The sequence below is a fragment of the Lemur catta genome, chromosome 1, assembly GCF_020740605.2.
Source record: "Lemur catta isolate mLemCat1 chromosome 1, mLemCat1.pri, whole genome shotgun sequence".
In the NCBI taxonomy this organism is placed as follows: Eukaryota; Metazoa; Chordata; class Mammalia; order Primates; family Lemuridae; genus Lemur; species Lemur catta.
The window spans coordinates 279,591,051-279,663,139 of record NC_059128.1 but is presented as its reverse complement, the minus strand read 5'-3'; the positions used below and the strand labels follow the sequence as shown (position 1 = coordinate 279,663,139).

General features: G+C 44.1%; 1 protein-coding gene across 14 annotated transcripts; it reads right to left on the bottom strand.

Moving 5' to 3' along the window:
• Positions 1-25,585: 25,585 nt before the first annotated feature.
• KCNJ15 (potassium inwardly rectifying channel subfamily J member 15) lies at positions 25,586-70,309 on the bottom strand. Of its 14 annotated transcripts, none has more exons than XM_045540665.1 (4): positions 70,255-70,309; positions 64,681-70,102; positions 30,415-30,516; positions 25,586-28,103 (listed from the first exon to the last, which is right to left on the bottom strand). In XM_045540665.1, the coding sequence occupies exon 4, from the start codon at positions 28,082-28,084 to the stop codon at positions 26,954-26,956; it is 1,131 nt and encodes a 376-aa protein (XP_045396621.1). In that variant the 5' UTR covers positions 28,085-28,103; positions 30,415-30,516; positions 64,681-70,102; positions 70,255-70,309; the 3' UTR covers positions 25,586-26,953. The 14 variants fall into 14 exon arrangements, 13 of the variants coding, with proteins under 13 accessions (XP_045396621.1, XP_045396620.1, XP_045396622.1 ...); XM_045540664.1 differs by lacking the exon at positions 70,255-70,309 and adding an exon at positions 29,072-29,201 and having other exon boundaries at positions 64,681-70,237; XM_045540666.1 differs by lacking the exon at positions 70,255-70,309 and adding an exon at positions 57,152-57,205 and having other exon boundaries at positions 64,688-70,237.
• Between the last annotated feature and the right edge of the window lie 1,780 nt (positions 70,310-72,089).

The following is a 72,089-nucleotide window of genomic DNA, read 5'->3' as shown; positions in this document are numbered from 1 at the left end:
TCCCCAGATTCTTAGGTTGAAGTCCGAACTCACAGTACCTCAGATGCACAATGCGATGGCCTTTGGACACAGGGTCTTTAAAGAGGTGATGAAGCTAACATGAGGTCCTCAGACTGGGCCCTAAAACAATACGATTGATCTTGTTATGAGGAGATCAGGACACAGACATGCACAGAGGGACGACCCTGTGAAAATAGAAAGACGACGGCCACCTGTGAGCCAAAGAGAGAGGCCTCAGAAAAAATCAACCCTGGTGACAACTTGATCTTTGACTTCCAGCTTCTAAAACTGAACAGGAATGTGGCATTTGTTATGGCAGCCCTAGCAATCGAACGCAGTCTTCTCCTCCTCCAGCACCATCAAGCTTTCAGGGGCTATGTAGGTTGTGGAACTGCTGGGTGAAGTGGGGGTGGGGTTTGACCCTGTAGCTGCCCTCTGCCGTCATCAGCATAGGCCTCGCAGCCCGTAGCCGGCCAGCAGGGCATTCGGGCCTGAGGGTCGCAGCTGCTGCTGGGCCCCGGGTGCGGGGCAGGGGCCTTTCCCGAGGTACTGGGAGGACCAGGCTGCTGCTGCCTCTCTGGGCTCCTGCTGACTCATCCCCACCTTCTCCTGCAGACCAAGGGAATGTCTCCCCGACCTGGAGAAAAGCCCCGACCTGGGGAAGTCACCTGGCCTGGGGAAAATGTTCTTGCTGATTTTTGGTTCAAGACTTTTTGTTCCTACCTCTACCCTTTTCTTTTAGGAGCTCATTAAATTCTCTAAACTCCCCCAGGGCTTGGGCTTTGGGAAGGCCAAAGCCAGGAAGTTTCTGTCTTCACTTCCACTGTATCTCACCCGGGGACAGTGAACACAGGGCCCACGCCCTTCTTAAATAAGGAAGAGGACAAGGAAGATAAAAATCTCTCTCTCATCCACACCTGACTTTTCAAAACCCCCGGGTGAGTGGAGAATGCCTCTGTCCCTCTCTGAGAGCTCTAGGGAGGGGACACCCCAGCACAGGGACCTCAGGGAGGAAGTGCCCGATGGGTGTCGGATGGCTCATCCCGTGTGGGTTGGGAGAGCAGGAGAGGGGAGCACACTGCCTCGTATTTGGGGCCTGGAAGGTGACGTCATCGTGCAGAAGTGCAGGCTCAGCACCTTCCACAGACCTCACAGCCTCAGGCTGTGAACAGCTTTCAACGGTTTTTATGTTTTAAATTTCTGACTCAGCCCTAACTCCCTGCTCCAGGAGCCTTTAATGCACCTCTGTCCCTCCCAGGGCCTTCTCGGTGCCACCAGGTTGGGCTCTTGTGCTCATTAGCAAGGGTGTCCATGTCAAGTTGTCACACAGTTCTGCACTGTCCTCCCCCTCTGCTCTGGTTCACAGAGGACGCTTCTTGCCATGAACACTGGCAAAGCCACCACCACCACTGGCCCTTGTTATGGGACCTCTGCTGCCTGTGGTGTCTGCCGGTGGCTGAGAGGCAGCTGGGGTGTGGATTCAATGATGACCACCCAAAAGATATGTTCACGTCCTCATTCTCAGTGTCCGTGCATGTACCCTCATTTGGAAGACAGTCTTTGCAGATGTAATTAAGTGAAGGATCTTCAGATGAGGTCATCTGGATTGACCAGGCGGGCCCCAAGTCCGGTGACAAGAGCTCTTACAAGAGACAGAAGAGGAGAAGCCACAGAGACAGAAAGATGAGATTGGAGCGATGCCACTGCAAGCCAGTGAATGCCTGGAGACAGCAAGTTGGAAGAAGAAAAGAAGGAATCATCCTTTTGAGTCTCCAGAGGGTGTTGTGGCCCCGTAGACACCTTGATTTCAGATCTCTGGCCTCCGGAGCTGTGAGAGAACACACTGCTGTTGTTTCAAGCCACCCAACTTGTGTTCATTTGTTGCTGCATCTGCCACCATCGCAGTGGCGGGTGGAGGGGGCTGTCCCTGCCAGGTGGCTACAGAGACTCTGGCCCTCCACTTGCCTGCGTGGCTCCATTCCGGGTGGAGTGGGCATTGAGCTCCACTGTGACCGGTCCTCCCAACTCCTGACACACTTATAGACTCTTCCTACACTTTATCCCAGCTTGTCTCCAGCCACAGAGCTGGAGAAGGTCTGGGGGGAAGGTGACTGGGGCAGATAACGACCCTCACCCACTGTCGGGGTCTGATATTGCTGGTGACGGTCTGGCAACAGAGCAAGAGTCACAGCTGCAGGTGCCACAGGGGCCAGACAGGTTCTGTGAAGGAAGAAGGTGGGTGGTGTGGCTGGGGGGACAGGGCAGGCTCAGCTGCAGGGGCAGCGGCTGCTCCTCACCTCCCTGGAGCCATGAGAAACGGCAGGCCGAGCTGTCAAGTCTTCCCATACCCAGCCGTTGATGTGAACTTTCCACATTTTTAAATGTGAGCTCAAAATATTTTAAGAAAATGCAGGCCTCTCACAATGGGCCTTAGGAAAAAGGGTCTCAGTGCCAATCCCTGTACTCCTAGGGACCCATGGATGGCTTAAGTTTCTGGAAATTTCCAAAGGACACACAGACCTGAGAAACTGTGCATTTTTTTTCTGAGAAAGATCCGTAGGCTACATCAGTGTTCAGGGAGTCCAAATATGTTAGGAGTCACTGTGTCAAGGTGAGGTATTTTGTTTGCTTGTTTGTTTTCTACAAGGCTTCTTGGGCCTATGTCTAAATATCTCCTGGAAGTTCTGCTCTCTGGTTGGATTTTATCTCATGTGCATGTTGCTTAGTTTCAAAGCCCCTGGTTTTCGGCAGTCTTCCTAAGTGTGAGCCAGAGAAGGTTCTGGAATAGTCAGAGAGGATAATACCTTACATCGGAGCTCTCAGTCTAGGACATTTGTACCCCTGGGTGGCCATGGTGCAGCTTCCTGGGGTATCCATTTTTTTGAGGTTTCAGGCAATTATTAAATTTATATTTAATATAAAATAGACATGAATATATTATGGAATGAAATGTAAAATTCTTATGAATTATGAAGATAAATACAAGACTTCAAAAACAATCCGTGCTAGTTATGGGGCTGCTTCAGGCTAGACCTTGGGTACTTGTTCATCCTCCTCTGCAGCTATTAGAAGTACTTAGTAGAAAATTCTAAGAAGCTCTGCCCTACATAGCACCAAGGACTTTGCCAAACTTCGCCTACTCTCAGTAGTCCATGCTTTACTCATGTCCCTTTACAAAGGGAGCTGGACTTAGGAGGAGACAGGCATTTAGGGCCCTATGGAAATTTAATTCAACGTGAAGTACAGAGATTCACAGACTCTGGGACCCCAGGAGTCACCTTGGTGTCTCTTGGCAGGAGCCTGGTCTCCAGAACCATCTATGTTATGTGGGAGACTAGACCAAGTGTACCCTGGCATGGACTTCCCCTGAGGCTGTGCTGGGGCCTGGGTCTGGCCTTGCTATCTGTCCTACCATCTGCCCAGCGGCCTTCAGCACAGTATGGGCACATGAGTTGGACCCTCACACTTGACACTTGCCAATGTCCCTGACTTGTTATCCTGGCTGCGTCCTGAGCTAAAGCATGTTCTGTGCTAATCATATCATGTAACATACATTCCCAACTTCAAACAGAAAATGCAGCCCTAGGCCGGGCGCGGTGGCTCATGCCTGTAATCCTAGCACTCTGGGAGGCTGAGGCGGGTGGATCGCTGGAGCTCAGGAGTTCGAGACCAGCCTGAGCAAGAGCGAGACCCCGTCTCTACTAAAAACAGAAGAAATTATCTGGCCAACTAAAAATATATATAGAAAAAATTAGCCGGGCATGGTGGTACATGCCTGTAGTCCCAGCTACTGGGGAGGCTGAGGCAGTAGGATCGCTTAAGCCCAGGAGTTTGAGGTTGCTGTGAGCTAGGCTGACGCCACGGCACTCATTCTAGCCAGGGAAACAGAGCGAGACTCTGTCTAAAAAAAAAAGAAAGAAAGAAATTGCAGCCCTAGAAGAACAGACTACATAAGATTTGCATTCATAGATGTCTCTCAGCATTGCAAATCATATAACTGGATGTCACCTGCCAAGTGTATTTAAAATCCCAGGACTACAGGGGCTACCAGTGAATCGTGGATCTTGCAGTCCAAATCGTGGTCCAGTGGGAGAAACTGAGCTCAGAGATTATCTGCTCTCTTTTAACCAGGACTCCCCGGTTTCATACCAGCTTATCCTACAGTGGAAAGGAGAAGCTGGCCAAGGATCAGGTGTGGGCTGATGATGGCTGGAGCCGCTTTCCTAGGAGTAAAATGGGGCCGGGCTCCTGGCTCTGCTGCTTCCTGGCTGCACAGTCCCAGGGAACATTCCTATTACTCGCTCTCAGCCTCCATTCCTGCATCTGTAAAGTGGAGCCTCTATAAACACAAGTAGTGGCAATAGTTAATTAGATGGGTGTAGATAAATGTCTTACCAGGGTGCCCAGCGCATTGGAAGCAATTAATAAGTTTGGGATTTCATTTTTTATTTGATCACATGGCACCTTCTGGCTACTTTGATCAGAAGGTTGATGAAGGCAAAGAAACAAGGAAGGGAGAACACACCACACACTGCACAGGTGAGTTCCTGCACACTCAGCCTCCAGGGGTGCACAGGTGCCTGGGAGGCTTGTTAGATCTGGGATGGGCTGGGGAGAGGGTCCAGCCAGGAGAAGGATGCAGGATGAAAGGTTGTTCCTGCCTTCACTGAGCTCAGTTGTGGGGAGTGAGGGAGAAACATGTTTTAAATAAAAAGTAACAGTGGCATTTGGTGTTTTCTAAACTAGAGATTTGTGGAAGGCTCTAAAAGACGATTGGAGAGTGCTATAGTTTGAATGCCTCCTTCAAAGCTCATGTTGAAATTTAATTACCATTGTGACAATATTAAGATGTATTATGAGGTGAGACTGTTAAGGTGTGATTAGGCCACCGTCATGAATAGAATAATGTTGTTCCAGCGGGGGGTTAGTTATCACAATAGAATAACGTTGTTATTGCAGGGGTGGGTTAGTTATCACAATGGAATAACGTTGTTATTGCAGGGGTGGGTTGGTCGCCATAAGCATGGGCTTGTTATAACAGCAACTGTGGAACCCCCTTGCTCTCTGGCACTCCCTTACCCTTCTGCCTTCTTTCCTGGGATGACATAGCACAAAGGCCCTCACCAGACGCCCAGATCTTGATATTGGACTTCCCAGCCTTCAGAACTATGAGAATAAATTTCATAAATTTCTTTCCTTTATAAATTGCCTGGCCCGTGGTATTGTGTTATTGCAACACAAAATGAACCAAGACAGAAAATTGGTACCGAGAAACGGGGCTGCTTGCTATCATAAAAATGTAGAAGTGGCTTTGGAACTGGGTAATGGGTAGAAGCTGGAAAAATTTGGGAGAGCAGGCTAGAAAAAGTCTAGAATGCCATAAACAGAGCACTAAGGGTGATTCTGGAGAGGGCTCAGAAGGGAAGAGCTGTAGAGAAAGTCTGAACCGTCTTAGAGTTACTTGCGTGAATGATCAGAATGTTGGTAGCAGTATGGCAGTAATGGCTATTCTGATGCGGTCTCAGGTGGGAAAAAGGATATCTTATCAGAATCTGGAGTAAAGGCCTTCCTTGTTATGAAATGGCAAAGAACTTGGCTAAATTGTGTCCACAGCCCAGGGCTTTATGGAAGGCAGAATTTAACAGTGATTGACTAGGTGATATCTGGTGGAAGAAATTTCTTAGCAAAATATTGAAGGAACTGTGCAGCTACTTTTAACTTTAACATATGCAAGAGGAAAGACATGAGTGAAAGGTGGAATTTATAATTAGAAGAGAAGCAGAACAGAAAGATTTTGAAAATTTTCAGCCTGGCTGTGTAAAGAAAGAAAAAGGATGAAAAAGGAAAGAGACGGGAAGGAGCTTAGGGGAAGGGACCAGCCTTGTGACCTTGAGGGATGCCCCCTCACTTTCTCCAACTGTGAAATGAGGGGATTGGATTGAACGAGGTCTAAAGCCTCTATCAATGCAGAGGAATTTATTCCAGAACATCAGGTCCCCTTGGCGTGTTCGACATGCACATGCAAAAGGAGACTGACTGAGGCAGACCCGGCCTTGGGATTTGAAGCCCTGGATCCGGTTGATCTGCTTGGACAGGTTCTCTCCCTCCGGGCTGTATAACCAGCAGTGTGTCCGGAGCAGCTGGGCGTGTTGGCATTTCAGGGGCTGCTGACTAAAGCGTGAGGCTGGACGTCGGAGGCAGACTTGCTGCCGGTAGTGGTCGGAGGGGCTGCATTATTAACCCGGCTGCCTTGGAGAAGGTCATGAGGGACTCAGAAGGTCAAAGTGTGGAAGGAACAAAAGACTGTATTTGTTTAAGCTGAGCTTTCTGGCTGCTGGGGGTGGGAGGTGCTTCCTGCCCTCCTTGTCCTTCTTTGTGCCTGCTCCATTTCTAAGGTGGGTTGTTAAATCGGCCTGTAAGTGGTGGCTTATTGGGTCTGACCGTGAGATTAACAAACCCGGCTTTGAATCCAGCTCAGATCAAATTCCCCTTAAAATACACAAAGGCTCCTACAGATGAGGGGAAATGTGCTTTGCAAAACCTTGGTTTTGGATTTTCTGAACCAAAAGCACTTGAAAAAAATAGTTTGAGATGTTCAGCAGTTCCACACTGTGGCTAGGCTCACCCATCCCTAATTTCAAGGGAAATTAAATCCATCCGTTTCTCATTCATTGACACTCAGATCACCAAAATGCTATTTGGCAAGAGCAAGGGGACGTCCAGGACGCTGTTCAGGCTGTTGTTAAGCCGTGTTGTTCTCAGTTGGGAAGTGGGCTTGGCCAACGTCCTCTTGGATCAGCTTCTCCATCTTCCAGTGGAACCCACAAAGTCCCAATGGGTTCTAAACTCTCTGAGGTCAACTCGTGAGTATTTGAGGGCTCTGACAGGTCAACCTTTCCAGTCCTCTGCCTCAGGGCAGATGTATATGTAGAGTCCTTGTTACGCCAGTTTAGTCGTGTCTTCATCGCTAATCTGTTCTTGTGATCAACAAGTGTCCCCTCCAGGAAATTCGTCCATGGAGCTCCCCTGAAAGACTGGTGCACTAAAGTGGTCACTGTTAATGCATCATGCACTTCTCCAGGGCCTCTTTTACAGGGTCTCTGTCTTCATTTCCCAATGTCTGCAAGCTTCGCCTCCAGAGGCCAGCAGCTGGGTTTGCTAGAGGCTCTCCTTCGAGCCCTGGTATTATCTTATCCTCAGGTTGGGCTGATGACCCCCAGAGGAATCAGGAGTCCTCTTGGGGGGTGGATGGTAGCTCTCTCTCCCACTTGGTCAAGGGACCATTCCAAGGGAATGGAAATGTTTGATAATCTTCTAGGAGGAAACTCCAGGGTCATCTCTACTTTGTATCTCACTTATAGCGATCACACTTTCATTTAAATGAATTTCCTCAAGTTGCAGCAATATTTGAATGATGCTCCCTTCCCCTGATAGTTGGAGATCAAACAGGCAGCACGAACCCCTAGAAGTTCAGCCTGGTTCTCTCATAGCATGGCTCTCTGCTACCAGGAGACATGAGGGAAAAGCATGAGGCTGCTTCTGCTCAAACATGACACTACCAGTGGGAGGATGGAGGAGGGTGGCAAGGGAATGAGGGGCAGCATTCTTGGCAAACAACTCAAAGGGCAGACACGGCTGATGTTGGCGCAGTGGGCAAAGGCTGACAAGCTTTCAGGGGAGCGTGCACAGAGCCGGCCACCGTCTCCTGGATAAAGCCTGACATACAAGTGCTCAGTCAATGTTTAATGTTGAACCAACAAAGCCCTCCATGAAGTGTGGCAAATCAGGGGGATTGCCCCACTCAGGGGATAATAATCCCTCTAAGGAGAAGTCACAGAGCACGGTGGTTAAGACTGTGGAATGCTTAGGTTTGAATCTACCTCTTTTGCCCATCGGCTGGGTAATGTGAAGCAAATCCCTTAAACTCTCTGTGCTTTGGTTTCAACATTTGCATTGAGGATTAAATGAGTAAGTTTATGTACAGCTGTGAGGACATTACCCAACACTTGGTGCATGCTTAGTAAATGCCGGATGTTGTTGTTATTAGCAATCTCACAGATTGTTAACACCACATAAGGAGAAGTTCCAGGACAGATGACACTATTCTAGAAGAATGAGGAGGTGATGTGAATCACACATGTGAGGAGGATTCCGAAAGTGCTCTTTGCCTGTATCTTCTGTGGATTGAGTAATCTTAGTCTAAGGTTCTCAAAACGTGGAACTCAGACCAGCATGGACATCACTTATGAGCTTTTTACAAATGCAGGATCTTAGGACCCACCCCAAGTTTAATGGATCAGAAGTTCCATTTTAACTAGCTCCCTAGTCATGAGCATGCACATTAATTTTTCAGTCCAATGTATTGTGGTAAAAGTGGAATAAAAGTCTGTTTGAATGGTCCTGGCTGATGCATTTTGAGTGACTTATAGACCCATGAACCAATACTGCAATCGAGGCTCAGAACATTTCCATCACCCCGCAAGTTTCATGGCCTTTTGCCGTCCACTTCTCCCTCCACCCCTGGCCCCAGGGAACTGCTGATTAGCTTTCTCTTACCATAGATTATTTTCAATATTTTAGAATTTTATATAGACATAATTATACAATATGTACTCTTTGTGTCTGGCTTCTTTTGCTCAACATAATGACTTTGAGGTTCATCCATTTTGTTACCCTCATCAGTAGATCATTAATTTTTTATTGTATTGCATTGTATGGATAGACCACATTTGTTTATCCATTTACCCGTACATTTATCCATTTACACATAGGCTGTTTACAGATATTTTGGCTTCTCTGAATAAGGCCTTTAAAAACAATGTTGGCCCTCTGTATCCATGGGTTCAACCAACCATGGATCAAAAATATAATGGAAAAAACAATGTAACAATTAAAAATACAAATTTAAAAACTAATACAGTATAACAACTATTCATTTAGTGTTATTATTGTATTAGGTATTATAAATAATCTAGAGATGATTTATAGTATACAGGAGGATATATATACTTTATATGCAAATACTGTGCCATTTTATATAAGGGATTTGAGCATCCTCAAATTTTGACATCCTCAGAGGATCCTGGAACCAATTCCCTGGGATACCAAGGGTGACTTTACAAGTGTTTGAGTGAACAGATGTTTTCATTTCACTTGAGTAATGCTTAAGAATGGAATGGCTGGCTCTTATAGTGGGTGTATGTTTAACTTTTTAAGAAGCTGTCAAACAGTTTTCTACAGTTGTTGTTCTATTTTATATTTCCATTAGCAGTATATGAGAGTCCCATTTTCTCCACATACTCACTAACAATTGGTATAATGAGGCTTTTTAATTTTCTCCATCCTAATGGATATGTAATGGCATCTTATTGTGGTTTTTAATTTTCATTTCTACAATGAATAATGAAGTTGAACATCTATTTATGTCTCTATTGGCCATTCCTATATCTCTTGTGCCATGTGACCTTATTGCACTAATTTGTCAGTTCTTGTAGTTTGCTCTAAGGATTTAGTGCTCAATCTTAACTTTTCAGTCAAGTCAGAGTTAATCTTGCAAGTACGTGGGTTCATGTATTACCTCATCAGTTTTTATGCTATAAAATATTATGTGTGTGTGTAGCATCCACATACATTATAACTCCCACAAAACACTTTAGAATTATGACTACAGTCATATATATTTTAAAGAAATTAAGAGGAAACAGTGTTTCCCTAGATATTTACCATTTCTGATGCTATTTGTTCCTTCTGAAGATTTGAGCTACCATCTGATGTGATTTCCCTTTAGCCTAAAAATCATCCTTTAATATTTTTTGTACTATGGGCCTAGTAGAGGCAATTTTTCTTAGTTTTCCATTATTTGAAAATATCTTTATTTTGCCTTCATTCTTGAAGGATACTTTTTGCTGGAAATAGAATCTAAATTGATAGGTTTTTTTTTCTTTCACACTTTAAAATACTATTCTACTGTTCTCTGGACTCAGTGCTTTCTCATCAGAAGTCTGTGATCATTAGAATCTTTGTTCCCTGCATATAATGTATAATTTTTTCTGGCTCCCTTTAAAATTTTCTCTTTATTTTTGGTTTATAGCAGTTTGATTTGGATATTTCTAAGCATGGGTCTATATGTGTGCCTATGTATTTATCTCCTGCTTGGGGTCCTCCAAGCTTCTGGAATTTACACGTTTGTCTTTCACCAAATGAGGGTCATTTTCTGTCATTAATTTTTTCTGCCCCATTCTCTTTTTCTCTTTCTGGGACTCTGTTCACCTGTGCATTAGACATTTGACATTATCCCCACAGGTCCCCGAACTTTGGTAAACTGTTTTTAGTCTTTTTAATCTTTAATCTTCAGTTTGGATAATTCTACTGATTTCTGTTAAAGTTCACCTATCTTGTCCTCTTTCACCTCCATTCTGCTATTCAATCCACCCAGTAAAAGGTTTTTTTTTTTCAGATATTTTATTCTTCATTTCTAAAATTTCAATTCAGTTCTTTTTAATATATTCTATGTCTCTAGTGAGATTTCTTATGTTTTCGTTCATTACCATTGTATTTTTCTTTACCTCATTGAGCATACTTTAATAGCTGTTTAAAAATATTTATGCAGTAATTCCAACTCTGCGTCATCCCCGGGGGGTTGGTCTCTGTTGACTGTTTTTTCCACTGGGAGTAGGTTACACTTTCCTGCTTTTCCATATGTCATGTAATTTTGAATTGTACCCTGAGCATTGTCAAAGATATGTTGCAGAGATTCTGAATTCTATTCTCTTTTTATGAAGCATGTGGATGTTCTTTTAGCAGGCTTGATTAAAGTTGAACTTGGTTAACCTTCAGACTTGGTCTTCCCATTGGTCATGCAGTACCTACGTTCTCAGTCTGACCAGTGCTGTCTGCCTTCTGTGTGAGTGGCTCAGTGGTCAGCCACGGACTGGTCCGGAGTCTGTCTATGCACAGACGTGGGGATGGATTCCCATTCCATGCTCTCTTCTTTGTTGGATTTCTTGACCTGCTAGTAAGCCTGGTTGCCCTTTTTTCATGAGCCAGCCAGAAAAATGGTGAGCTTTTCATTGGAGTTTAAGTTGACCTATGACATACCACAACTGCAACTTCTTTAGGGCAAGGCTGAGAAAATGGGAACCTCCGCCATGCTGGTGGCTTCCCGCGAGCTTCAACTGTCATCCAAAGGGAGCTTGCTTTGGTTCACGCTCTAGAGTCCTCAGGCAGTTGGGTCTATGCATTTTCCAAGCATTTATAGTTGTCATCTGTGGGAGGGTAATTTTCTTACCAGAAATAGAACTCTTGCTTGTATATTTCCTATTTCCTTGTTGTCTGTCTTGTTTAACATTTATTGCTTCTAAGTGGGGTTGATTTATTCTTCTTTTTCTGATATCATATGGTTAGAGCCTAGACGGTTGATTTCAAATCTTTTTTCTTCTCAAACACCTGAAACTATAAACCTTCCTTTAAGCACTCTCACTGATCCTATCTTTAGTTAAAATTTCGATATTGTGTCTATCGTGGATTTTTTGTGTTACTTCTTACTTTAAAAGCTATTGCATTAAAATATAATATTGATTACTAAGATTTTTAGCACCCCTCAAACTTTGCACCTTAGGCGAGCGTCTCACGATCTCTCTCACTGCACCACAGTCTTATGAGAAGACCCCACGTGCAGCCGCTTACCCCAGTTGGGGGAGGGCCTGGGAGCAGCCCCCCAGCAGCCCTGGCTGCAGAGATGGCATGCCACCCAGCGGCACGGTGCACTCAGCCACGGTGCCAGGACAGCCTTCGGAGAGGCTGGTGCTGTGCATTATCAGATGTCCTGTGCATGGCCGGGATCCCGCCACTGGGAAGAGCACAGGCCTTGCCAGGGAAGCCGGGCAAGGCTTCACACAGGCCGGGCAGCCAGCAGATCAAGCAGGGCCTGGCCAGGCTCGGGCCGGGGCCTCCCAGACAGGGGGAGAAGCATGACCAAGGCCTGGAGGCGGAAAGAGGAGGAAGCGTCTGGGGCACTGCAGGTAGTTCCCGATAGAGAGCAAGGGAAAGGGAGGAGCAGGGAGGAGGTTACCGGGAACAAGATGGGGGTGAGGCAGGAATCCCATGTTAGCACATTTGGCTTTCACTCTGCAGGGCCAGGCTGTCAATGAGGACTGATCTGATCAGATTCCACATGAGAATGACCACTGTGGGGTGTGGAGAAGACGCTGGAAAGAGGAAGCCCAGAGGCAGGGTAGCCAGTGAAAAATGTACCCTTTTAAAAACTTAAGAAACAGATGAGCGATGACGGTGGCCTGAACTAAGGAAAGGGAGGTTAGAATGAAAGAAGAAACTGACTGGAGAGCAGTTCCAGGAGGCGCGTGGGTGGGGATTGGTGATGGATTAGATACAGGTGGCCCGGGAGTGGAGAAAGAGGAGACCAGGCGGCTCTCAGGTCTCTAGCACTGGATGGGAAGAGGTTTGGGAAGGGACGCAGTGTTTGGGAGCATCGTCCTCAGAGCAGTGTGGTGCTCTTGATTCAGAAAAATGAAGCAGGTGTGAAGACCTGAGTCTGTGAACTGGTGGTGGAGGCAGAGCCAGCTTGGTGAGGCAAACCCGATCCCCTGCTTGCCAAAAAATGGTTCTCTTTACCCGTTATCCTAGTCAGCACAAAATGACAAAAAATGGCAGACGCAGAATTATGAAATGCATCTAGATGTCAAGTGTTTGCAAGTGTCTCAATGCTGTTGAGAAATAAGCAAGCTCTTTGTGACTGCAGTGGCGGGGGGTGGGGGAGGCCAGTATACTACTAACTTGCAGAGGGTGCAACTAGCCTTTGACGGTTTGAAAAGTCCTCCTGTTGCAAAATAGCAGAGGAAATTTCCAAAGAAGAAAGCTCTTTGTTCTTTACATTGAGAACCAGAAACCTTCTCAGAAGGGGTGTCCATTGGCATAACTTCCCTGCAGCTATGATCCAACCAAGACGAATGTCGGCTAGAGGTCAGCCTTTTCTGCCCATTCTGCAGAAATGGGAAATGCAGGACACTCACAGTAACTCAGGGGAGCTTTCGTCTCTTCTGAGGACAAGGGTCCTATGCTGGTTTATTTCCCTGGCTCTGCCTGGGAGGGTTGAGGGTATACAGACTGGTGATGAGACAGATGGGGAAGAATAATGTTACAGGTTGAATTATGTCCCTTCAGAAAGATGTGTTGAAGTCCTAATCTCCTGGTACCTCAGAGTATGACTTTATTTGGAAATAGGGTCTTTTGAAAAGTAGTCAGATTAAAATAAGGTCATCAGGGTGGCCCCTAATCCAATGTGACTGGTGTCCTTATAGAAAGGGGACATTGGACACTGAGACAGACGTGCACAGAGGAGAGACGATTTGAAGACACAGGGAAAGCACCAAGTGCAGATGGAGGCAGAGATTAGATTATGACCCTGCAAACCAAGTCCTCCAAGGCCACCAAAAGGCAGAAGAGGCCAGGAGGGATCCTTCCCCTGCAGGTCTCCAAGGGAGCGTGTCCTACCGACATCCTGATTTCAGACTTCTGGCCTCCAGAAATGTGATGCAATACATTTCCATTGTTTTAAGCCACAGAGTTTGTGCAAATCTGTTACAGCAGCCCCAGGAAAAGAAAACAGACAGTCTCGCTCTTCCAGGGATCTGCTTTCTTTCCCTTAGTACAATGTTTGTGGCCAAATCAATATTAACGTAGAGGATACAGCACTCTGTGGACCTGCCTTGGAAATCAGGTGATTGTTAAAATGTCTAGTTTGCCTGGCTAAGTATTAAGTGAAGCAAGGAACCACTTTATGTGATGATGAAATCCACACCTATGGCCATGGTGGTGCGCCCGCCTCCCGGCCTCCAGCCCTTGCCCTGGGAAGCAACGAAACATGAATTTCCAGCTCTGATTCCTACTGAGGGGAGAGGAAGATGCTACAGGCCCCTCATTCCTCAGCAAGGCTCCCTCGTCCAGGCCCAGCTTGCCACAAATCCTTCTTCCCCGTGAGGAGGCCCCAGTATCCCATCCGCTTCCACTCCTGTCTCTGCCAGCCTCTTGGTGCTTCAGTTCCAACCTGCACATTTTGGCCCAGTAGTAAGACTTTTGTCCTGCTTCCCTCCTTCCCTGACTCCTGCTAGGCACAGAGTCCCGCCACTGATTTGGAGGTGCTGGGTCTAAGTCCCTGCTCCTGAAACCTCACTCCCTTCATCTCCACCCTTCGTCATGGATTCGCACCCCACTCTTCTCCTGTCTGCCCCTCTCTACTTACCTGCTCGGGAAATGGAGAGATTTGTAGGCGGGTCTTCCCTACTGCCAAGAGCCACCCGTCAGAACATCTCTCTCAAGTCAGCTTCTAAGGACCCCCTTATTCCCTTGTCCTGTGTTTCTAGATTTTCTTGGTGTCTGGGGCCTGGTCCTTCCTGCCCCAGCCCTGGTCACTGTGACAGCAGTGATCGCATATGCTGGGGCCACACACCCGCCCCTATTAGGTCCCAAGAGTTCAATGTCAGATTCTAGTTTGCTCCACCAGTTCTACAATGTTTCCTTATCTCTACAAAGCTCTCTTTGTCTCTCCACTCCATCAGCCAAGATCTTAAAATGATTATCTTAGAGTCTCTCTGAGGCGCCTAGCATAAATCCTTACAAATCAGGTTTTTAGAGCTCACCAGAACAGTCTGTTGAAAGCTGCCGTTTTTATCCACGAGTGGTGGCACTCAAGCAAAGTCCCTCATTGTTAGTATCTGCATGACTGCTCTTCAGCACGAACTCCACTCCTGAGGGTGAGGTCGGTGTGACATGACACCTCAACCGTGGTTTTGTTTTCGCATGGTAGAAACACGTGAGCACCAAGCAAATGCTGCTTTGCTCTAGAAGCATCAGGATCCCCCCACCTGGGTGCACCCTGTACCAGCCCATCCCGGCGGCAGGGCAGTGTGGGGAATAAGATAGGCTTCCGTGTGGGCCAGTCTTGGCTTGTACTCCTTGCCAGATGTGTGACTGTGGGCAAGTTCCTTAATTTCTCTGGGCCTCAGTTTCATCATCTGTAAAATGGGACCCTAACAATGCCTGTCTGTTTTAAGGAGATACAATGCAATCATAATGAACGCAAGGACCTTTGAACTGAACTAGATGTGTAGGCTCAATCACCCCGACCTTCCTCTGGGAGTTCTTAGTCTTGCTCATCCTGTGTCCAGTCTTTGGCCAACTGTCCGTCCCTACTGAGATGAACAGCAGGTGTGTGGATTCTGTTTCAGTCTTGGTGAGTGGCATTCATAATCCTCTGTACTTTCCTGTCAGACTGATCACTTCATATCATCTGTACCTTCTGGTTGCTTATCCCATGTTCTCAGCCCTAAATAACAGCCCCCTGGAAGCACGCTAGGCCTTCAGTTAACACACTCAGTCTCCCCGCCTCCCACCCTCATGCTCTCCCCAGGTGACCTGTTCTGCTGTGACATTAGCCCTGACTTTGATCCATCTCACATGGAAATCTGCACCACAGTGAGATTTCCATGTTGTAAATTTGGGGGACCTAACAACAGTCTAGAAGACATGACCCCAGTGGCTGCCATTGGCCGGCTGGGTCACCCTGGGTGACTAACTTCAATGAGCTGCGGTGTCCTTTGTAAAGTGTGGGTAATGACAGGTGTCCTACCTCCTTCATTGGGTATAAAATGGAGTATTGAGTCTTTGAAGTTGTTTTAGGTATTCAGAACCCTACAGGTGTGTATATTGTTTGCTCTCTGCATATCCAAGTTATGACCAGATGTCGTGAGACTGGTGAGTATATGTGTATATGTGTGTGTGGCTGGTGTGAGCACAAGGGCATGCTGGCCACAGAACATGCTACACGACATTTCAACAAGTAGCAGGTCAGCTGGACCTACACAGGGGCGTGGGCACAGAGAAGAACGTGTTGTGCTGGGTTGCTGTAAAACTCCAGGCATGTTGTTTTTAGCAGACTTTCGACAGATCTTTAAATCACATGCTGGTGAGCATGTTAAATAGAGTTTACAAAGACATGTACTGTCAAGAGTAAGCAAAATTGCTAAGAGTATGTTTTAAATTTTCTCACTGCAAAAAAATAAGTATATGAGGTGACGGATATTACTAGATTGGTATAATTATTCTACTATGAATATATATATATCAAAACATCACATTGTATCCCCTAAAATGTACAATTATTTTTGGCAACTAAAAATAAAAAAAAATAATAAATAACAAATTAATGTGAACAAAATCTTAAAAAAAAAAAAAAAAAAAGCAAGAGTGTTTGGCAGACCCAGTAGAGGCAGACTAAGAAAAATGCAGAAAGCAGCCCTTGGGATTTGTGAAAACACAAATACCTTATAAGCTAAGAATTATAGTGCAAGTGTGCAATTCAGGTAAAGTAATAGACCAGTTTGGAAAATAATAACTTGAACAAGGTAAAAGTTTCTGGGAAGAATATAGACTTTTGCACAAAAATTACATGGTTAATCTTGTTGGCCTGACATTTTTGAGAGCCGGTGAATAAAATCAAGGGTTTCGGAGAAAAGAAGTTATGGCAACAGGATGCTGTGTCTCCAGCCCAGAACCAAAGCTTCATACGCTGCTGGAAAAAATTCCCTTATTCTCCTCCCCAAGGATGTGGTGTGGTGATGGCAAGGTTGTCTTACAGCTTGGCCATGGATTTCTCAGTTCTCAGTCAAGGTCACCCTGTAACAGCAAGCGACGCTTGAGATAATGGAGCAGAAAATAATATGTGTCTGAAAAATTCCATGAAAATTAAAATTAATAAAATGTGTCCCACTGGCTAGCATTGTTATTGTGGTCCAGATTACTGTGCACTTTCTGGAAAACATTTTGTTTTTCTGCCCAAACAGTATCCTCAAATTTGACCTCCTGCTATCTGCACCAGCCTTGTTTGTTTCCATCTGTCACATGCTCAGTCAAAGAACAAAGCCTCACCGCCACTGAGAATGCTGTAATGAATGAGCCAGGACTCCGAAGGAGAAGGTTCCAAAGGAGACACCTGTAGAGTTTGGAGCTGTGGCAGCTACCTTGTTGCGTGTGTGTCTAGTTTCCCCAGGCACTGAAAGGATGTTGTTACATAGTTACTGAGTCTTTAATCATTGACTAAAATGAAATGATCATTCTGGAGCAGAACAGCAGGCAACACAAAGAGACCATTCAGGGATTTCATTTTCTCTCCTGTGATTAGAAAAGAAGCAGAATACATTTCTTTAGGTGCTGATATAAAACAACACCTTAACAGGGTTTTAGGACCTGTTGGGGTTACCATCAATAGAAAAGCTTGTGTCAAATGAATTTTATCTCTGCGCTTTCTAGGGATATATTCGATTCCTGTCTAACAGAGCACCACAGTAACATCATCACCATTCCAATGAAATGAGCAGAAATTCAAGATCGTAAAATTAGCTTTATTGTCTTTACTATTACTATTATTTCACAGGTTAGAGTGATTACATATACTAAAAAAGGAAAAAAGGTGATGGAGGTACATGTAAAAATACAGAAATGGCTTGACAAGTAGAGGTATGAATTCATAGAACATAAAAGTACATATTTAAAGCTGATTGGTCTTGTATGATTGGGCTCAGTCATGATGAAGTACATACACAGTGTGAGATTTTCAGCATGTACCAAACAGCAGCTCAGCCTTGAGAAACATGAGTCACTATTCTGCTAAAGCAAATTCAAGCCTACAACGAGTTTAGAAATCAGGGGACAGCAAGGACACACATCTTGCTGCACGGTACAGAGATCAAATGTCATTCTATATATAGCAAGAGACCAATGTGTGATCAAGAGTTTGCTGAGTACACACTGCCAGAAGTTACAAGTAGTGGGATTGTTTGCTTGTAAAATCTGCAGGTCATTAGGGATTGCCATCCTCATAACATTCCCATGAATTTCATTAAGTAGTATTTTGGAGTGGATCCTTTTGGAATGGAGTTCTGTTTACCAAAGCCTTCTTTTTGGAGCTTACAATTCTATGACATCCTACAAAATAATTCCTCAAAAATAGATCCAAGTTGGCTGTGATCCTGCCTTGCTCTCCTGACTGCTGTTTAACACTCTGTGTCAGCACACAAACACAGCTTCCTTTTGTGATCTGCAAGTTTGTTTTTGTAAAAAGTTCCTGATACAGTCATACTTCCTGTAATGATTTGATTTAATGCAACATCCAACATCCTTAATCCTAAGATTTGAATAAAGATGAAAGAGTGTAGTTAAACTACAGTGAGTGAAAAAGAAGTCTTCCCTTTGAACTTTCCTGCAGTTACCTTCTTGGAAGCTCTTTACTTTTCTATAATATTAAGTAAATTTGCAATAATAATAATAAGCTAAGAGATCACACGTTTCTTAACAGAGTCAACAACTTGTAATTTTTTTAAAAGAATAAGTACTCTATAATTAATTATAGTTTCCTTGGAGTCTAATTTTGAGTAGGTTCTACCCTTCATTTACTTGAATATTTTTGAGGGATGAAATTAGATATTGCAAGGGTGTGGGAAGGCATGGATACTAGATAAGATTTGGCTCTGAATAAAGATTAAAATTATAGTTAAGTATTACATCATGTGGTAGAGGTTGCTAAACAAACAAAATTTGGTGATGGACTTTTATAGAATGATTAGTTTTCATTTTAATTTTGCCTCTCCACTGCTGGTGAGGAATGTAAAAATCATCAGCCTAACTCTACAACTGAGGCTTGAGAATCTGGGCTCCTTTGCACCCATGTGGAGGGCAACTGAGCCCCTCACAACGTCATTCCAGGGTGGTATCCCAGGAAAGACCATTCCTCGCTATGGAGGCTCAAAGAGCATGCTGCTCCATGCTGCATAGAAGATATCAAAGACTGGGCCCCTGTGTTCAGCTGAAATTTAATTTTGCTAATTGGGCAAGCCAAGGATATATGTTTTTGGAATACTCCCTTTCTCTACTGTTAGTTGTATGGATATTGTAACCTCCAAATAAAGGGACATGTATTTTTTCTCTTCTAGAAATGGTCATAGTGTGGAATTATGTGAATATTCTCTGTAAATTTGTCAGATTGGGCAAATACATATATAGGACTTCAAGTTAAATGTGAAGATTTTACTAATTGCCTAAAGGCTACTTTGAAATACACTGAAAAAGAAAAGTTGAATCCAGGACATTTAGAGCATCCTAACAAAGTCCATACAGGACACAGGCCAAGAACTACTAAACACAAGACAGGTCCCTCATGTGCAATATGTCTGGCAACCCTAACTCTCTGGTATCGTATTTGGAGTTACATGACTTTTACCTACATATATGGCATTTATACTTATGCATCAATTATGTCCTTTGAAAGGACATAATTGGTGGAATGGACTTCCACCATCCATTCTTGTAATTTTACTAGAAATTAACTACCAACCCCAATCAATAGCCTTCTCTTGATCTTCTATTTTTACGCACTTCCAACATACCCATTGAAAAATAAAAATTCTTCTATTTCAGTGCTTGATATTGGTTTGTTCAGGAACTCTATTTCTTCCTGATTGAGCCTAAGAAGGTTATGTGTTTCTAAGAATTTGTCCGTTTCCTCCACATTTTCAAGTTTTTGGACATAAGATTTTTATAGTATTGAAAGATGATGTTTTGTATTTCTGTGATATCAGTTGTGACTTCTCCTTTTTCATTTCTAATCAAGCTTATTAAAGTCCTTTCCTTTCTGCTTCTGGTCAGTCTAGCAAGAGGCCTATCAGTTTTGTTTATCTCTTCAAAGAACCAACTTTTTCCTTTCATTAATCTTCTATATAATTCTTTTAAAAAAATCTTCCAACAAAAAAGTCCTGGACCTGGCGGTTTCGCTCCCAAATTTTACCAAACCCACAAAGAAGAACTGGTACCTATACTGCAGAAATTCTTTCACAACATTGAGAAGGAAGGGATCCTCCCCAACTCATTTTATGAAGCCAATGTCACTTTGATACCAAACCCAGGAAAGGACACAAGTAAAAAACAAAACTACAGACCAACATCCCTTATGAATATAAATGCAAATTTTTTCAATAAAATCTTAGCAAACTGAATTCAACTGTATATAAAAAAGAACAAACAAACAAAAAAAAAAAAAAACAATTTATCATGACCAGGTGGGGTTCATCCCAAACATGCAAATCTATATAAATGTAATTCACTATATAAGTAAAGCAAAAACAAAGATCATATGATCCTCTCAATAGATGCAGAAAAGGCATTTGACAAAATTCAGCACCCTTTTATGATGAGAACTCTTAACAAAATAGGCATAGATGGGACATACCTCAAAATTATTAGAGCCATATACAACAAACCCACATCCAACATTGTACTGAATGGGGAAAAATTGAAAGCGTTCTGCTTAGAACTAGAACCACACAAGGTTGCCCACTATCACCACTTCTATTCAACACAGTTCTGGAAGTCCTAGCCAGAGCAATCAGATAAGAGAAGGAAATCAAGTGTATTCAAATAGGGAAAGAAGAGATCAAACTCTCACTCTTTGCTGATGGTATGATATTATATCTAGAAAACCCCAAAGATTCAACTAAGAAACTCCTGGAATTTATAAATGAATTCAGCAAAGTCTCAAGCTACAAAATCAGTGCACACATCGTGCATTTATGCCATAACAGTCAAGCTGAGGATCAAATCAAAGACATTATACTTTTCAGAATAGCATCAAAGAAAATAAAATATCTAGGAATATATTTAACTAAGGCAATGAGAGACCTGTATAGGGAGAACTACAAAATACTGAGGAAAGAAATTGCAGAGGATACAAACGGATGGAAAACTATGCCACACAATGGATCAGGAGAATAAACATTGTCAAAATTTCTGTACTACCCAAAGTGATCTACAGATTCAACACAATCCCTATTAAAATACCCACATCATTTTTTCACAGACCTAGAAAAATTAATTCTATGTTTCATATGGAACAAGAGAAGACCCCATATAGCCAAAGCAACCTTAAGCAAAAGGAATAAATTGGGAGGCATAAACCTACCAGACTTCAAGCTATACTCCAAGGCTATAGTAACCAAAACAGCATGGTACTGGCACAAGAACAGAGACATAGACCAATGGAACAGGACTGAGAGCCCAGATATAAAACCATACTCATATTGTCCTCTGATCTTTGACAAAGCAGACAAAAAACATACATTGGGGAAAAGAATCCTTATTCAATAAATGGTGCTGGGAAAATTAGATAGCCACATGTAGAAGAGTGAAACAGGATCCACACCTCTTACCTCTTACAAAAATCAACTCACGATGGATAACAGAATTAAACCTAAGGCATGAAACAATAATAATTCCAGAAGAAAATATTGGAAAAACTCTTATATATATCAGCCTAGGCAATGAATGTATGAAGAAGATCCCAAAAGCAATCACAGCAACAACAAAAATAAATAAATGGGACCTGATCAAATTAAAAAGCTTCTACACAGCCAAGGAAACCATCATTAGAGCAAACAGACAACCTAGAGAATGGGAGAAAATATTTGCATGCTACACATACTATAGAGAGTTGATAACTGGAATGTAATTTTATTAGAAATTACAAGCATGCCCATATCTGAGACAGCAAACTCAAGAAAATCAGCAAGAAAAAAATCAAACAACCCCATTAAAAAGTGGGCAAAGGACATGAACATAAACTTTTCAATAGAAGACACACTAATGGCCAAAAAACATAAGAAAAAAATGCTCAACATCTCTAATCATCAGAGAAATGCAAATCAAAACCACAATGAGATATTGCTTAACTGCAGTGAGAATGGCTTTTATCAAAAAGTCCCAAAACAACAAATGTTGGTGTGGATACAGAGAGATAGGAACACTCATACACTGCTGATGGGACGCCAAACCAGTATGACCTCTATGGAAAGTGGTATGGAGATACCTCAAAGAACTAAAAGTAGAATGACCATTGGATCCAGCAATCCCACCACTGGACATTTACTCAAAGGAAAAAAAGATATTCTATAAAAAAGACATCTGCACTCGAATGTTTATAGCAGTACAATTCACAATTGCAAAGATGTGGAAACAACCCAAGTGCCCATCAGTACATGAGTGGATTAACAAAATGTGGTATATGTATACCATGGAGTACTAATAAAAAAAATGGTGAACTAATACCATTTGTATTATCCTGGATGGAGCTGGAACTCATTCTTCTAAGTGAAGTATCACAAGAATGGAAAAACAAGCACCGCATGTACTCACCATTAAATTGATACTAATTGATCAACACTTACATACACATATGTAAGTAACATTCATCAGGAGTGGGGCAAGTGGGAGAGGGAGGAGGTGATGGGTGAATTTACACCTAATGGGTGCAGTGTGTGCTGTTTCAGGAATGGGCATGCTTGTAGCTTTGACTTGGCAAATTTATGTGACCAAAGCATTTGTACACCTGTAATATTCTAAAATCAAAAAGAAAAAAAATTTCTTGTCATCAATTTTTGGTTATCTAAAAGTCCACACATGAGTAACTTGGACTGATTATTTTTTAACCCAGCAAACTATTTGACTTGATAGAATGAATAGCAAATAGGAAGAAACAGTCTTCCAAGCACATGGGAAGTTGGAAGGAAACTGAGAGCAACAAGAAACAGAGAGTGAGGATGAAGTGAAAATGGCTGAAGCTGTATTTTAGCCTCATGTTTCTTTTTCCATTAGGAATTTAGTGGAAAAACTTTGGGAAAAAGTTGGACTTAATCCATTAGTTTAGCCAAAAGAATAGAAAGCAGTCTGTTGTAATATAAGACTGAATAACCAGATTTTCCCTCACGAAGTTCTTTTCCACTGATAAAATCCCTTTCTGCGAAAGTCCAGTTGGTCAACTATAAGCTTGAATTTCTTGTGCTTTTCTTAATGCCTTCCTTATTCCAAAGACAAAGACTTTTCCCTTTCAAAAATAAACAACAACAATAAAAACAGAGTTTACAGACAAATACTAATACCTTAAGAAGTCATTACTTTAGTCTTCAAAATCCCAATTAAATTCTAATCATACCATTTCAATGCAAATTCTGACTCTAGAGACTCTAATACTACTCCAAAGTCATATTCATTCTAAGAGCAGAAAATCACCCATTGCTGTCCACAGGCCTGGGGACTGGCTGGCAAGTCATTCTGATTAAAGTGAAGGTCAAAGGATAAAATGTTAATCATATACTTAATCACTGTAGAAGTGAATGCTAAGCTCTAGAGTCTCCCTGGGGTCCTCCAGATGCCCAAGTGTGGCCCCCTGACCGAATCTAAACTTCACAGAACAAATCTCTTTATTGAAAGGATTTGTTCTGTTAAACTGGGATTCAGTTAAAAGGCCACATTAAAGGATCCAGAAGGCCACAGGTTCCCCACCTCTGCTTTAGACCTTCAAGTGTACATCTTCCCAGGGGAAGGAAATGAAATGCATCTTAAACCTATGCAGAGTCCAATAATCAGATGCTGGATTTCGAGTGCACACCACAGAACTTGGAAATCGAGACTTGAAATGCTAATACCTTTAATTGCTTTTTAAAAATCACATCATGGAAAGCTATGATAAAATAACCTCCATTCAAAATTAGTTGTTTCAAAATTTAACAGGGTGAAGAAAAGTCTAGCAAGAATGAAAGCCAGGATTGAGAGAGGGAGTCTTCATGAAGCCACATGTTCAATGTCTGACCCTTTGACCGATCGTGACAACATAGAGAACCAAGCCCTAGGACGATCTTTTACTGAGACACGAACTCAAAGATCTAGAGCTTTCTTTTCTTTTCTTTGCTTTGCTTTTCTCTTTTCTTCTCCATCCAGATGGTACATGTATGCCAAGCAAGGGATAAAGAATCCTGCTAAAGTAGAAATTCCACTTTTTAAATGTATCTTAATTGACATTTTGATAATATTGAAATTACAGTCAATTAAAATTTGAAATTTAATTCAAATAAAACTCAAGCAAAATAGTTGTTTAAATTTACCTAAATATCTGGTTCAGTAATTCACCTTTAACCAGTTATTTTAGATTTCTAGAGACTCTTCTCTGTGTTGTAATTTCTCCATCTGTAGAAAGGGAACCAATGTGTGCCTCTCAACTCCAACCCGAAGTTCACTGTGAAGATCAATGAGTGAATCTTTGCCGTGCTGTCCGGGGCCGCAGGCTGCAAGGGATCATGTTAGTACTGTCTGTTTAATTATGGAAACAAGACACGGCTTGCAGATTACACTGATTTGCTGTTGCTGACATTGTGGTTTCTCAAATGGAACACAACATTTATGAATGGTCTCACTGAGAAGGCCTATAGCATCAGAAATGCTTCAAAATTCAAAAGCCTTTTTGGGGTCAAAAATACTTCACTAGTTTGGTTACTTCTTAGTTGGATGTTGAGCATAAATCTTTCTCAATAAATGAGTGACCAAATATAATCAAATAAGTTTGCTACCTGAATTCTTTGTTAGCGTATTAACATGAGAATATTTTGTACCATGTAGTAACAGTTAAGTATGCCTGGAAAATGGTAAGTTTCAAACCAGACACAACTTAACAGCTATTTATTGATTAAATTTTAATATGATTTATTGACTTGTACATATATTAGTTTTTAAGACACTCTGCATATTTGTTTTGTGTGTAGTCCAAAAGATCAGATAATCAAGTCTTCCAAATTTGGCTAGAATGGATATGCTAAATAAACATACAAAAAATATTCTAAATCTTATGTTACACCATTGTACCATATACAATATAAGGGAGCAAGATTTCTAATCTGCATCACATTCAAATTAGCAGTGATGTAAATACTGTGAAAAGAATTTAATAGTGCAATAGAAAAGCTGTAAACATGCCTGAGGCATCATCTTCCTGTTGATTATACCACAATATACAATTTAAAAAAACAAGTATAATTACTAAAAGGGTTAATATCTAACTACACAAACATGTAATGTGGGATTTTAAAAATGGAGACCTAAAACAACCTTCTATAAAGTTATCAACAGGAAAAGAAAAAAAACCTCCTGAATAATGAAAGACAAAAATCTTCCCTCTTGTGGGTGGATGGAGATTGTTTGTTAAGCCTGTACAAACTTTACCCCCATTGTTCCTACACCTTCCATAAATTATTAATAGTTCAGTTCCAGGACAGAGGTTTTAGGCACATTTTTTGTTTAATGGAAGGACATTTTCAAATGCAGTCACATCAAGATATGGATGGATTTGCTGTAATCTATATCATCATTTCACTGATAATCTGAATCCAATTTATTTTCTCCATTTTATCTTAGTCCCAATGTTCATATTTTTATAGAACCAATATACACGAGCCCATTCGGGGAGGACTTGCTCTCGTCATCACAAATGTCTTTCACTGATGACTAGCACAGTTATGCTTAAAGAATCAGCACATATGCACACGTGTGCAAGTGTGTATGTGTGTGTATGTGTGTGTGTGTGGGATTAAGTGTATGTCTGTGCATGTTTGCAGGGCCTGCACATCCATGGTTGTGTTCGGCTTGAGTGGATGCACAAATCTGTCTTGGTCTGAATGAAATGAGGAGCCACCTTTGCACATTTTACCAATCCTAACCCATTTATTTTTCTGCCCCCCAAAATGCAGGGCACAAGACCCCTAAATTTTGTCAGAGGCAAAGTGTTACTCTTCATATGAGCTTTATTTAAACAGTGAGGGTATTCTTTAAAGGTTATGAGATTATAAAATTTTGTTCATACATCTCAGAGTCATCTTGTTTCTTGTCCCTCATGCCCCATTGACCTTACACATTTCAGCATCTGAGGAACTTTCTTGTATTGTCATGCAGCTTAATTTCTTTTTTTTTAATTCCAACTGGAATTGACAGCCATTACTCTCAAGAGCTTTATTTTGGTCTCGGAATGTCAGTGGATAATTCTACACAGTTCCTTTGTGGGTAAGGTACTTTAATAGATAAGAAATGAAATGGCCGCAGGGAATATTGGCCCACAGTGAACTGAAGAGAGGACAGATGTGGATGCCATGTGGACGTGGTGCCCACAAGAGTCAGTTTTCCACATGGCTTCAGAATGTTACTTTTAAAATGCTGCCCAGAGCAGGACATTTCAAACTTTCCTTTGTGCACAAATCACTTGGGGGTCTTGTTAAGATGCAGATTCTGGTTCTGTAAGTGCACCTGGGACTGGAGGCTCTACACGGCTGACATGCTCCTAGATGGGACTGACACTGCCAGTCTGTGGGCCACATTTTGAATAGAAAGGGCAAGTGCATTCCAACAACAACAACAAAAATGAATGGGAACAATAGCATCAGCTCCACTTGCATATGTTTCCACAACTGTTAATTGCTAATTTGGTCAATTTCATTTCATTTCATACAATTCAGTCCACTGAAGAAATGTAAAAATGGAATTACTACGTTTTATAAGTAAAACCCTGCCCCTTTTCAGGTATAACCAGAGAGCTATCATTATATATAAAATTTTCCCTGCTGAACAAAAAGAGAATATTTTAAAGCAATGACATAAGTGAATACTGAACCACATTTCAACCTCCCACCATAATGCCATTGATACTTGGTTAAATAAATATATTATTGCTAATATTCGTGTATAGAAATGCATTTACTTTCAATATCGGCATTGCTAAATATCTGTTTATCCAACAGGACAGTATTCCAAATTTGCCCTATACCAAGTTCTTTGAAATGTAGCCCCATTTTAGAAAATCTGAATTTTGAGAGTTCACTCCAGACAAAGCACTTAAACCCTCTCAAACATGGAAATGCTTGTTTAGCCACCAGATCAAAGGAATAGACGGATTTCGTATGTTCCTACAGTTTTTTGGAGTGTGTCTACCCATTGTCGTTTTCACAGCAACCTTTGTGTTTGCAGGGAGTTCTGATGTGGAAACAGCCCGTGGAGGTAAACTGAGGTGACACCCCTGTGGTCAGACGTTGCTCTGTTGTAACAAAAGTGTCCTCAATTCCCTATCCCTCTGATCCTCCTGCCTGTACTTCTCCTCCAGTTTCTGCTTCTCGGAATCCGTGCAGTAAAAGGTGCAATCCGGGCTCTTCCGGATCTGCTCAAACTGACTGAAATCGGCCACGTACTTCCCGTTTTTGGAGAGAGAAACCACGGGCACAAACTCGAAGCCCCAGTGGATTTCCTCCGGGATGTAGGAGGTGCGGCTCTGGCAGACAGCGCTGGTGGATTCCACAGTGGCGTTGAGGAGAACCACGAGCTCAAACTCCTTCTCCTTCAGGTTCTGGGGTGTCAGGTCTCGCAGGGGGCTGGTCTCATCCAGCACGTGGTAGAAGGTCATGGGCAAAATGAGGAAGGGGCTCTCGGAGGAGGAGTCCACGTGGAATTTGACGGTGGCTTGGTTGAGGAGGATGCGCTCGCCCTCCTTGGTGACATGGGTCTGCAGGAGCTTGCCCGAGAGCTGGCACTGGATCAGCAGGCTCTTGCGCATGTTGGCCACCTGGATCACCAGGCACAGCTTCCCGTTCTGCGTGGTGATCACCGCACAGTGGCTGAACTTGATGGTCTCCGCCCGCTTCTTGGGTCTTGCGATTTTGGCCAGGAAGGTGCCCGTGATGAAGATTTCGATCAGGGTCGTGATGACCAGCTGAGCCACCAGGAGGAAAATGGCGTGAGGGCACTCCTCGGTGATGGAGCGCACGCCGTAGCCGATGGTTGTCTGGGACTCCAGGGAAAAGAGAAAGGCCCCGGTGAGGGAGTCCACTCTCATGATGCAGGGGGTGTGATTCGAGACAGGCTCGCCGGGTTCCAGGTCCCCGTGAATGAACGCGATGGCATAGTAGATGGCCCCAAAGAGGAACCAGGTCATCACGAAAGTGGCGGCGAACAGGGTGAGTTTGTATCTCCACTTCATGTCGATGACGGTCGTCCACAGGTCTTGCAGGTAGAGCAGGTAAATGCCGTCGACTTTGTCGATCCTCACGTTGCTGTGCCCACTCTTGGACATGACGCGGGGTCTGCTGGCCTTGAGTCCGGCCCCCGCAGCCGTGGGCTTCACCAGGGGCGCGCCGGACATGCTGGAGTGGATGGCGTCCATCGCCAGCCTGCAGGGTCACCTAAGGAATGACAAAGAAAGACATTTCAGTGCGGTCATATGTGGTGAAACTTCCAGATAATAGAATAATCATGGGAAGAAAGCGTGAATCTATATGGAGGTATGCGAGAAAGGGGAATTCTGAAGGCAAGATCCATCGCTTTGCACTTCAGGGGGCCGGTAGGGTAGGTGGGAGCGCAGCCTTTGGTGGAAGGCAGGCCTGGGTCAAAGGGTGACTCTGCAGTTCACCCGCTCTGTGACCTGGAGCACGCTGTTTAACCTCTCTGGACCTCAGCTCCCTGATCTTTGAAATGGCAATAAAGCCTCCTCCTCAAGGCTTTGTGATGATTAAATGAGGTAAAGTGCCAAAACAGAGCCTCACATTCCAAAAAACGCTGCTATGCTTCTTTTGTGATAACAAACTCGTATGCATACATCCCACAGAGTAATACGAATATTTATTTATATTCAGCTATCATAAATTCCCAATTATGGAAAATAAAAATATTATTTGACTGAGCATGGGTCAGTACTGATGTACCTACAATCTGCCATCCATAAGATAGTTCTTGATATAGCAATGGAGAATATTGTTATAAATTTTAAAAACTCAGGTAATATTGATACATTTTTAAAATGTACCTTTTGCAAGACATTCTTTGTAATATCAATTAATTTTTCCCCAATCCCATGAATAATTTAGAATTCATGATCTCTTCTAGTTTTTGAAGACATTGGAAAACAACTCAGTCATCAAACAACCAAAAACATATTCAATAGCACATAATTAAGCTTTATTAATGGCTCCATCAATAGGCTGGTTATTCTTGGAAAAGTGAGCCCAATGTCATTTTAGGTATGACATTTAGGTAGGGCACAAAAGGTCTGCTTTACTCTTTAGAATTAAATAGAACCAGCATGAGGAATCTATTTTAAAGAACAAATGAAAAAGTAAGTGTAGGCATCTAACATTGTAGCAGAAAGACCTACCTAGAACAAGCGCTGGGCACCACACTCAGCCCCAGGGAACACTCTGCCCTGTGGTCACAGCCAGGAACAAGCTGACCACGGCGCTGCCAGCATTTTATAGTACCTGCCCTGTGACTGAAGTAAATTTCCCCTATTGAAAAAGATGAAGTGAGTGATTACAGGGTAACTCTGCCTGATTGGCATGTTTTTTTTCCCCACCTCATTGGTATTTTAAGAATAAAAAAAAAATTACCCCCTTTAAAAAAAGGAACTGATATACGGTGGTTTATGATTCATGCAATACTCTTTTCTGTTAGAGGAGCATTATCTCAGTAGAAGTTTTGAAAGTAATCCTATGGGCAAATTCCTTCAAGGAAATGGAAACTGTATCCGTCAGAGGCGAACACCTGTTCAGGATGCAGTGGGTCTGCCGGGCATTTTAATTTTCCTGTTACATTATTAGGAGTGTGTCTTCTTAGACAAGGTAGCATGAGGGGGGAAAAAAAGAGTGTCATTTACAAAAGGCTCCCTGGATATGATTGATGTTTTCTTAGAAAGGAAAGTCACTTTTCTATTTTTGTTTCAAAGAAGAGCCATAAGGTATTCGGAACTTCTTGACCTTGAAGCCAATTCCACTTTTCTTGGGAACAGTTTAGGAGAAAAGTACAGGATATCATTGATGAATGTGGGCTTTAGCATACCCTCAGCAACACTTCTCAGTGTAACAAAGAAAAAAGCAACCACCACCAAGGTTTGGGAACGAAACGCCATGCTGGCGTGCCCAAGTGCGTAGACAAGCTCGTAACATGAGCACTGCCAGAGACAAATGTAGCTTCTGTACAAGTAACTGCATGCACTTTTTTTTTTTTTTAAAAGAAACTGCTGGGGAAAGTGCGTGCCATTCAATCTACTGAAATAAAAACAGAGGCTTAAATTTCCCAGTGTGAATGATGCACTAGTGTCCTGAGGGCACAAGGAAAGCTCCCAGTTCAGCCCTGCACCAGATTCTGGGAAGCTTGGCCCTGTTTTTATGGAAGCAGAACCATGAAGCTGCTGTTTTAACCTCTCTTTCAAAGCGGCAGCAAGCCAGGCTGGGGATGAGCTGGACCTTCTCCCTGTTTCTGCTGAGAGCTCTCTTGCTGCAGTGCTGCGTGTCTAATGTTGGAGACAATGACATGGTCAGCACCTCCTAATCAGGGTTTGGTGGACGTAAATCACAGAGCAGCACCTAGACTTCTGGATGTGCTGGGTGCAGCATCTCTCTGTGGGAAAGAGAGCAGCTGGCGGTCAGCAGCCAAAGGGTGCCGTGGTCCGCTCTGTCCTCCCTCCCTACAGTCCCCAATGCCCTCAGAACAGTCCACTACCTGATCACTCACGTGGCAGGTCAGAAGGTGTCTTCTTCAAGGCAGGTAGACACGTTTTCGCTCCCCTTCACCCGCCTGGCTACCATGGGGTTCTGCTACTGCCTGAAAGAAAGAGGGACAGGTGGTGTTCGCAGGTGGTTATGAGAGCACCCCGGTAAAAATGAGCTCTCACCCCTTTCTAGAGGCTGTGGCCGTGGCGTTTACCTCCCAATCCCTGGTAATCTGGCACAGTGCGCAGACGGGGGTGAAGGTTTAAGGAATGTTTTAAGAATGAAACCGAACCCCAGCCACAGCCCTCGCTGTAGCATTCCCAGCCCCCGGAGGGAGCTCAGTAGTAAAACGCCCTGGAGAGAGAGGGTCAACCCACTTCCATGGAGGCCCGCTATGAAATGGTCGGCGCGCACAGGAGGCCGGAAGGGGAAGTGCAGAGGAAGTAAACAGTGAGCGTCGGAAGGGAAGAGTCTAGAATATTTTTACCGCCTGTGGAAATGCATTACTACTGTTGAGTCACAGAATATTAGAGTGGAAAAAATTGTCAAAACCACCCCACTGGACACACACTTTACAAAGGAGGGCACTGAACCCTGGGGACATGGAGGGATACCTCTCAGTCACACAGCTCGGTCCTGGCAGAAAGGAATGAAGTCCTAAGTGTTTGGGAGCTGGACCAGTGTTCAAAATCCCCTCTAGACCTTCACAGTTTCATGTCAGCTGTTCTAAACTCAAGAGGTTCTTTTGTATCCTTTTTTTCTGAAATACTTCTTAAGCTGTCAATCTATCCTCTATTTATCAATCATCTATTATCTATCTGTCTATCATCATCCACCTATTTATCAGTCCCCAAACATTTTTATCTCTCTTTCACACACACAGGCACACATACTTCATACTCCTTTTCTGATCCACCCGTTATTTACAAAGATTGCTCTTTTATAGTTAAAGTATTCTCACCTATCAACCATAGGCTGTGTCATCCAGTGTGGTCACAGCACATTTGGCGAATGACTTCTTTGTCGTTGCTCTAACAAGACCCAGTAGCTTTGCACCCATCAATGTTACCTGTAGGCTTTATTATTTACACTTCGTCATATACTCTTAATTTATAGTATTTTTGTCCTCAGCAGGCTTCTTTTATGACATTTACTTTGTTATTGGTACATACTCTCATTTTATAAAATTGTGCTCTGCCTTGCATTTTTTTTCCCCTTAGTGATTCTGCAATCCATCTGGCTTAACTTCTAAGACGTTAAGGGACAGAGTTTCCCCAAAGTTAAGGAGGGGAAGAATGATAAAAGAATATTTTCTCCTGATTTCCATTCTCTTAATCCCCCAGAAAAGCACTATTCCATGCAAACCATTAGCAGTTTTCTTTAGTCTCTAGAAATAGTGTTTATTTCTGCAGTGTTTGTTATATTGTTCCAGCTTGTGGGTCGGGATTGTAATTCTTAGAATGGTGATAACTTTATTGAAGGGAAGTTCTTGAAACTAGTGAATGGAGAGCTCATTACTACCCTCTCCTACTTCCAACCAATAAAAGATGCATGGCATGAAGTCACTGCATGCTTACGCTGTGTGGTGTTTGTTTTTTGGAGATAAAGGGAAGAAAACAAACACAGTCTCAAACAAAACTAACCAGTAGGCACGCTGCAAAGGGGATTTAGCTGTATGAACTACACTTCCTATGCTGGTGACAAAACGATGAAAATGAGGAAAATGGAAAGGGAGTTCCCATACCATCTATAGGGAAGAAAAAAATTCTGTCAAAGAAAGAGGCTCTGAGGATGGACGACCAAAGAAACCAGCCACAGCCAGCTGGAACACACTATTGCATCAGAGAGAAATCAGCCTGGAAAGGCCCAGAAAGCGACTAGATCAATAAGAAGAAATATGTAAGCAAATTATAAGTAAGAATAGTCAAAATAGAGCCAGAAGGGTCCACAGTGGGAAAGGACATCCAGACAAGCAGCGACAATATCAGTAATAAAATCATATGACAAAGGTTCAGATAAGTAAGATAGTAATAAAGGTTCACATCAGTAATGACAATAATCATGATATGAAGATGACACACTGCCACGTGCCAGCCACTGCTCTAAGTGCTTTCCACATGTGAACTTCATTCACCTTCCCACCCACCCTGAGAGGTAAACACCACCACTATTCCAGGACGAGGAAACTGAGGCACAAAGAAGGTAAGTGCCTCCTCACCCAAGTTCCCAACAGCCAGCCGTGGCCGTGGTGCACTTACGCAGCCAAGCTCTGTGCCCACACTTGCAACCACCCTGACAGGTGCTTGAGCTTAGTGGCACCAGAATCACCTAGAAGGCTTGGAGTTTCTGATTCAGTAGGCTTTGGGGTAGAGCCCGAGAGTTTGCCTGTCTAACGAGTTCCCAGGTGTCGCTGCTGCTGCAGGAACACACGCTGGGGACGGCCACACTACAACATACAGCTTCCCCCCTTGATGCAGAGCCTATGTCCTCACTTTGCCTCAGCATCCTTTGAGAACACTGTTTCACCCAGGCACTGAGGACACCCGCTTGCTCATTGTCAGGAATGTACAGCTTCTCCCATAGATGAATGCCAGCTACCCAGGGCCCAAGGCCATGAGTTTTGTAAAGCAGGACTGTATGGAGAATCTGATCAAAATGATAACATATTATTTACATTTCTTACAGGTGTTATCTAAATTCGATATGTTGTGGATTATATGAGTATCATATATTATAAAATTGATATTAAATATATAAATGCAATACATTATATTTCTATTAAATATGTATTACAATATAAATAATTCTAGTAAAAATATTCACTAAAATTAAGTACAAAGAAATCTCTAATTCCCACAGTAGATTTTCAGCCATCACTTTGGGTAGCCAACTCATGTTTACACAATGCCACTTTCCTTGCAGTCCCAAAGCTGGGATCTCCCAGCTAACTGTCAGGTGGATGCTTTGTCCAGGAAAATAAATTCAGCTTAAGAAGAATTTTTTTTTTTTTACTCCTAGTAAGTACAACACTGAGATTATCTAAAACCTTCGTGCTCTGTTGGGCCAAATTCTGGAGGTTTTCAATTTGCCCATCCTGAGAAAACTTCCTCTGTGTTCCATGGTGGACTAACAAAGTGGAGGGACCCACAGAAAAATACTTATAACTCACTTATAGAAAAAATGGGGAGTGGAAGCTCCCTCAAACTACAGTTCCTTGACCAGGGCTCCTCTGATCTCATCTCATACCTCTAAGCAGGGTGTGAGGTGCAGAAGGATGAATTCTGAATCGAATTGTGACTTTGGATTTCCTCACTAAAATTAGAATGTGGGGATTTGGCTTTTAAGTTCTGACAAAACATCGCTTCCTGTTTGTAAGAATAGTTGCTTAAAAGGCTTTCTTGCATGTCAAACATTTCTGACACATCAATTTTTTGATGATCTCTCTCTCTCTCTGTCTACAAATCCAAAATGCCTGGATTAAATTTCACTTTAGGTATACACAGGTTTAAATATTAAGTGGAAAAAAAATGCTTCATGAGAATCTACTTGGGGTTCACTGAGCTCAAAAGGTTTAAAAACAATTGAAAATAAAAGCAATGAGGCTTAGCTATCCTCCTTTGGACCCTGTGACTCTGGTCACACAAACACATGCACTGGGACCTTGGCTTTGGCCTCGTGCCATATTCCTCCCTGCACTTGCAAGCAGTCTAGGATTCGCTGCAAAGGCTGGTCTCACTATTTTGAATTCACTTTTTGACGTTGTCAATGCCAATGCCAGACGAGGACACAGATGGCTTTGCCCAGGTGGCCTCAGATGCACACGTGTTCATCTAAAAAGAACAGAGTGGCCAAAGTTAACTCTCAGCAGATTCCAAAGGGCAATCCTTTGGTTTTTATGTCTTAGGGAAACCATACTTCCCTCTGCAAGATCACTTTTTCCTTCTGACCACCGAGAACTGAGGATGGCTTAAAAAGGGGAACAGCTCCTTAGAGGCTGTGAAAGTGCTTACTGTTCTCCATGAGAATCACGAGGATTTCAGGGAAGTGTGAATTGAGATTATAGCATGTTTGCAAGCTGGTTTCTTATATCTCAATAATCTATGTTTTGGAGATATTAACTTGGAACCTTATTGGTAGAACTGTGGCAATTTTGGTTGTCATGGTTGACTGTATGTTGGTCCCACTTGTTCACTGCACCTCTCTGCTGGGCCCATCCACAAAGGATCCTTCCCCGGGTCTGTCCCTGTGGGGGAGTGTGTTTTCTACTCCCTTGTGTCAGGTGTGGCCATGTGGCTTGCTTTGGTCAATGCCCTATTACACATTGAAAAAGGAACAACTATTCCTTCAAAGAAAAATCCCACATTTTGCATTGCATGTGAGCATCTAATGATCCAATTTGCCTCTGTGGTCAAACATGAAGCCTTTTTCCTATGTTTCCATTCCATTATTATTGTTTCGAATTCCATAAGTACTAAAAAAATCCTTTTCCATCTCTAAATGCGGTTTATTCCTCAATGCAGATTCTTTTTGCATTTTTTTTCCATCCCATAGAACACCAGCCTTTCTCTACTCAGCAAAGACAAGTTTAAACAGATACTGGGTTCAACAGGAGACTCATTTTCCACTTTCCATGGCAAAGAATCTGAGCGCTCGATTAAGGCAGAGGTATCATTTGCTGAATATTTTTGTAAAGACAGTTTAATTTCAGGCCCTTTATTTGCGAGAGAGCTGGCTAACCCAAATAAAACATTATCCAGCTGTCTGTTGTTACGAGTGACCAACCTCAGCTGAACGTTATTACTTAATAACAGCTAACTTTCCTATAGAGTAGGAAGGCGCCACGGCTGAGAGCAAATGGAAATTTCCTTTGGTTTACCACCCCCGGTCGCTCCCTGCTCCAACATGCGAAGAACTTGGGTAATAAGCATATTCTCCCCTCTAATCACGGCGCGGCTGGGGCACGCATTGTTGCGAGATGACTCGTGAAACGGGAAAATTTATGTCTGGAGGTGGCGGCTGTGGAGTAGAGGGGAAGGCGAGTTGTCTTGCATTAGCCTCCACAGTGCACTGCCCCGAATTTTCTCTTCAGGAAAGAGATTTCTTCAAATAGCTCATAGAATCTCACTATTCTTGTCTGGATTAGTTTAAATGTGACACAGAGGAGAAGGTGGCTCAGCACAGGATGATCTGGTTAAGAAAAAGGAAACATATAGCATTCGGATTTGTCTGACTGTCACCTGGCATCAGTCAGCATGGTTGGCATCTATTTTGTTGCAGACAGACTTGCAGAGAAACAGGTATTTTATTTAATGAAACTCAAACTGGGCATAGTTGGAGCATTCAAAGTGGCAGAAAAGTGGGGCACAAACAAGGATGTTCGTTTTCTTTAACTCCTGTCTCTGTATAACTTTGAAAAGTTGCTTGGGACCAGAATTGCATTTGTACAATGTATCATTATATAATTTGCAACATTTCAAACTTATTTTCCCCTAAATTAATCTCTCTCTCATTAGGACATTGAGTCTACCACCTTTTAGCACTCACACTTACCTTTCTTTGCCTCACATTTATGATATTTTTTACTGAGATGAAGGCATAGAAACATAGAAAGCACATCATAAACACAGACACCAATTTCAGACTGGCTTGTTTTTCTGGCTTCCTGCTGACTAATTTTTCCTTTGTTTAAAATCAATTTGGAAGCGTTGGTTTCTACAAATCAATGATGGAACGGACTTTGGTGTGATTCGCCTGCGTGCAAGGGTAGAATTCTTCCCGCCACTGATCTCCATGCTAGTTAGTATCACAACTGGAATCTCATCCAATACAAGACAATGGAAATGACGACTTTTGCTTGGTTTGGAACCAACGTAACAATGGGACAAGTGTCAAAAAGTTTCAAAATCCAATCTCACTGTCAGTCTAAACTTTGAGCACATTTCTCTGACAGAAACTGATCTCACAGGATCTCAGGGGAACACAGTTAATACCAGAATTCTTGGATTGGGGTCAATTTACTTTAAGGACTGGTAATATTTCCGAGCCGTTTGCTTGTTCCAAAGTTGAAAACACAGACACTTGTGATTTTTGAGCAATAATAAGAAAAGTTCAGACTTCAAAATACTTTCACATTCAATCAGAAACTGAGGCCTTTGGAAGTTAACTAATCTCCATCACTAAACAGTGTAAGAAAACACATTCTAACCACCTGTAGTTAATTAGCTGGAGGACCATTGGCCCAATTTTTGTGTTTTGTAGAGTTCCCAGGTAAAATGCAAGAATCCCAGTTAAATTTGGATTTAAGATGGACAGCAAATAATGTTTGTCTCATGCAATATTTGATATAGGCTTATGCTGAAATTATTCATTGTTTACCTGAAATTCAGAGATATATGTGTACCATTGTACAGAGTAGTTCTACATTTTTATTTGTTAAATCTGTCATCCCTGGGGAATAGCAAATTTATACTCAGCAGTAGTTCAGAAGTCCAAAAAACTTAAAGGCAAGGTTTAATGTAAAGGTGGCATTCTTTAGAGAAAAGCCATCCAGGTATTCCCAGTTGGGACTCTGAAAACATCTCTAACCATGTGGGACGGTGGTTTATCAGAGATGTCGGAAAGCTTAGGAAGCTGGTCTCATCTTTAACATTTTAGCTCAGGGGTTCTTAATCATTTTCTGTTTGGTCCTTTATGGAGGATTACAGAGACATATGACTATTTTCTCAGAATAAAGTGTTAAATAGATAAAAATAAAATAATAAAGAAAACAGAAGACACTAATATTAAAATATACTCATTACAATATTAAAAAACAAAGATGTACTTCTTTTTCAAACATTAAATGCAAGCTAATATTTTGAAGGTGTGGTGAGCAGAAATGCTGTTATTTCAAGATCTCTGAAATGACTGCAATGTGTTGTTCAAATATCTGTGATTTCTACTATGACAAAGTCATAGTTGCAGTTAGTACAACTGTGCTTTGTTGCACACATTCGTAGTGAAGAAAATATAAGTTTTAGATAGAGGCTATTGAAAACAAACTTCTCCTCTTTTCCCCTCATCTGAGATCACGGATCCTCCTGAGTTCTACCCATAATTTCTCCAGGCTCCACGGACCTGGGATTAAGTCTGGCTGTGGATGAGGTTTCTAAATGCAGTAATTCTGACAATGTCACAGAAATCAGACCACCTGCAGACACCTCGTTGACTGATTTTCCCACAACACTCTCTTGACATTCTTAACAGTTATCCACCTCAGATACTCAGTAGTGTCTTTTATAAAAATTGCCCAGATACTTAGCAATGAGAATCAGAGTTAATTCCCTTTCCAATAGGACATTACTGCAAGCACCGTTAGTAATGAGCATCGTGTTGCTGCTCGCCTAATTGGAACAAAATATCACTGAGGAGGCATTCCAACATCCTCTACCCTGGAAGTAATGGCACAGTTTCTTCTGACATAAAAACAAAGGAGGAAGGAACAGAAAGCTCAGATACAAATGTAATTCTTGGTGTTTACAGCATTTCTCAGAATTAGGAAGCTGGGTTTTTACAGTTAATACACTACACAGTCACGCGCAGCTTTGTGCTACCGCGGTTTGATCATGACTCTTACCAGGAAGGAGAGCACCAGCCCGTCTAGAACACCAGTCCAGACACTATGTCCTTTCATGAATCCTCCAGTGGCTCCCAGTGCTGACAAGACAAATCCTTAACACCTCTGAGAAGCATAAAGACTCTTTTAATCCCTGGCCCTCGCCCCTCTTCAGCTTTGTGCGCTTCAGAGAGAGCCCCGGCTCCGCAGCTCAGTGCTCTCGTGGCCCCACGGCTGGAGGTGTGCGATTCCTTCCTGAAGGTTCCTCACTCTCACCCTGTCTTGGTTAACTCCCACCTGTCCTTCAAAAGTCAAGTTGAACATTACCTCCTCTGTACTTAAAAAAACTCCAAACACTTCTTCAGAGGTAACGTAGTTTAAAGATTAAGAGTACAGGATCATGTTTCTTTTAACACTGGCTGTGTGACTTTGGACAACTTTCTTAACCCCTTTGAGACCCAGTGGCCCTGTGTGCAGAATGGCAAGAATAATAATTTCTATACCCCCTAGGGTTGTGTGAGGTAAAAGTATATAAAGTACCATAAAACTCTGCCTGCTCATGCTAATTGTCATACAGGTGTTAGCTATTATCGTTATGTGCTTACAAGAAATGAAACATAAGATATGACTTATGGAAAGAAACCACATTTGCCATAGATGAACAGCAGAGGGTTAATATTCTGATTATATAAAGTTCTCATAAATCAACAAGAACCTCCGACCCCTAAATGGGCAATGTTTGTAAATATACAATTCAAAAAATGTTAAAAAGGTGAGAAGACATTTCAACACTTTAACATTTATTCATTCATTCGCGCGCCAGGAATTCCTTGACGCCCAGGGCTGGACAGGACGCTGGGACGCAGCACTGAGATGTCTCGGCCCCCGCTCTCCGGCACTTTGCGATACAACAGGGAAGAGAGGCACTAAATAAATCCTTAGGCAGGTGATTTAAAGACACTTGTGAGAAGAACAAGGGAGAAAGTCAAGGATGGCCGAGAGACTAGAACATGTAGCGTATAACATGCCCTAGGCTGGGCTTCCAGGAAGGCTTCCCTAAGGAGGTGGCATTAAAGTGGAGACATGAAGACTGAGAACCACTTAGGCTGGTAAGGAGGCAGGTGAGAGGTGGGTGTCAGGGCAGAGGGGCACATGGCATTTGCGAAGGCCCGAGTGGGCACAGAGCATGGTACCTTCCAGGAAGAGGGGAGGGTATGAGGTAGGGGAGAGGGGAACAGGTAGCAGAGGGCAGAGCCATGCCGTGAAGGGCTTTGGGAGCTCCTTGAGGACCCTCCCCTTCGTCCTAGGAGCACAAGGAGCAACTCAGGTTTTAGTCTCAGGATCAGACTTGCTTTTTAAAGTGATCATTTTTGGCACAACATGGAGAGTGGATTGGAAAGAGGCAAACGTTGGGGCTGAGAGTCTGTTTCATTGGTGCTTTCAGGAATCTAAGCCGAAACTACAGACAAGACATGTTAGCAGCTTGAGAGAAGCCAGGAGCTCCGAGAGGCAGGACCCAGAGGGAGTCAACAGGCATCTCCAACAGGTGGATGTTGGGGGCAGGGGCAGAAGACCAGGTCTCAGAAGTGACTCTTGGTTTCCTGGCATGAACATGAAGTGGGTTGGGGGGAGCCTATTTCACTGATTCAGAGGACACTGATCTTCCTCTGTAATTTAAAAATCACACACGTTATTAGACATCCAGTTGTTTAGAGGCTTTGCTGTGATGTCACTGTGGAGCTCACTCTTGTACATTACCCTGATGCAGAAGGAGCACTCCCCCTGCCCAAGGGTGAGATCCAGGCTCCAGGTCTGAGGCTGTGCACTGGGGGTTGCCTGGGGGTCACCCAAACAGAGGTAAGGGCTCGGGTCCATGCTGCTGGGCCCAACACTCCGTAGGGAGGCTGGGCAGGAGGAATGCCCTTAGTGCTTAAGTCTACACACGGAATTTGAGCCGTGAGAGTGGCTGAGTTTCCCTAGACAGTAGGGTACGGGAGAAGCAACCCCAGACGGAGCCCCAGGCAGTCCTGGGGCTGGCAGAGTAGGAGGCACCAGTCCAAGAAATACAAAGGTACCAGGGACTCACCTTTCACTTATCAAATTACCAAAAACGTTGAAAGATATGTCAACATTCCATACTGACAAGTATGCAGAAATGCATAGCTTCATACATGGCATCTGATAGCGTAATTTGGCATAGCTTTTCTTAGGGGGCAACAGTTTGACAACGTACACCTAAAGTTTTAAACTATTGATTTATATGCTTTGACCCAGTAAAGCTACTTCTAAGAATCAATAAGAAATGTGCAACAGGATTACATATGAGTGTCCTCTACATTAGTTATAATATTAAGGCATTCAAAGCAATCTGGATCACCAATAATATGAAAATGGTTTTAAATTTATAAAATGTTAATAGTTTTAGGCTGAAATATTATGCAGTGTTTAAAAATGATGGCAAAATGCTAAATATGTTTTTAAAAAGGCAACTGATACAGCTGAACATACAGTGTACTCCTCTGCTTCTCTCTCTAGGTAAGATTAAAATAAAATGCCTTTAAAATGTTAACAGCAGTTATCTCTCCAAAAGAAAATAAAATTAGACAGGTTTTTTCAACCAGACTTTCCATTTTTATGCAGTTAATCTGAAAATTCAATTTCCCTTGCAGAGACCATTTCCAAGTATTCCAGATTTTACTGTAAATGAGAAGGTACTTACTGTGTTATACAAAGAAACTTTCCACACACTGTCGTGGCCAAACCTTATGAAATCATTTACTCTCAGAGATGTTTTGCTTGTACAAATCCAGGAACCTGGTTTTCAGTAAGATTCTGGGCTGTTATTTCACGTCGACTTAATGTTTGATTTCCCTGACTTAGAAGAGCCTGCGTCCCACCTGAGGGGATTGCTGAGAAAGCAGATTCTGCCCAGTACTTCGCTCGGGCAGGTCCTTCACTCCATATCCTTTCTCTGCCCTGTGCCCAGTAAACTTCTACACATCCCTCAAGGCCCCACTCAAATGTCATCTCCTCCAGCATCCAGGCAGTTTGTCTGGCTGCTTGCTTCTTGTCTACACCTCATGCTAACATTCACTGTATTGCTGTAATGGTCTCTTTTGGACCTTGTCTTTCCCCATAGACCAGGGTCCACAGGGTGGGTGTTGAATTCATCTTTTAATCCTTAATGCCAAACACAAGGCCTGGCGTGCGGTAGGGACTTAATGTTTGGAGGGAGGCAGAGGGTGGACAGAGATGCCACTGAAGTGGACTCAGAGCTGCCCAGATTTAGTGACCAATGCAGCACATTTCGAGATACTGTACACAATGTTACAGGTCAGAGAGAGGAAGCCAGTCCACAGCCAGGTATTAATATTAATACCTTGTTGCTGGGGGTATACATCACTGATTTGAGTGCCCAAACTAGAAATAAAGATTCAGATTTTCTATTTTCATTCTTAGCACAAAGAATGTCCTACAATATCCTACCTTGAGGTGAAAATGAGTTGTACATTTCTCAAAAGCCAATAAAGACCAAAACATATTCAATTTAGCCCAACAAATTATTTCTATGTGTGTTTCGTGTTCCATGGGGCCCTAAGTACGCTGGCCATCGTAGACAAAGGGTTCTACGATTCCCTTCAGCTACCTGCTCCTTCACAGCCGATGTCCTCAGTGTGGGACACTCCAGGAACCCAAGCAGGTTCAGTAACAAAATATTAGAATTATTCAGATTTAGCTTCTACTTCATCCCTTTAATGTTTATATCATATGCATATTTTAAAATGTATGTAATATTATACTAGTACAGGACAAAAGTGTATATATTGTGTGCGCATGTCCCTAAGTATTCTTGTGTGTGGTGAGGGAGAGGGTGATTATAAATTTTTGAATCCATTGCTTTAGACCAATGCTTGTTCAACTTGCATGCAAATTCTCTGAAATTATTTAAAATGCAAGATCTTATTCAGAAGGTCTGGGCTGAGGTCTGAGAACCCGCATGTCTAACAGGCCCCCAGATGAGGCTGAGGCTGGAGGTGCAAAGCTCATTGGCCTCTTGTGAGCATCACTGCTCACCTGGACTGAACAGCACAGAACACGGAGAACGGTTTGAATGACTATTCTCTCATTTCTCCCGTGCATGGCCCCTGGAACTAGCATCATTCTAGATACATGGAGAGAAGGTCATTCATTCCATAAATAAATGCCGTGGGGGTGGAATTGAGGCTGACTTTTCTCCTATAACTCCGTTGAGAAAGGGGTTCTGAGGAGCTTGCTGGTCATATGGCTTTACCTATTGGAGAAAGTTCAAGGTCACTAGCTAACTTCATTAAAAAAAAAAAAAAGCACTGTTTATAAGTCACCATACAGTAGTACAAAATGATCTTGTAGTCAGCAATTCTTTTCCAGTGTTTTGCTTTTATCTGAAAACTTCCTTTATGGGAAACATAGCTGGAAACCAAGGTCTTGACCACTCCTGGTCATCAGACCTTCTGCGGTGCTAACATTAAGTGAAAGAGTGCTCAGTCAGGAGTCTCGGCCATTCTGACTAATAGCAGCTACCTCCCTGCACCCTCCCCCTGACAGACCCCTGGTATTGGGAGTGAGCGGCTTACAAACGTTCTTCAGCCAAAGGAAGAGAAGAAAAATAACACACATGCACACACACACATTACTGATTGAATAAAATGAATCCTTTAATTCACAAGATCTACCCTACCGTTCATGTTTGTGTGCCCTACTACAACTTTAAAAAGACTAGTTTAGTCCAATTTGAACTACAGATAGACCTTAGCTTAATTTTGGAGCCAGCTTGCACTATGCAGTAGTGATTGCAAGTAAGTTTTCAAATATCTACATTGTCTATAGTGTGTAACAGGCATTAATGCAAAGTGACACCTGGTTGAGTTAGATAGGAGCTTCCTCTGAGACTAGACTTCTAACCCCCTCCACATGTTTAACACTGGTTAAAGAAAACGAGGCAGAATGAAGACTGTTAAGTCTGTCACGTGAAGTGAGTTGGCCCCTAAATTAAAGCCCAGTTGGCCAATTCCTAATGTCCGTCCTTGCATCTGTCTTCAGCCCTACTTTAAATCAAGAGATCCAACTTTCAGAAGGTGAAATTGGTAATAGGACCCTCGTTGAAAGACCTTGGCAATGCCCTCATGTCTGCTCTGTGGCCATCTCCCATTTCCTCTTGGTCATTGGTAATAAAACCCATGACATGAAAAAGGCCAGAATGCTTGTCCTGGGTAGAGACCAGGAGCTCATCTAAGGAGAATGCTCTCACCGCCAAGCCCAGCTTTGTGGAGCAGCATCGGTAGATTTGGAAAGAGCTTGAAGGAGAAAGAAAGGACACTTTCCTCTGCTTCCTTGATGGCTGGGTGACTGCCCTTCAACCAAGGGAGCACGTCCTCTGCCCCCACTACACTAGGTCAAGGTCACTGGCAGCTCAGCCGGTGGGCGTGTCTCATCCCTCCCCTCACTTGGGATTTCCGCAGCCTCTCAGACTGTTGTTACTACTCGCTCCCAACTCCTTCCCTGTTTTCCTGGCTCCTTCTTAGTTCCATTTGTAGATTCCTCCTCTTTTCTCTCCACTAAACTCACACTCCAGATCCACTCCCACAGCTTTAGATGCCACCTTTATTGTTCACGAAGCCTGAGCCTCGTGTGCCCTTCCCAGGTCTCGTCACTGCCAGCCCAACAGTCCCCTGTCTATGCCTCCTGCACTGGATTGCCCACAGACATCGCAGTTAAATCCGGCCTGGGTTCATTATCCATCGCCCAAGTCAGCTCCACTCCCCCTGTAGACCCTCAGGTGCTGGAAAATAAGTACCACAGCTTACCTCAATATCCCTTGAAACTGTCCCTTTTCTTCCTCCGCTGCCGCTGCCTTGGTTTAGATCCACAAATTTTCTTTCTTGGGTTACTGCAGCAGGCTTGTACTTGAAGCTCCTGTCTCAAGTTGTCCTCCCCCAAAGCACTCTCCACTGTGCAGTCTCATGGTACCCCTGAAATGCTCTGCTGCCCAGCTCAGCGGCCCCCTTGTCTACAAAGCAAAGCCTCAGCTCCTGAACCTGTGGACATGGCATGGGAGACCCTTCAGAAATCAGCCCTGCCTGCCTTGGCCTTGGCACCAGCCACCCCTCAGCTTGCTATCTGCTCAAGCCATGATGAGTGACCTGCGGTTGCCCACATGGGTTGGTCCTCCATTGATTGACTCGATGCCTTCTAACACGCCACGACCCCTCCGATAAGCTCACCTCCGTTCTTGCTGGTGTTCTCAGCTCTATCCTTTCAGACATCGCTCTTTCAGGCAGGTGCACTCCGACCTATTCCCGTGGGTTCTGTGCTGTCCCTACATGTGCCCCTGTGCTCTGTCTCCCAGAATATTTAACTCAGCATAGTGGAGTTGTTTGCTTACTTGTATATATCTAATTACAATAATTATCATACTAACAACTGCCAACTGCCCCTGTTGAAAATGAATATGTAACCAGTGCTGCGTTGGCAGTTTATACATGTATAACTCCAAGCTTCAGAGTAACTCTGGAAAAACTCTGGTAAAAATAAGTAAATGGAGGCTCAGATAAGGAGTTTGCCAAAGGTCAGTAGTGGTGACGGTATTTATATCCTGGTCTCTCTGACCCAAAAGCCGGCTCTTTGCCATCACACCCCACTGGCCCCTCTGGAATGTAAGCTGCCACCTCTAACCTCGTGTAGGCCAGCGCCTGGGTCCTAGCAGGGGCTCAGTGATGGCTGAATGCACGTGTGCACGCAAGCATGCATGGAAGCCAAGGGAACTTGGAATCTTCCAGCTCTGGAAAAACAGCCCCAGGTCTCAACAAGAATGCTCCTACTCAGGGGTTGTGGTGATGAGCTCAGCAGAGAGAGAGTCACTCTGTCTCAGTCCCCTACTTCACACACAGCTGTTCACTGATGGGAGACCAGATAGCGTCATGCCTGCAAAGTCACTGTCCCCCGGCAGTGCATTGTGCTGAGTCACCAAAGGCTCTGCCACCAACCCTGCGGTGAGCCTGCTCCTACTCCTGTGTTATTTATTCCTAGAGTGGCCCCTGCCGTCACCCACACCAGATACTAAAGTCCACCTGCATTTCCTCCTTCCTTTATGACCCGCAGCTATATCATCCTAGGTTTTATTTCCTAAATAATTCTCGTTTCCCTTCTTTGTTAGTCTGTCCTTCCCCGGCTACACGGTGCGGACCCTCCCCGCTTGTCTTCCACAGCACTGCGGCCTGCTCACCGCCCCTCACTCCCTCTACGCGCCCCCTGTGACAGTCGGTCTAAGATGCAAATACAACCTTTCAAAAATGAGAGCTTGTCCAGGGCAGTGCCATGTGTCCACCCTAATTACTCCTCATTTCTTACATGCTCATGTCTAAAGTGCTTACCTGACGTCCTAGGTCTTTAAGATCTAGCCCCTGGCACCTCGTGGGGACTCTCGCCCCCTTGCACTTGCCCTGGCTCCCACTCACTGCCCCCCGGGCCAGGACAGCCCACGCAGTACTGGAGCCTCCAACTGCCCCCGTGGCACTTGCCCTGGCTAAATCCCCCCACTTTATGAGCCACGCCTGTTCTTTACCACTAGAAAGAACAATATAGCTGCACTCTATGCATCTGTTCTCCTCCTAGGTGGCCAGTTCTTCGAGGGCAGTCGCTGGCATGTGCTAGGTGCTCCAAAAAAGTTGTAATGGCTGATGACTCTATAAATGAGTCAATGAATGCATCGATAAATAGATTAATAATAAATACATAAATTAAAGAATAAATGAATGTCAAAAATATGGCCCAAAATATGAGTGATTTGTATGCATTTGTCATTACTTATGGAGTTTTCTAAATTTCTTTTTTGAAATGATTTATATTTACATGTTGATCTCTCTCTGTGGGAGATGAGTTTCTATAATGTTCTGACTCAGACGCTCTGGGAAGCTGAAGTAACCCTTTCAGTTCACTTGCTAGATGATCCTTATGCTGTGACTCACTAATAGTTTCAAAGAGGACGTGGAAGTTCAGCTGTGGTTTCTCTCCCCGAGAACGGCTTACTTCTTAGTTACGATTAATCACATCTGTAGTTACTTGTCCATTGGAGGTTTCTACTGGAGGAGTGCAATTGCCCTCACGTGCACGTGGGCTCCCCATTAATCTAACTTACCCTCACCCCCCCAAACACACGTACACAAAATTAGCTTGGAAATTATAGCAGGGACCTATTTGTCTGTATGCATTTGGTGACCATTTTAGCAGCTCTATCAACAACGTCTTTAACAGGCCCAAAGATTTAAGTTGAGATTTATGGCAAAGTCAAGGGGAAGGAGGGAAGGCTCATGGGTCCGTGGGGTGGGCAGGTGCTCTTCCCAATCCCCTCAGTCCTTCCCATCACCCGTCAAACCGTCACATTTGATTTCCAGGACATGCTTATTAACATCAAAGGGGCTGAGTGTTATTTTGGACAGACCATTACCAACTTCTCAGTCATTAGAAACTGGACCTGGTTTCTAATATGCAGTTTGGATTACCACTTTAAATGAACTATGGAAAAGATGATTGGAATAAATTGTAAAACACATATAATTTGGGACTGAAAATTATGACATGGTTCTGTGAACTCTAATGGGAGCCCCCAACCCCCACCCCAAGCAGTGAGCTATGGTGCTATTTCCTCAGAGCTGCCATTATTTCCCAGTGACTTCTAATCATCAACGTGTCATTCATCCACTCACTCATTTATTCAGTGAACATTTAACACTACTGTCCACACCTGTAATCCTAGCACTCTGGGAGGCCGAGGCGGGAGGATTGCTTGAGGTCAGGAGTTTGAGACCAGCCTGAGCAAGAGCAAGATCCCGTCTCTACTAAAAATAGAAAGAAATGATCTGGACAGCTAAAAATATATATGGAAAAAAAATTAGCCAGGCATGGTGGCACATGCCTGTAGTCCCAGCTACTCAGGAGGCTGAGGGAGGATTGCTTAAGCCCAGGAGTTTGAGGTTGCTGTGAGCTAGGCTGACGCCACAGCACTCTAGCCCGGGCAACAGAGCAAGACTCTGTCTCAAACAAACAAACAAACAAACAAAAACACTATTGTCTTCTTCAAAATACATAAAAGTGAGTGACACAAGGTCCCAGCCCTCAAACGTATACCATCTGATGGAGGAGATGATGCATACATAACTCTTATTATATCAAGCAGATAGACTCCCTCATGCCTTAACAGTATCCCACGGACACATCTATACTTCTGTAAAGTTGGTACTCACTAGACCACATGTTTCACTCCACAAGACTGTAGGCTGTGTAAAGACAGGGACTTTGTCTTATTCCTCTCCATGTCGTCCACGTCTAACACAGGGTTTGTCTCGCTCTCATGAATGAATGTGATTTATAAAAAAAGTACTAAGGATTTCCAGGAGAAAAACTGATTCCTTCTCACTGGAATAACCAAAGAAGTCTTCATGCATTTTCTGTAGGAAGAAGCAATAGGGGAAAGAAGATTGTGGACAAAGGGAATTGCCCAGCTAAGAGGATGGGAGGTAGGTAAAGCATGTTTCAAGTATCCTACTTGTTTGGGTCCTAGGGTTCATCAATTACCAATGATTATCAACCATGGCTGCATATGACAATGTACTAATGCCTGGACCCTGATACAGAACAATCACATTAGAATCTCTTGGAGGGTGAGGTTGTGAGAAGGAGCCTGAGCCCTGATCTTTTTAAAAAAGCTCATCATTTGCTTTTAATGTGTATCCATAGTCAAGAATCACTGGGGTGCCTCGAGAAAGTTTGCATGAGGCCAGAGTCTCGCTCTGTTGCCCGGGCTAGAGTGAGTGCCGTGGCGTCAGCCTAGCTCACAGCAACCTCAAACTCCTGGGCTCAAGCTGATCCTCCTGCCTCAGCCTCCCGAGTAGCTGGGACTACAGGCATGCGCCACCATGCCCGGCTAATTTTTTCTATATATATTTTTAGTTGGCCAGATAATTTCTTTCTATTTTTAGTAGAGACGGGGTCTCACTCTTGCTCAGGCTGGTCTCGAACTCCTGACCTCGAGCGATCCACCCGCCTTGGCCTCCCAGATTGCTAGGATTATAGGCGTGAGCCACCACACCCGGCCGGCATTGGTTTTTAAAAGGCCATGGAGGTCAAACCGAAAACTCTGATCTTCCAACAGGCAAAAGGAAGCCAGGCTCATCTAGCAAGACAGACTGAGAGGGAGGACAACAGCTACAGGGAGATCATTCAGGAGGCTGCTGAATTTGTTTAAGCAATACATGAACTGGGTGGATCACTACCTTGATTTGCCATCCAGCAAGATTCTACACCTATTATTTAGTAGATGTGAAGTGGTGATGGTCAAACAGGAGCTGAAAGGACTCTGGGGTTTGCTGCTGGGTGGAGAGGAAGATTTGGGTCCACTGCAGAGGATACTGAAGGTGGCACAATGAGGTCAGCCCTGAGCACATGTGCTGTGAGGTGTCCATCTCTAGGAAGTAAATCTGGGGGGGCAGGTGGAGATTTGGGAATTGCTGCATGTAGAAGTAAGAGTTGTGCAGATATGAGTCAATGAGGTCTGCAGGAAAGAAAAATACCAAGAGAAGAAAACAGCTGAAACAGAATCTTGGAGACTGTCTGTATTAAAGAGAAGAGGATTTTCAGCAAAAGAACTGAGGAAGGGGCAGCCAGATGGTGGGACAGCTGTGTAAACTCAGGAGAGTAGACAGCTAAGGAGGCAAGACTTGGAGAAAGGGGACATGATTCAGAGGTCAAAGGTTTGAGTGGGGACAAGGAGTCAATGACAGTATTAGGGGAGTGAATCTTAGAAAGGAGAGGGACACCTGTTTCCCTAAGAGGGAAAGAGAAAAGGATACATGCATTGCACATCTGCACATATATTTATTCATCACTATTGTGACTGTTCTAGACACAGACAAGGTACTTGCTCTTCCGAGGCTTACGTTGTAGTTGTGGGGAAGGCGAAGAAAGACAAGTTACAGAGAAATTTTGAGGAGTAGAGGATAACCACTGAAGAAGTGTGATCTTAGCAAAGGGAATGATGGTATGGTGCTCTGGTGCCAGTGGAACAAACCTGGCTAGTTCCTGAGTCTTATCTAGGAGAGGCAACAAGAGAGGAAGCAAGGATTTCCCAGCAGCGGGGGGGCCCTGTGGGGTTCCCAAGCATGAACTAGTGTCTTTGCTGACCTCTGTCATGACTTTGCCTGCGCTGGGGAGCCTGAGAGCAAGAGGTGGGCTGCCCAGAGGGGGACACTGGCAAGGCCTCAGTGATAAAGGTTGCTGGGGCCCAGGATTACAAATACCACATTAGAAACACAAACATTTGAAAACCACAGAATGTAAATGCTTAAGGTGAAACACACTCATCAGCTCGTGGAATCTATACAGTAATTGAGCACATTAAGAAGCCTACTAACTCTGCTCTCTAGTTTTAGAAGAGCTATAATTTAGTATCACTAGCTATCAATTAGTCCTGTTTTCCTCATCTGTAAAATGAGAGGGTTGGACGAAATGACCTCAAAGTTCTCTTCCAGCACGGTCAGTGGCGAACGTTAGAGCACACACGTGAAATTCTGAAGGTTAATTTACTTCTTTAACGCTTGCATGGGATGTTTAACTATTGATGTCACAAATCTGTTAGGTCTGTGCACACAAAGCTCTTAGCTGTATGGAACATTCTGGTTGTAAAATGAATTGCCTGTGAAAATGCACAGCCTAGATTCTGCCGAGAGAAACCTCCGGTGACACAGGTGATTGAATCAGGTAATTGATAAGCCATTGATAGGACATGGAAACACACCAACTAGAAAATTATTACAGATAAATAGGTTTTAATATTTGCAAGCTTGGAAAATTACTTTGTCAATATTAGAACAAAAGGAGCTTTTCAAATATTGGGATGATAGTAGCTGGAGATACAAAATAAAGTTATGCAAATGTGACTCACCTTTCAGAGCTAGGATTAATTTAGAGCAATTTATGTAGGATCTCTTTTATCAGTCTCAAAAATTGTGGATAAGAGTTAACCAGGGCTTGGCTAGATCCTGAAAAGCTAAGGTAAAATATGACCAACTAGGCAATCAGTAAAGAAAACCAGGGTATTAGCTAGCTACCATTGTTTAATAGTGCAAAAATCTTATCACTTTTCACATGCAAGGAGACTTTTGGATAATACTATACATAATCTTGAAAGAAACAAACCCAAGAATGTGCGCTTTCTCAAATGGCTGCATTTATTATACATCTTGTCATTGAAATCAAGGTTTTTAAGGCTCAAAACAGCACTAACTCTGCAAGTTATTTATTTGTAAATTTAGTCAAACTGAATAGCTAGTTGCTATTTTTAAAAGCATGTTTGAGGCATTACTGTTGAAAGGAGTCTTTGGCATAACCGAATGTATTGAGTTTTATACCCAAAGTCTTTGTTTATGCAGATAAATTGAGGTTTCAGTCTTTACTGCGTGCATAGGGCACAAGTATTAATCAGTTGATTTCCTGACAAAGTTACTATTACATTTTTATTTGCAACCTCATACAGTAGAGCTCAATCATTTTTAAGCACAGGAAGTTTCAAAAGTGGGAGTTTTCTTCAAATCAGTAAGATTTATAGTACTTGAAATTAAAAAGACTGGGGAAAAATCATGCCCGAGGTCAACATGGATTGCTTTGGTCGGACTTTCCAGAAGTCCCCTTTGAGGTTTGGGTGTTTTTCTCCTTTCTTCTTTTGCACTACCCTGACTGATCAGCTGGAAGCACCCTGGGGACCTTACCTTGAGTCCCAGTACTGGGGCCCAAGCTCGGCACAAGATCCCGGAGATCTGGGAAATGACGGAGAAGGCCGGCTCTGCGGGAAGCAGGGTGCACCCTGAACCCACAGGCTCCATGCTCACGTGATGGCTGAGCAAGGGGGGGGGCGCCCTCCACCCCGGGAGGCAGAGGCTGGGCCTTCCCGAAGGGCCTCTGTCCCCACACCCAGTATCTCTCTGCCACCTCCAAAGACAGAGCCCTCGGGCCACAGGAGCGTCTGCCATGGGGCTTCAGCTTTGATGGGTGAAAGACAGTCCCCTGGCACCATAAGGCATTTATATCTGATATAGCTCCAGATTTTTTTTTAAGCTATTTGATGATAAAAACTACCAGACAGAACTAACTGCCACAGAGGTCTAGGGGCCGCACAAGTGTTTTCTTACTCTTCAGAGGTGCCAGGGGACACCAAAAATTCTTTGTCTCCTTGAATTTTCTCTAAACGGTTCTAGAACCTTAGAAAAATGATCTGGTCGAGGATCACGCTTTAGTAGTTCTTAAAACCGTCACGGACCCCATGCTTATGTCTCAATCGTGGTGCTGGGTCGCAGGTTCTAGCTGCTTGTTTTTGAAGCAGCCCCCTGTGGTGGATAAATTATTACAAACAAATGGGGGCACTTTAGCAGCTTCCGAGACACCAGACGGCTCTCACGTGCCTTCGTGCTCCACGTGCGTTTCTACGGACGTTTTTCTCCCTGTGCGATCTGGTCCCACAGTGACCTTCTGGCCAGGGCCTGGGGGGTCACATGGCGTGAGCAGTGCAGCAGGCAGGCTTAGTGCTTTCCCACTGGAAAAATACCAAAATGCCCCCCACCAAGCTCTGTCCCCAGGCATCGCCCTCCCAGGACTGCCTCAGCGGTGAGAGAGCTCAGGGAAGGACCTATCACAGTGTGGGAAAGGGAGGAGTCATATGCCTTGTCTACACCACACATGTTTAACCGATTTTCCATTTCTTTCCACTCTCTCCTCTCCCCTCTGTTTCCAAACTATAAGCCAGTTTAATTACGTTGCTTCCCCCGGAGTTTGGGGGCGAGTCACACACCCACCCTGGGCTCCTCATCTGCCATGGGAGGGAGGGTTGGACTGACTTGTCGGAAACCCCTTTAAGTTTTAACTTTCTGTGGAGTGAGATTTAAAGTAAAGCACGGAAAGACTGACTGGACTCCAAATCGGGGCTTATTTAAGCAGGTGCAACAATTTCACCAGAACACCTTTCCTTGAAGAGGCTGGACCTGGTTTTGTCACTGAGAGGACTTGGAAACGTTCCTCCTGCTGAAACCCTGCTGCTCTTGGCACTCTCTGATGCCGGATCAGAGCGGTGCTGCCACTCAGAAATGCCTTAGGCTCCTGAGAAGGAAGGCTGCAAACACGTCTGCCAGGTGTGAAACTCCCTGTGATGCATGCGACACACAGGGAACTGCATTTCGCCCAGGTGACACACTCCCTTACATACTGATACGTTTACGAACCTTTGTAGCCGCTACTATACAGCAAAGCATGAGGAACAAAATCTTGTCTTGGTCTTGCCCTAAATACACTGCTCTGGTCACACTTGCAGATTTTTGTCATATTCTCCGGGTTTTGACAAAATGGAATGATCACAGATTCATTTACTATCACCCCATGCTCCACTCTGTGTTAGGTGGAGACAGGGAGGCATTTTGGAGATACAGCAGAAAAAGTACAGGGTTGGAGCCAGATAGACTTGGGTTCAAATCTCAGGTCTTCTGGTTATGACCTGATTGGGGGCGGGTTCCAGCCTACCCAGTGGGGTTGTCCTGAAGATGAAGTGAGATGCCTCTGAAAGGCAATTGGGCTGGTGACTTTGGACAAGTCACTTTGTCTCCCTGCTGTTCAGTTTCCTCATCTGGAAAAAGAGAGATAATGAAGCTCACCTTGCGTGAGGCTAGGACTGCACACGGGGGCTGAACGCACCCAGCGCAGGGTACACGGCAGGACTTGGCAGAGGGCAGCTGATCCTAGCTCAGTCAGGTCCAGTGTGCTCTGAGCCCTCCAGGGGCTTCTAATCTGATTGGAGAAGTAGGAGGCACTGACACCAACCAAACGCTCAAATCGAGACACAGCGCGTGATTAGTTCTTCGTGCCACAGGCACATGCTAGGTTTTGTTCGGCCTAGAGAAGACAAGATTTAGGATGTTCAGAAGTGATTAGGCTCCATGGAGGTGGGAAAGCTGAGCCTCAACAGGCCTTGAAGGGCCTTAAAGGATGGATATTGAGATTCTAAAGGAAAAAGCAAAGAACGCTTTCCAGGGAAGAGAACCGACAAAGGCAACAGGGTGCAGAGGCAGACAGCAGCAGGGGCCTTGGTGGGGGCAGGTGGGTCAGGAGGGAGGGTAAGTTGGACTCAGGCTATGGGAACCTGGATGTGTAGGTCATGCCACATGTAGCTCCAGGCACAATGGTACGGTGGACAGTTTCAGGAGATCAGTGAAGGCTGCTAACGATTACAAACATCCCTGTCTCCCAGGCACGCTGTGTGCTGTCTTGGTGCTAACCTTACTTTATGTCCCCTCCTCTTCCCTGGTTTCAGAGAGGATTGTGGTTTCTCTCCCTACTGGCTCGAGCAGTGTGCAGTCAGTTTACAGTTTACAGGGACTTCCCGCACACCCATATGTGTTTTCCACTCAAGTCTCTGCTTTTTCCTAGACCCACCCGGATTCCAAAGCAAGGCTCACTCACATGCCAAGTTCATATCCTCTCTCTTTGTCACTCTCTTCTCCATATAAACCATAGGGAAAAGTTACCTTTTTGATGCTTCTATGAAGTTTTAACAGAAAAGAAAGAACCTCAAGAAGAAAATAATAATTCCAAGGGAGAGTTCTGATTCAATTTGCATTGAGAACAGTTGTTTCTAAAGGCAAACCCGGTAAACTAGTTTTTGCACATCTCAACTCTTGTTCATCAAAGTTTGAGTGGCCGTGGGGTATAATCCCTTTTATATGTTAAAAAAAAAAAAAGCTGCTTGAAGATTTTCTAAGGATGGCGACCTAGACTCTGAAATTCAGGTTTTTTTTTTTATAAAGTAAGTTTTTGTTTTGTTTGTTTTAAAGTAGAGCTGTATAAAAAGGGACTCAGGTCCTTAGGAAGGAAAGTAGGGAGCATTTTTGGCCATTTTGGGAAAGCCTGTTTCCTATTGATTCATTAAACAGAAGATGGAACGTCATCTCATTCACCTTTCCTGTCGTCCCTGTGGTAGGAATTTCCCTGGATTTTACAGATGAGAAACTAAGAAGTTAGAGAACTTGCAAGGGACCACCCAGCCCATAAGTGGGGACTCCAATGCAGGGCTCCTACCTCCCAGCCTAACTTTCCTTCACCAGCTGCCTTAAGGAAAAGCCTTGTGTTCAGCTTGGTGTTGGGGAGAAGGGTGGCAGGGACCCAGCGGCGGGGTGGGAGGGTGGGGGGGTGGGGGATGGGGGGGACCTGGAGTGGACAGAGAAGTAACCAACCTCTGTTCATGGCATCTGTTCTGTACATCACCCTGTAACGTGCTAAGAGCCTGAGGCTCAGAACATTAGAGCATCTTTCCCAAGGGTGCTGTGGCTGGGATTTTGCACCCCTAGAATTCACATCCAAGAATTCTGGAGTCCAGAGTCTCAGGAGACCAAGCTGCCTCTCTTATCTGAATGGTCAGGACCTGTCAGGGGTTTTTTCTCACCCTCCTCCCATCTTCTCTTTTTCTATGGGGTTTCAAGTACTCTTATCAGATATTTGTATCCTCCTATCTAGAAGTTTCCATATTGTGTGTTACTCATTTGACTTTTGCTAAGAAAATTTAGACCGTCATTTTGTTTTAAATCCACCCACATATTTTTCAAAACTACTAAAATACAGCTCCTTATATTTTGCTGAAGTTTTGCTTAATCACAGTGCAACGCTGAAAACCCGGCAGCTAGCCCCAGCAAAACAAACCTTAATCTGCGTGGAGGTTCAAAGCCAGCAGCAACTGGCTGTCCTGAAGAAAACTGGCCTTTGCTTCCTCTTTCTCTGTCCCTCCTATTACTGTCTTTGTCAGATCCTGTTTGCGTTCAAAAGGTCGCCGATCTTAGGAAGAGATAAAACTTGCAACGTCTTGCTTTAATCATCGCAGTAATTAGCAAATTTGGACACCGCATTATCTTTCCCTCTTTATTGGAAGCACATTCAAGAACAGGCTTGTAGCTCGTTTGCAGTTATTCAGAGCCTCTCAGGAAAGCGAAGCAGGCCGCTTGCCAAACCGGATATTCACCTGGGTCTGAAGGGGCCTGAGCTGCTGGAATCTTCTGGTCTGTGGTGATTTTCAGTTTATGTTAAGTACAGACTAAGCACATTTCTCTTAAGTCATGATAGATGTTAATGTATTGAGTAACTCAACTGGCTTTAAGGAGGAAAGGGAATGTGTTAACCACACTTAGAACAATAGAGGACAAGAAACTTCTGCCATTAACAGGCTCAGACTCGGGCCCCCAGGCCTCCAAGAACTCTGCTTTGCCAGCCACAGGACAACCTCTCAGTTCCTCCGACTTTTTACCCTGCGTGAGCTGGAGGGCCACTCCCCAGCCCCCTGCACCATCTTGTCTCCCTCACACTCTGCACTGTTTCTCCCCTTCAACCCCACTGAAGCCCAGGACCTCCCTCCTTCTCTCCTCTGATGTGTGAGTCCAGGGTGGTGGACTTGTCTTCTTCAGAAAGGTCCTACGGCCCGTTGCCAGTGGTCAAAAGACTCTTCTGTCTTCCATCTGCTTCTCTGATAGCTCGTTCTTTCTCCACCTGGATTTTTCTTCTTCTCCACCTTTCTCAGTTATGTTCTCCAAGGCCTTACCCTCATCCTCTTCTATTTTCTCTTTGTTTTCCCTCTTTCTATTCTCTCTACCCACCTCCTGGCCATCCGGAGCCCCATGACTAATCGCTGTTCACCAACAGCATCTCCTCCAAGACCCAGTCTGCCTTTCCAATATCCCTGGCGATGGAAACTGCCCGGAACTGACTGGCCCCACACTGAACTTGCATTATTCTCCTTAAACCCAGCTACTTCTTCTGATTTGGGGTTCCTAACAATGGCATCCTGGTTCTCCTACCTCTGCACTTTTAAACTCCTTCTTTGCTCTGCATCCAATCCAGCTCAAGCCCCAGGTCCTACCTGCCGAGTGCACCTGACACGTGTGTCTCCCCTGTCTGTCCGCGCACATCCGGACCCTCATTCCCTTTATTCAGCCTCGCAAAGTACTCTTCTGATTGGCCGTTCGGCCGTCACTGCCAGGCTGATACGTCTGAAGTGCAGCTCCGACCCTCCAAAAGCCAAAACCTTCAGTGACTCCTCATTGCCCACCATACTGACGCGCGAGCAGTTCTTCCCAGGAGCCTGCCCTTGGGTCCCGCCTCCCCCCACAGGGCAGGTGAGGACGTGGCCTCTGGAGGTGAATGCCCTTGCTCCAAAGGGCAGCGTCAGTCCTTCGGAAGCCTGTGACGGTAGCCAGTTACTTAACCCCTGTTCCCTGCTTTCCTCATCTCTAAAGAGGTGAGTAATGGACCTAACAGGGTGAGGATTAAGCAGCACTTAGAACTGTGCCCTCTGCGAGGCTGTCACCCTCATCCTTACTGCATTGTCACTGTCCTATGCCTTCCCGGCAGTGAGCTCAGGCCCTGTGCACACCGCCAGCCTCCCTGCACCCTCCCGCCGTGTCCCTCGCCTCATGTCACTCTCCTGACTCCGATGGCCTCTCCTCCCCATCCCTACTCCTGAAGGCCTCTCATTCTCCAAGGCTCATTCAATGACCCAATGCCTCTTCCTACTGTCCCAAAGGGATCTGGTCTTTCCCTCTGGGACTTCTCCCAGACCTTTGTTAGGGCCCCTCATGTCATTTTCATCACATGCTGCTGAGAACATGCCCCGTCTTGTGCTTTAGCTTTTTTTTTTTTTTTTTCCTATTTCTCCACCTCCATTCGTATCCACATCTCTTCCCAGCAGCCGCCTGGAAGTTCCTTGAGATCCAGGACTGAGTGTTGCCCATGCATATCTTCTGCATGGACATAAGACTGCCCGGCCTCCTGCAGAGGAAGCCCACGGCACAGCACGAGTGTGCTTGGTGAAGATCGCTGAGGGTCAAGGCCTAACTATCCCAAATTGGAATGAGAACTTATTAAAAAAACTCATTAAATATGCATTTCGACCAACCGCAAGGCTAGCAAGTCAGACCATTCCTTCAGATACTGAAAACTAAGCAGTGCCATACAGAAAGCATAGCTGAGGGAACATTCCTAGGATATTGGACTAGACAAGTTAATATCCACAATTATAAAATTCATGTTTACACATACATACCCTCATGCAGCCTTAGACGCTGAAATGCCATGTGCTGGCACCGGCCACTCCCAGCTGGAACGAAATGCGTTTGATTGTAATCACAGAAAAGTGGCTCTGATAAGTTTTAGTCCTATAATATTTCATCTTTAAAATGGGAAAATCTTAGAAAATTCTTTTCAACCTAAAATTTAAAACACATTGAGGGCCAAATACCTTCATTGCCGCAGGTATGCTAACACAACCCAGATCTAAACAGAGCATTTCAGGGGGACGGAAAGGATGCTGATTTTGTTGTCTTCTGGATTTGCCACTCCATGGATCAAATCACCCCTTTCCACCCCTAAGTTGCAGTATATTCTCCCTTTCCTTCCTTTCTCTTGTTTTCTTCCCCAGGACCAAACTTCCAGCCCACACTCCCACCCCGAACCTGCTGGGTCTGTGTTTACTTTTCTGTTTTATTTCACATTTCATCATTTTCTTTCCAAAATATCCTACATGTTTCCTATTTTTCCTCCATCGGGTTTACACAACTACTATATCATAAGCACATGGCTCCCTGTTTCTTCTCATTTCCTAATAAGGTGTTTCTCCCCTTAACAACCCCACTTACCCAATCCTAGCAGCACCAAGGGAGAAAATACACCAGTCAGTAGTTTTCAGATAAATGTATTTTCAAAACACTTCATATAAAAAGCTCTATGCTGTGTGTTTGCAGGATGGGATACTTGTAGGTTCATGGTGCAAGTGAAAATGTAATTATAGCAAAAATTATGCCTTTTGCGTCAGTGCATGTGGCTTTAATAAATATGGCCTGAGGAATTCCTTGAGCCAAGCACTGATGCACCGAGAAAGAACTGGATGAAATCTCCACTGTCAAAGAGTTTGCAGCTCTACAGGGAAAAGAACAAATAAGCAGCAGGTCGTGGTAAAGCAGGGCCTGACGGGTGAACCAGCTATAGCCAGGAACCGAGAGGGAATTCCACAGAGAGCTCCTGAGCAGGCTTGGTGGGCCAGAGACTATTCCCTCACGCTGGTGCTAGACCTGAGTCTCAGCCAACGGAGAATGTTTATAACTTCAGCATAAGCAATTAAATTATACACATAATGATGTAAAAAGTAAAATAAAATGAAAATACTCATAGAGGAGATGGACATTGCCTTTCAAAAGAGCTATAAAATACGGTGCACGTGAAACTACGTTCAATGAGTGCACAATCGATTCTCAGTTTCAAACAGGAAGCTCATTTAATTTTGAAGTGACAAGCAAGGTTCTATCACTGATCTGTGTACATTTAATTGTGGTTTTTAGAGGTAGATAAAACTTATGTAAGTAAATGATTTAATCAGATGGCCTGTTTTTTGCTTACTCATTTTTCTTTTCTATCAACTTTTGTTGTAGTTGGTGTCTGTGTCTGTGTGTGTGTGTGTGTGTGTGTGTCCTTGTAAATTCACTTAAATCTTTTTGGGAATAAAGAAACAAAGGCATAACAAGTAAAAAAAAAATAATAATTCTTTGATGCTGACTCCAGGTGGCCAGTTTGCAGTCCCAAAGGCTGGCCAGTCACCTGCAGGGGTAGCTCAGGTCCCAACGGTACAACTTACACCCAAGTGGAGCAAACATCACACATGTTCTTTCCTGGATCACGTGACACCAGGCTACCCCACACAGCTGACCCGCTTCAGGACTCTGCTCACCAGCAGAACCTCCCAGGATAGACAAGGCTTTGCTGTCAAACTGGATTGTGTCTCAGGACACTCCCTCCTGCCTTCAGACTAGGGGAATCACTCCTGCCCCCAGAGCCCTGAGACAGGAAGTATAGGGCCAGCATCTGAGGGGCTCCTCCCTGATCCCAGAATACTGAGTGCTGACGGCACTGGAGTGGAGACCTCCCCTTGCCTCCCCTCCCCTCCCCAAAGACCTCCCCAAAGCAGCTCTGTCCTGCCTGGGAGAACCAGCCTTCTTCTACCCACAGGGGCCGAGAGCTGGAACCCTGAGTGTTTCTTGATCAGATTATCACAGCATTCTTGTTAACAAGAGTCAAGTCATGGAACATCACATTTAACCTTTTTTTAAAGGAATGATGTTAAGATGTCAACATCACTATGAAAATACTTTTTATTAACACTGTATGGAGGGCAACTTTTTTTTGCCCACTTAAATGTTAATATGGATCTTAAGTAAAAATTATAGATTTGAAATGTATTAAATAAGATGTTGAAAACAAAGCACCATTGTTTTATGACACTGTTGACATTGGAGTATTCTTTCTATACCTACGCAGTCAATTTCATTATTAGCATTAATGCCAGCTAAATACACACCCATACTGCCTTTGTCCCTCTCATGTATATGTCTGTGTGTAATGTGGTGTTTGTTTATAAATTACGTCCACAGGCTTCTGAAAATAAAGACAACAGGGCGTGTTTCCATTCCTTAGTATTTAGAGCATGCTAGACATGTGCAGCCAGATACTCCAGGGTTCGTATATTTTCTTTAACTCCTAGCAGGTATGTGGGCATGGATTTGGTAGGAAGAGTATAGATGATGTCAAACCTCAGGACTTTTCAGAGCGAAGGATAAACTTTTCAAATTGGTTCTTAAAAGGTAGGAATAGGCACAAAGGATAACTTAGGAAGTAAGAGAGCAAGATTCAGGGAGCCGACCTTGTATTCTTTGGCAAAGCGGCCTAGGATAGAGCAAGATATCAATCTCCAAATATTTGAAAATGTAAACATCATTGAGGGAGAACATTATTTGGCCTGGTAGTCATGTGGGTTTAGCAAGCATTCATACCAAGAAATGACACAGTTAACCACTATTGGAAGTTGGAAACAGCATTAATAGAAACAGGGAAGAAGAGGGGACCCTTGCCAGATACACAGATATTTAACTGGGGCGAACCCTCAAGTCTGCTAAAGAAGTCACATATTATTGATGTATTCAACATCGTTCTGGGTTCTATTAATAGTTGCACAAATAGCATGATGTTCTTTGGGTTTTAAGTTGGGGGCTTTTCAAGTGGAAAAAGTGCACTTTTCATTTTAGTACCGACATACTCTGCTGTAGCAAGAACAGTTTTGATAGCATCTGACCCTTGGGCTGAGATATGACCTAAAGGTTCAGCTGCAGTGCAAGGATCTACCTTTCACGGCAATGTAGCAGTGAATTTGAGATATCACCCAGATCAATTTTCCATATGTCACTGATAATTAGATCTGCATAAGCATGATTACTTGGCATTTTTTGCTTATCATTTCTCAGAGTCACCGAGAGGGCAGCCAGCAGCTAAAATTTACATAAATTAAACCATTCATCCACGAAACAATTATTGGGCCTTGGCTATATATGACACAGAGTGGCTTTATCGTTAAGCTAATGAAACTGCAGCTTCAGGGCTCCCCACTTGCAGAGACCCTGTGCAAAGCCTTGTACCTAATTTTATGGTCATGATTTTGCATTAATTTTTCTTTCAAAAGGCCCCGAAATCATAAAATCTTCAAGCTCCGTAAAATCTTGACCAACCTCTCATACTGCACTGGAGAAAATGCCCAGGAACTCCACAGTCACCAGCCGACACCAGGGCAGCTGCCACTGAAGCAGGATGTGAGTGAAACCCAAACCCGGGCACCTGGGTCCTCAGAGCAGCCGGGATTGGATTTCCTCCAGCACTGTTCCTTCTCTGCGACCCGTTTGTGTTTCCGTGGCTAGGCGGTGACTCTGAGGACTAATGTGATCTGTTACCCCAAGGACGTGGGTGGGCTCAGGGTGTCATTCATTCCGAACTCCCAAGCCTAAGTGAGGATGAGAGTAGCCAGCGCTGGGCTCTGACCTCTGACCCACCCACTGCCCACTGCAGAAGGGACCACTTGGTTTGTGCTCTGTGGAGCGCTGCACGTCCACGTCACTCTGAATTTGACCTGCAGGGTCGTGGGGAAGAACTGAACAAAACCTGACTTATTCTGCTGCTAATTCCTTCCACTGCCGCCTCGTTCCCTCCCCAGTCCCGAGGTGGCACAGACGTGCTCTTCCACTCTACAGGAAACGAAGTCGGGTGGTTGGCACGTGTGTGTTTTTGTACCAAAAATCAACAACTTGTCCTTCTTCCTGTGTGTTCTCTGATGCGAGCATGATCAGGTGACCTGATTCAACTTCGTATTGCAATTCAAATATCTGGCATTTTGTGCTCTAGAATTTTAGGTGTATAAGCACAGACTGTACTCGGGAATGAGTCTGGACTCACGTGCGGACTCCTAGAGTCAGGCTGGACCGTGGGGACTGTTTGGCCTATTAGTCTCTTCTCCGGCGAAGGCACGATGCCCAGGGAGGGAAATGCAGGTACCCAGACTCCTCATGGAGCGCTGACCTTTTCGTTATGAAAAGCACACTAATGCTTTTGACTAAAGGCCCCCTGGGAAGGTGGTGGAATTCACCCTGTGGATTCCAGCTGCATTACAAGTGGAGATTCCCTCACCATCATCTCAACTAATCCAGACAGCGTTTTGCAGAGGCTGCATTTGTCAAGTTCAACTTTCTCACCGGGGCTTTTATCGGAAATGTCTATTCTCTCATTTTTTTTCTTTCAACAAAGTAACAATAAATAAAACTTCTTTCTCAGAACCGTTATTTATAAAGTATAACTTATTTTCTCTCTCTCTATGTCTTCAATTCTCCATTTAAAGGTGGGAGCAGCTTCCCTTTGTTCCCTTAGGGAAGACTTGGCACTTCTGGAGCTGCTGCCTCTGAAGCTACTACCTGGTCACACTGCTCCTTTGCCTGTCTGTAATACTGGTGTCAGGAAGCTACCTAGGCAGCAGCAAAGAGCCAGGTATGTTGTGTCAAATGTGTGTCCTTTCAGGCCACTGCATCCTCAAGGGGCACAAAGCAAGGCCCGCACTTGGTTCACTTTGTTCTTCTGCTGTCCCTGTACCCAACCCTTCCTGGCCTCCCACCCCCTCCAAACTGCACCCAAAACCCACTCCCAAGGTGGCTTTTATGGGACAAAGGTGAAGGGCAGAAGAGAGGGACGGAGAGATAATAACCTCTCTCTGATTTGCATTTGCCCATTAATAAGCAACAAATTCTTTCTTCTTTGCAAACAACAGCCAACGTTAACTCTTGCAGTAGCTTTCTGACTATTTTTGCCATACAGTTACTTTTACTCAAAAGAAGAATTAAAACAACACATTTGGAGCTATGTGATTTACTCTGGTGTGAAGTGCTTGAATTGTTGCAAGGGAGAAACAGTAACTGCATCACTTACACATGAAAGACTGAAGAAAATGACTGGGGAGGTTTTATCCCCCCTCCACAGGCATTCCCAGGGGCTAGCTGTTCACAGAGCCACCACACTTACGGCTACTTCTCTGCACTCTTACGTTGGTTCTACGGTTCTATGATTCTGATGCATCTACAACACAAATACATTGTCAAAGCAACCGTGGACTGAGAAGCAACACATGCAAACAAGCCAGTGGCCACTCCGGGTCTCTGAACAGCTGAGAGGGGATTGGACGGGAAAAGATATTTCAAGTATTTGACATTTACTGATTAAGTCTGGAAAACTCTCTACTCAGTGCCTAAAGCCACATATTGGTGGGTTTTCTTGTACCAAGTATGCTGTTGTCATTCAGGTATATAATTACTCACACACACACACACACACACACACACATCCCCAAACAAGAAAGTGCAGCCCTTTCAAGATTTCCTCAGTGCAGAGCAGCGGGGCTGTGCTCAGCCTGGGGAAGGAGCCAGGGAACTGCTTTTGTTGGATCCCAGGACTGCTGGCATGTGGGGCCTGGGGTCTCGCTCTCTTTCCCCCCAAAATCCTGGCTGTCGGCACCCGGCACCCGGCGCCCATTAGAAGTGTGAGGGGAGGAAATTGGGGAAATAGCACTTTCTGTAAAATGACCACAACTGTTGGTGGGAAGGAGGAGAGAGAGGGAGGGAGGACTTTTCTGAAATGTGCTTTCTTTAAGCAACCAGAATCACAAAATCCAACTAAGTCTCTTTTTCTAAAACCCCAAAACTACTTATGCGTTTATTTAATGTAATGAAGAAATGTCTGTTCTGTTATTTGATCAGCACTTCTGAGATGAGACTACTGGCCATTTGGTTAAACTCTTTTGCTTTCCAGCCTTTTGTGAAGACCAGTCATTCACCCTCCGGTTGCTGCCCAGATGGTCATTTGTTATATTTACAACTAGGGAAGGAGAAAAACTGCTAGAAAATACCCACCCCTGCCCCCAGGAAGGTGTGAGGAGAGCAGCACTCAGAGAGCTACGTGAGAGGTAAGTGGTTACTTAATTATACCACGGGAAGTCTCCCAGATACTGTATTTACTTTTCACAAACTGATGGTATTTAAAACCCTATAATCGTTTTATGTGAAATTTTTCTTTTGATTTTTAGGACAATTTTAAATTAGAGAGAATGTATCACCTAAGGCTATTACTGATTATTATGTATTTGTTTAGACATTCACCAGAGCACAGAATGGGGTAGGATCTGGGATAACATTTGGTTGTGCATGAGTGTGAGTGTGTGTGTGTGTGTGTGTGTGTGTGTGTGGTGTGTGATTTTGAGGTTGGAAAAAAAGAACTTTTAAGAATCACTTAAGTTTTTTTTCAAATTCCTTCTTATCAGTCAAGGGGCAGAAAGATTAAGATATGTTATTAAAACAAAAACACTAAACGTGAATTTAGTGGTACGGATTTTGATCTTCAGTTTTCTAAAATTTAAATGCCACATTTCTTATAAGTTTTCTACTCTGTGACTTAAAGAAATTGTGAGGTCAAGAAACGTCTATTGAACAACAAATTCTTACTTCCTTCAGGACACTAAATGCGGAAGTGCAGAGAGGAGACAAAAGTAGGCTTCACGGGAGCAAAGTGGAAATGTCACCCAGGACAACATTTATTACCTGAGGATAGTCTAAATCCACATGAAATCACACAGATTACTAAGTATCATCCATGGGTTGTGAACAAAGTTCCCAATGTTTCCAAAGTAGTCAGAATTGTTTACATTCCTTATACCTACCATAGAAAACTTACATAACTTTTTTCTCATAAGGATAGGTAACAGATTTTAAAATATTCCAATGAGGTTTCACCGTATGGCAACCTAAACTGATTTCTTTACCGACAAAGGAAAATAACTGCTGGAGAATTAGCCCAAAACTATATAATCGCTAAAAATCAATGACAAACTTGCTCTGACAGGCACTAAGAAAGAAAAACACTTGCAAAGAGAAGTCAGAGCAATCCTTCCCCTGCAATCTACATCCCTTCTACCCACAGCAAACAAGACATCTGGATATTGTTTCACAGGCAAGAATAAAACACTTTTTTTTTTGCCCCATCATTAAGTAAAAACTCGTTTTCCACATGCAAAAAGCACTTGTAAATTCCCCCGGATAAGCTTGGACGTCTTGAATGATTTAAGTTTTAAAAGAATCATGACTCTTTTCATTACCTTTACGAGCAAAGTTTTTTCAAAAATACCTCCAGCATGCTCCACGCTCCAACGCTGATATAAGCACATACCTCTTACCTGCAAAGACCGGCGAACGCTAGATGTGAGGCTATGACAAGGCAGAGAAATGCTCGGTCCATGCAGGTTGCTGGGAGAGATAGGTGTTCAGCGTTTCTCAAAATGAAGAAAGCGCTCGTGCTGTTCACTGTCAGTCAAAAACAAGTTGGTACAAGTTTGAGTTGGAATTACCTGAAGGAACTGAAGACAGAAAGAAAGAGATTGGGAGAGATTGTGCGGAGGAGGGAGGGACGGAAAAGGAGGGAGGGAGGAAAGGAGAGAAAGTGAGAGAGAGAGAGAGAGAAGGAATCTGAGAAAAGAGTCCATGATGTCAGCAGTGTGTCTCAAGGACTTAGGGAAATCTACAGACCAGCACAAGGTTCTGATGGGCACCCTGTCCTGAACTCTCCAAACACCTGTCTAAGAGAAAACTGATGCCCTTTATAAAAATGCCAGTTAATCTTTGAAGAAACTTTGGCCACTCTTATCAAAGCCTTTTTAAGATCCCTTTGCCTAAGTAAACTTTAGATAAATAACCAGATTAGCTTTCCTAACCAGCTCGCATTACCCTGCGTTCTCCCTTCTTGTTTCCTCCCCACCCCAACATGTTAGCAGGACTCCCTGCCTTCTGGGGGAACCAGGACGAGCCCGTACCCACCATACCTGTGTCAAATACACCTGAGCAAAATGTCAGACAGCAACTCCTGATTTCAGCTCAGTCCTCTTATGACTGGGTTGGTTTTTTTTTTGTTTATTTTTTTGTTTTTTATCGCCTCCATTTTCACTGATGGAAAAATGTAAAGAAGTCAGATGGACATGGGTAAAACTAGATTCTTCTGGGTCATGAAAATTGGGCTTGGGGATACATGTTGGAATCCGGGTTCCAGCATTCTTGTACAGAGTCTGGCATTTTTATGAGAAATGGTCAGAATTCCATCCTTGAAGCAGACATCGAAGGGGAGATCTTTTGGTCTCTGGAACTGAAGGCACGAGCTTCTTTTAGGAATGTGGTTGTGTGTCCTTCCTACACCAGGTGATCTTGCAGCCACCATGTCAAGGACGCCGGCCTGAGGCTCACAGTGAGCGGGGCCCTGGTCAGTACTAACAGATGGGATGCGTTTCCCACAGGAGCTTTCCCTAACGGGAGCCCCTGTATTGGTCCAAAGGCAACACTAGGAGAAGCAAGGACTCTCTGTCAAAAAGGAGATGATGGTACATTCACATGTCGCTGCAGAGGCACCTCGGCAAGGCCAGGCCGCTGCATCTGGTTTAAATTGGAGGGGACAGGGTGAAGAGTGAGTGTCTTGCGTTTGCTGGAGACAAGTGATACTTCCTCTCCCCTGAGTTCCGGGCCCCACACTTTACCCTGGGGACAGCTGCTGCAGTTCTGGGGGCTCGAACTAAATGGGGACATGAAGGGGTGAGGTGTTATTCTGCTTTTGGGGGGAAGGGCTGAGACCTCCCTATTTTCTCCTCCCCCTCTCTCCTGACTCAAAGCCTAGAGCATAAATCATTCCATTTTCGTTTCCCCAATGGGAATAATACACCTTGGTCGCCTTCCCTTCTGTCCCCTTCTTTCCTTGAAAGCAACAGGCTTCTTTTCAGCCTGGGAGTGTAAGTGGTGGCCCCTGAGAAAAGACACGGGGCCCCCAGGGGCTCAGGCGGTGGAGAATGAAGAAGCCACGCAAGGGTTGGACTTCTTAAAGCTGGTGCCATCTTACTCCAGCAGCCTAGAATCAGACAGACTGCACACGAGGATATTACAAACCAGGTAAATACAGAGGCAAAGGGCAATGAAAGAGGAAAAGCTCGACACTAAAGGCTCTGGCCATATCCCACCTTAGATGGGTGGCAGGGGCTGTCTCCCCTGCCTGGAGTGGTCCCCTCCAATCTGCATTCACCGGCCCGACTCACCGTTCAGGTCTTAGCCTAAACAGTACCTCTCCAGGGGGGTCTCGTCTAACATGGTCCCGATTCAACTCTGTGCCTCAAGACACCCTTTTATTTTGTACGTCACTTGGCACTGTCTGAAGTTGTCGTCTTTATCGTTTACTGCCTGTGTTCCATTTCAGAGCTCAACCGCACCTGTCTCGTTCAGCGAGCATCCTCCCAGCGATACCAGGCGCATCACAGTCCCTCAACGAATATGTGTTTGTCAAATGGATTGACAAAAAACTATAAATGGAGGATATCATTTGTTAAAATTGATCTTTATCTTCTTATATTTAATGAGTATTTTCAGCAGTGGCTTTAGTTAATAAACTTCACCTAGTAAACATTTGAATACTCTTTCTCAATTTACGAAGCTCTTTCAGAAACATTATTAATCTGATGCTCAGACCAAAATGTAGGCACAATTAATCATGTTTTAAGGGTAAAGGAATGGAAGCCAAAGAAGGTAAGTGCTTTGCTCAAAGTCACCAGGCTGCAAAGCAGTGACTTGAAGCCCAGAACCACTCTGTGCATTTCAGTCCATGCATTTTCCATTATTGTCCATTTTTCTCGAGTTTGTCTGTTGTGGGTATACATGTGCACGTACAGATTCCTCGGGGCATCAGGCAATACACTCCATGAATTGTAATCATAGTTTAATACTCTGGCAAGTATAGTTCTTGCACGATCATGCACAGTAGAGCTGATATTCCTTTATAACAGAGTCTTAAAGACGATGAGAGAAGAAAATGAGTCCAAAGTAGCATGAATCCATTTAAAACTTACATGCTGAGACAATGTTCTTCTAAGACAATATTTTGGTGGTGTTTACCTGATTTTGTTATTTTTCATTTGGTGATAATGTCAGCAATTAAGTCTTGAGGTTACAGATCTGACAGAATTCACACAAGGAGGTGAGGCAGTATAAACGTCTAAAGGGTTGAGAGGTGAGTGGGAAAATTCTAGATTAAGCATCTATGAGATCTATGAGACTTCGGTCACAGGGGATAGACTTTGTTCTGCATGTTTTAATAATTGAATGATCTGTCCAGGTATTTCTGGAAATTTCCAAGAAAATAGGACAAACTATTAATACCGACAAAAAATGTTTTTTGTCACCCGATCTCCCTCCCAGCCAGAGAGTAAAATCTGCACGATAACCTGCCTCTAAGGGGTAGGGTGGGGAATTTACTATATTAGATTACCTGAAATAACATAAATAATCATTTCATAATTGGAGATGGCTAATAATGTTACTGATTTTTTAGCTTAAAATGAAAACAAGTATGATTGACTGTTTAGTAACAGTAAATCAGGTAATAATGTTTCTTTCTTTTTGCTCAGTTAATTGAAAGCAAGATTCTTACATGTCAATTTGAATAAAATATACATCTAAAGTCTCTATTTGTATCCGAAGTTCTGAAAAGACACCTGAATACTATGCAGAAAGTTCATAAGAACCAACTTTTTCAAGAGAGCCATTTCCCAAGAATAATTTTCAAAAAAGAAAAAAAAAAATACTGTAGTACTTCCAATTTTCATCTTGGCTTGAATCAAGACATAAAAAATCCTTGAAGTGTGATGAGAGGAAAAATTACATTTTTACCTTTGAATCAATTCTATTTAGGTTGGGTTTGATATGGAGCTATTTACAGAAGTTTACATCAGTTCTTAAAACTTCACCGGAATCTCCTATGACTCCACCAGCTTAAAGGCCCCTCTGCAGGCTGAGCACGATGTGGCCAGCTGCCTCCAGCTTGCGTCCACCACCCCCATGAGGCATTTGAAATGTTCCCTTGAAATGCAGGTGAGCGTGGGGAACGAGGTGTGTCCACGTGCATCCTTCCGAGACTCTGCAGGTCAGAGCCGAGGACCTGCTAACTCTGGGCTTTCTACCAAGAAGCCTTAGGAAGCCACAACACTAAAATCTTGTCTTGGGGTAGGTTCTCTGGAAGCAGATGTTGAGACAAGGAGCCATGTGCAGTTTATTAGAGACGTGCTCCTCAAAGAAACCCAAAGGGGTATGGGGGAAGCAAATCAGGGGAGGGAAGAAGCAAGGGAACAATTTTAGGACAAGGTCTAGTCCCTGCCTGACCCTGGAGGCAGTTCTGGGGTGAAAATGGCAGCCTGGGTACGGGAGCTGGGCTTTCAAGACCCTGCCTCAGTCTTCGGTTGAGGGTGGAAGGGAAGGATCATGCAATTTCTCTAGGGCACGAGCTTCCTGCATCTGCAACAGAAGAGGCTCTCACAGTTTCCCGCCAGCTCAGGAAGAAGGTGTGGGCTGCAGACCGTTAGGACCAGTGCACACCTGGAAACATCGGATGGGCACCCGCAGCAGTGAAGGGGATCCAGGGGGACCTGGGCAGACCACCAAAAGCATCGGCTACAGTTGCTTATCCTGTGGACGCTGGAACGGTTTCCCTGCCACGGTGGAGGCACAGCTGCTACCTCTTATCATGATGGCCCCCGACCCCTCAGCCTTCCCTCCCCTCCTCCATCCCACTATTTCCCACTCAAAATAAAATTGTGAATCACAGCACTAACATTTGGAATTCAATTTAAGGTGCACGTGATTTTATTGTGCACGTGGTCTTTTACCAGCAGGACCCTAGCAGGGCTTTCTTGTCACTCACAGAACCCTTTGTTATCGATACCATGTCAATTTAGTTTGATTAGTAACTAAATCAATCTGTGTCTTCTCTTTGCCTTCTCTTTGCTGGGTTACAAAGACACCCCCCTCCTCGAGTCCCTGCCCTGGAGCAAACTGTAGTTCAGCAGAAGGGTGGACGAATAGCTGATCGTGATAAAGTGTGCTCAGTGCCATAGGAGAAAACATTCTAGAAGCCCACAGCAAAGGCAATAAACTCTGCCCAGGAGTTTGGAGGTTGGCTTCCCTAGGAGAAAACAATGGAGTGCAACCTGCAGGATTCCCAAAGTGGAGACAAAGAAAGGTTGTAGACATTCCAGGAAAAAAAGCACAGGGCAAATAATTAAAGATTGTTTAAGTAAAGGGTAGAAGAGCCAGTGCTCTGACCTCTGGGACAACCTTACAGGGTAGCTCTAACCTTAGCCTCACAGAGTTTAGACAGCAAGAATCACAGGAAAAAATGTCTTTGGTTGTAGAATCACCTGTCTGTCCTTGTCCCCTGGGAGCAGCCAATGAGACAGAGAGCAACCTCCAGCCCCCCAACCCCCAGGGGCTCCCCGTTTTCCCACCACCATCCCCAACACAAAGAATTCCTTCTCAGGAAGACGTTGAGGCTATTTTAGGGCTGGCTCACTCTTCTTGAATGAGCTGGCACAAAAATTATCTGAAAATGCAAGAGTTACTTCATAAAAACATTACCTCCAAGTTATTCTTCTGTAGGGCGACCAACCCTTCCAGCTTCCCCGACCGCCCTGCACGCCGACAGTCCTGCGTCCTAGGAGATCCCTCAGTTCCAGGCACACTGCGACAGCTGGTCACCCCATTCCCTTCTGTGTCCTCAGCTCTTTTGTAGCCAGCTGTTAAATGTTAAAAAGTTAGTTTGAGAAAGGAAGCGTTAATGCCAGCCTGATATCCTAATTTGCCAGCACTGCATGTACACTTTGCTAGGGCAACTGTAAAATCTGACTTTGTCAAACGGGAAAGTGTATGCTTAAAAAGGTAGACGCACACCAATGCCTGCCTCTCTGTACAGAGGTGTCTTTTAAACTTCTGCTGGAGTTGCTTGATCATTCTAGGTCCCTGTGGGCAGTGGGACTTCAGAGGCAGGAAATTGCAAAGCATCAGCTGATGGTAAACCAGTGGTGATCCAGTTTCCTCTTGCCTTATTCAAATTGGACTTCATTGCTTTATTGTTGTTGGTGCAACGTTACACCACATGTTAAAGACACACAATTTGTTCCTGGTTCACGTCAGACACGCGTTTGCTGAGTGAATTGTTGTGTGGCAGTTCCCGTCAAAGGAGGGTGTATGACAATGACTGTTTTTCCCTGTTGACAGCATGGGCTGGCAAATAAATACAGCAATATCTGCAGGGCAGAGTTACCATCTCCAGCCCATGCAGCCGGGTGATCCCTCCTGCCTTGGAAAGCCTCAGTGGACGGTTCCCCTGGCCGTGTGTGGTGTGCCGTGGTGTGCCGTGCCAGCTTGCATTAACTCACTTCTGCTGCTGCTGCTTTGTTGCTGTTTAACTCCGAATCAACTCTACGGGTCGCCTCCCAGCCAGACAGTGAGATCTCTGTGGGCGGGGACCCCATCTCCACCAGATGGCCAGACACAGTGTCACACACACAGTAGATTGGTCCTGAGCCCAACACTCCAAGAGCCACTTCACAATATTGAAAATAGAACATTACACAAAACGCAGTGATCACCTTGAAGAATTTTGAAGATCAGCTGGGGGAGATAAAAGTAGTGACTTATCCTACGTTTCCCCATTTTCATATTTTAGCAATTGGTGCTTGGTTGGTGATAAACCACATATTTTAGCTTTAAAAAATCACCCATCAATAGGGTATCTCTCTTTTGGGGTTGGCGATATCAGTGGACAGGCCACATGTTTGGTTCTACCTGCCAGACACAGGGACTGTCCTTCATCACCAAGTTCCATCGAACTGTCCAGGGAACACTTCCTACAGGTCTCTCCTGTTCCGACATTTCTTGCCATGATATTTCGATTCCTGAGCATAGACAGGGCCTCTTTCCCAAGTTCAGTTCAGGTTCAGCTCCTGGCCTCTGGCAGAGCCCACTGGATGCACACTGTATGTTCTCCGGCCCTCTATTTGGTTTAGCATGTAGTGTTATTGTTGCGCTGTGACTCCCTCCTTTGTAACATTGTGAATCACTTCCTTATGAATTCATAGAGCTTCTACCTCTGATAACCGCACAGAAGAATGCTGTTAAATCCTACTTCAATACCCCTGCTTCAATACCCCTGCTTCTACACGGCATAAATGCAGGACAGCCTCGTGGAAGTGTCAGGACTCATCCTGGGTATCTACTAGCAGGAGAACTGGGTAAGCAACTAGGTTATTTTACTCTGGGAGCTTTCCCATTGCACAATTGTACCTTTTTGCCAAATATTCTGGTTACTATGGAAAAACTGAGCAATGCGAACTGGTTAAATTATGTAAAGTGAAAGATCTCAGCGGAGGTGTCGTGATGCATAAAGGACTTCACACTGAGGGCTGGGAGCAGTGCGGGAAAGGGGGGCTTCGGACTCTTAAACCCTCGACTGTAAATCCAACTATTCCTTATCCACCCTAGCAAGGGGCAGGTGCTAATTCAGCAAGTATTGCCTAGAGAAGCCACAACAAATGTATTAAACAAAAAATGGACCCGAAGAGAAGGCTGATTGCATCTTGCTCTAGACGTGCAGAGACTGTGGAGGCGCCAGCCAAACAAAGAGATAACACATGCCTGATAAGAGGGTATTGTTTTTTCTTATTGTTCTTCTCCTTGACTGTGTGACCTGAAAGTAAAAGCTAGAGAATTAAAAATGAGCCA

Excerpts from the sequence above, each read along its gene's own strand:
- KCNJ15 (XM_045540665.1), bottom strand. The coding sequence starts at position 28,084 with ATGGACGCCATCCACTCCAGCATGTCCGGCGCGCCCCTGGTGAAGCCC.